Below are 72,089 nucleotides of genomic sequence, written 5' to 3' on the forward strand. Positions count from 1 at the left end.
TCCAACTCGCTCGTTTCTTCTTCTCCGGTTTTGGTTCGTTTTGCCAAGTTTCTAGGGATATATGATGTTCCCCTAATACTAACTGTCGTTTTCCACAACGGTTTAGAAAAACCTGGTGGTTTAGAGGTTCCCGGGTCATTGTTACAACTTAAGGACTTCGGGGGTTGACGATACATATAAAGTTCATCGGGGTTGGAATTAGATTTCTCTATTTTTATGCCCTTTCCCTTATTATTTTCTTTTGCCTTTTTAAATTCAGTTGGGGTAATTTCTATAACATCATCGGAATTCTCGTCGGAATCCGATTCATCGGAGAATTGGTAATCCTCCCAATATTTTGCTTCCTTGGCGGAAACACCATTGACCATAATTAACCTTGGTCGGTTGGTTGAGGATTTTCTTTTACTTAACCGTTTTATTATTTCCCCCACCGGTTCTACTTCTTCATCCGGTTCCGATTCTTCTTCCGGTTCCGATTCTTCTTCCGGTTCCGACTCTTCTTCCGGTTCCTCTTCGGGAACTTGTGAATCAGTCCACGAATCATTCCAATTTACATTTGACTCTTCATTATTATTAGGTGAGTCAATGGGACTTGTTCTAGAGGTAGACATCTATCACATAATATCAAACACGTTAAGAGATTAATATATCACATAATATTCACATGTTAAAAATATATAGTTTCCAACAAAATTTGTTAAGCAATCATTTTTCAAGTAAACACGGTCGAAGTCCAGACTCACTAATACATCCTAACAAACTCAATAAGACACACTAATGCAAAATTCTGGTTCTCTAAGACCAACGCTCGGATACCAACTGAAATGTCCCGTTCTTATTGATTAAAAACGTTCCATATTAATTGATTTCGTTGCGAGGTTTTGACCTCTATATGAGATGTTTTTCAAAGACTGCATTCATTTTAAAACAAACCATAACCTTTATTTCATCAATAAAGGTTTAAAAAGCTTTACGTAGATTATCAAATAATGATAATCTAAAATATCCTGTTTACACACGACCATTACATAATGGTTTACAATACAAATATGTTACAACAAAATAAGTTTCTTGAATGCAGTTTTTACACAATATCATACAAGCATGGACTCCAAATCTCGTCCTTATTTAAGTATGCGACAGCGGAAGCTCTTAATAATCACCTGAGAATAAACATGCTTAAAACGTCAACAAAAATGTTGGTGAGTTATAGGTTTAACCTATATATATCAAATCATAATAATAGACCACAAGATTTCATATTTCAATACACATCCCATACATAGAGATAAAAATCATTCATATGGTGAACACCTGGTAACCGACATTAACAAGATGCATATATATAAGAATATCCCCATCATTCCGGGACACCCTTCGGATATGATATAAATTTCGAAGTACTAAAGCATCCGGTACTTTGGATGAGGTTTGTTAGGCCCAATAGATCTATCTTTAGGATTCGCGTCAATTAGGGTGTCTGTTCCCTAATTCTTAGATTACCAGACTTAATAAAAAGGGGCATATTTGATTTTGATAATTCAACCATAGAATGTAGTTTCACATACTTGTGTCTATTTTGTAAATCATTTATAAAACCTGCATGTATTCTCATCCCAAAAATATTAGATTTTAAAAGTGGGACTATAACTCACTTTCACAGATTTTTACTTCGTCGGGAAGTAAGACTTGGCCACTGGTTGATTCACGAACCTATAACAATATATACATATATATCAAAGTATGTTCAAAATATATTTACAACACTTTTAATATATTTTGATGTTTTAAGTTTATTAAGTCAGCTGTCCTCGTTAGTAACCTACAACTAGTTGTCCACAGTTAGATGTACAGAAATAAATCGATAAATATTATCTTGAATCAATCCAGGACCCAGTGTATACGTATCTCAGTATTGATCACAACTCAAACTATATATATTTTGGAATCAACCTCAACCCTGTATAGCTAACTCAAACATTCACATATAGAGTGTCTATGGTTGTTCCGAAATATATATAGATGTGTCGACATGATAGGTCGAAACATTGTATACGTGTCTATGGTATCTCAAGATTACATAATATACAATACAAGTTGATTAAGTTATGGTTGTAATAGATTTGTTACCAATTTTCACGTAGCTAAAATGAGAAAAATTATCCAATCTTGTTTTACCCATAACTTCTTCATTTTAAATCCGTTTTGAGTGAATCAAATTGCTATGGTTTCATATTGAACTCTATTTTATGAATCTAAACAGAAAAGTATAGGTTTATAGTCGGAAAAATAAGTTACAAGTCGTTTTTGTAAAGGTAGTCATTTCAGTCGAAAGAACGACGTCTAGATGACCATTTTAGAAAACATACTTCCACTTTGAGTTTAATCATAATTTTTGGATATAGTTTCATGTTCATAATAAAAATCATTTTCTCACAATAACAACTTTAAAATCAAAGTTTATCATAGTTTTTAATTAACTAACCCAAAACAGCCCGCGGTGTTACTACGACGGCGTAAATCCGGTTTTACGGTGTTTTTCGTGTTTCCAGGTTTTAAATCATTAAGTTAGCATATCATATAGATATAGAACATGTGTTTATTTGATTTTAAAAGTCAAGTTAGAAGGATTAACTTTTGTTTGCGAACAAGTTTAGAATTAACTAAACTATGTTCTAGTGATTACAAGTTTAAACCTTCGAATAAGATAGCTTTATATGTATGAATCGAATGATGTTATGAACATCATTACTACCTTAAGTTCCTTGGATAAACCTACTGGAAAAGAGAAAAATGGATCTAGCTTCAATGGATCCTTGGATGGCTCGAAGTTCTTGAAGCAGAATCATGACACGAAAACAAGTTCAAGTAAGATCATCACTTGAAATAAGATTGTTATAGTTATAGAAATTGAACCAAAGTTTGAATATGATTATTACCTTGTATTAGAATGATAACCTACTGTAAGAAACAAAGATTTCTTGAGGTTGGATGATCACCTTACAAGATTGGAAGTGAGCTAGCAAACTTGAAAGTATTCTTGATTTTATGAAACTAGAACTTTTGGAATTTATGAAGAACACTTAGAACTTGAAGATAGAACTTGAGAGAGATCAATTAGATGAAGAAAATTGAAGAATGAAAGTGTTTGTAGGTGTTTTTGGTCGTTGGTGTATGGATTAGATATAAAGGATATGTAATTTTGTTTTCATGTAAATAAGTCATGAATGATTACTCATATTTTTGTAATTTTATGAGATATTTCATGCTAGTTGCCAAATGATGGTTCCCACATGTGTTAGGTGACTCACATAGGCTGCTAAGAGCTGATCATTGGAGTGTATATACCAATAGTACATACATCTAAAAGCTGTGTATTGTACGAGTACGAATACGGGTGCATACGAGTAGAATTGTTGATGAAACTGAACGAGGATGTAATTTTAAGCATTTTTGTTAAGTAGAAGTATTTTGATAAGTGTATTGAAGTCTTTCAAAAGTGTATAAATACATATTAAAACACTACATGTATATACATTTTAACTGAGTCGTTAAGTCATCGTTAGTCGTTACATGTAAGTGTTGTTTTGAAACCTTTAGGTTAACGATCTTGTTAAATGTTGTTAACCCAATGTTTATAATATCAAATGAGATTTTAAATTATTATATTATCATGATATTATCATGTATGAATATCTCTTAATATGATATATATACATTAAATGTCTTTACAACGATAATCGTTACATATATGTCTCGTTTAAAAATCATTAAGTTAGTAGTCTTGTTTTTACATATGTAGTTCATTGTTAATATACTTAATGATATGTTTACTTATCATAGTATCATGTTAACTATATATATATCCATATATATGTCATCATATAGTTTTTACAAGTTTTAACGTTCGTGAATCACTGGTCAACTTGGGTGGTCAATTGTCTATATGAAACATATTTCAATTAATCAAGTCTTAACAAGTTTGATTGCTTAACATGTTGGAAACATTTAATCATGTAAATATCAATCTCAATTAATATATATAAACATGGAAAAGTTCGGGTCACTACAGTGTTAATATCAGATTCATATCAAATCGCTTGGTTAACTTATTCGATTCGTCTAATCTTTTTATTACTTCAACTATATAATAAATAATCAAAATCAATAAGTTTAAGTTTTAATAAAATATACCCTTAACGAGAGGACGAGTAAATGGGATATCGAGTAATCGCGTGTTGGGTTTGTTAGGCAAATCTTGAATTGAAGTCCAACTTAATAAAAGAGCCCAAGTTGTCTAGTCCAAAAGAAACTCATTTGTCCCAATAGCACAATCCCATTTGCAAGTCCACCTAACTAATAAACGACCCAACATCAAGAATTAGATCACGGCCCATGTTATTGGATTCAAAGGCCCGCTAGTATACTTCGATTAAACTCACCAAATGGATTGTGGGGTTTCGGCTGGAATAAAAATAACAACACCTCATCATCATTTGATGTCATCATCATCATACGGCATCCATATCATCATCATCATACGTTCTATTAATCATCATCATCATCATGTCATCTAACATCATACCATCGTGATCATCATCTTCATCTCATATCATTATCACCACAATCTATCTTTATCATCATCCTGGTCACCGTAATCGTGACAGAATTAACAGCGAGTAGTTGCAGTATTTTTGGTGGTAGTTGGGGTGGTTTATGGTGACGGTTTTACAGCATAAAAACTGTTGTAACAGTAGCGACATAACAGAAAGCAAGGAAAAGAAAAAAAAATAGCGAGTAGGAGCAGTAGTTGTAATTTAGATATGAGTTCATGTTAATGAACAGATAATATCCAAAATCAATAACATCTTGAATTGTACCATGGTTATACGAGCTGTAACAATAAGTTTCTGCCAAGTAGTTCATCGGTTCTTTATCATCACATCATCATCATCTTAATCATAAACATGTCATTAACATCATCTAATCATCATAGCATACGGCAATCATATCATCATCAATCTCATCCTCTATATCATCATAATCATAATCATAACATAATTACAATTATAATCATAAGCATAAACATATTATCTTTATTTTCATCATCATCATCAAAACATCCATTATAAATCTCACATATTGAATTAACAAAACTAATTCCAATATCAAATCGAAACTGCTATTCAAAACTGAATCAATAATATTGAATCAGAAGTATACCTAATCAAAGTCAAACCGAATCATGACTATTCTACATCCCTTGTTCACCACAATTATAAAATCAGCAGGGTAACATCAATAACTGATTGTAAGATGTTCAGGTAGTCTCGATTATAGAATTGTATGAAGAAATTGAAGTAAAAAATTTATCACAACAACATAAATTCTTGATGAACGGTGGTAGGATTGAAACTTATGAATTTGAGAAATTGGGTTTTCGATTTAGATGTTTTTAGGGTTCGTGGTCTTCATGAAAGTTGTTAGAAAACATCTTAACAACACTTACGAACCGTTAATTGAACCTGAAACTTCATATCAAACCAGAATTGAGTCGTTGACCAAACCTGAACAAGATTTGACTTGCAGATTTCGCACTTGTAGAGAATTAATTATCATAAATTGATGCATCACAAAGCTCGCGTGAATGATCAAGAACTGTAATTTGTACTCAATTCGATCTGAGATTGAGTAGATTCATTCGAAGACCCCAACGCTATGAACGATCGGTTTTGTGTGCACACAACCCAAAGTTAATTGATTGTGAATTTGATGTTTAGAATTGAAGATCACTAGATGTTAAGCTGTGAGTGAGGATCACGATTCGGTGGGGAAGATTGGGTCGACAGAAATTCACGGGTGGGAGAAAAACAAAGGAAAGAAGAAGAAAAATGATTAAAGGTGAAAGTGATATCCACACATCACGGTTTATATCATCATTTATTTTTTTATACGGAGTAAGTAATATCAATAATTTATAAACATATATTAATATTATTAACTTATTAATAATAATAATAAAATTACTAATAATATAATAATAACAATAATAATATTAATATTAATGATAGTTATAATAAGTTGTATTATAATAATAATAATACTAATGATAACAATAGTATTAATGATAAGGATACTAATAAAAATAAATAATAATAATAATAATAATATGATAATATTAATAAGTAATAATATTAATAATAATTATATACATATAATAACTATAAAAAAAATAATTATTATAAATTTTTACATACAATATTTATAAATTACAATATACATATAATAATTATGTATATAACTTATGGTATATAATATATATCTACAATTGTTTATATGTAATTTTTTTATTTATTAATTTCGTATTTTACTTGTTTAATATCAAACGAGATGACAAACTAGTGTTAAAATTAATTAATAAGTCAATTGAATATAAGAAACAATTCAAAATTTTTGAGACTCAACCTAATCGTGTCGTATTCATATTAAGATTAAGTTTAAATTTGGTCGGAAATTTCCGGGTCGTCACAAGTCCCGTGGTTTTTACTCTCGATATTGAGAGGTTTTTCACGTAAAAAGTCTCGTGTGTATTGTGTGTGCTTATTTATTTCGTATTTGCTGATTTGGGACAAAATTGGGGCTGATTTTTGGTGATTGTGGTATACCTTATTTGTTAGTTTCCTCACGGGTTCATACGGGTCGGGAAATATTTGTCAAATGGATGTTAGTTTCCGCTTTGTAAATTGGCCATTGTGATTTTTTTACCATCACTGACCTTTATGTGTGGGTGCTTCGTTTGAGATTGAAGAGTATTCGATTCGATTGCACAAAATAGAAACAGGGAATGTTCTTATTACCATATTATCTAATAGACAAAAGTTATGAATGGTAACTATTATTTTTTTTAACTTTTAACTAAATTTCATTACACCAACAAAGCCCCCACATTTTTTTCACAAATTTAAATCGACCCCCTAAACAGGGGGTAAAGTGTCAAATAACCATTTTCATAAAAAATCTTAAATAAACTCCACCCAAATATTCAACGGGTCATATCTTCTCACTCGCAACGAGTTAAATTTTTCCGACACCATCGTTAAACTCGAAATAATTTTAGAAACATAATGTCACTAACTATACGCAAAATGGACGCTTTTTAAAAAACGCTAAATATTTGGGGTACTTTTCATACACGTTGATTTTGCGTTAAATTTTTAAAAGTCGATAACATAGCAAAACGCGGAGATGCACATATATTTTTAATTTAAAATAACATTTAAATCTTTCACGGGTTATACCTTTTAGTTCGACTCGAGTTTCGCTTCAACGACATCATCGGTAGCCACGAAATAATTTTACAAACTAAACGCTATAAAATACATTGAAAACCGAACCCCCGGCGCGAAACGAGGGTTCAAAAACTAATTTTAATCTATTGACTATGGCTGCATTTTTGTTAATTTAGCGGAATCTGTCAGAGTTGGCCCAACCCAGACTAGGAGACTGATGGTCCAAATTCCAAGGGCCTAACAAAAAGAACTGGTAAACCTGAAATCCAACACTTTTGGGTCGGGTTCGAGTCCGCGTATAAAGATGGTTTTAATTTTTTTGGGGTTCGGGTATGGGATATATCTAGATACAAACTCGTATACCCGATGCGTATACCCTTTCAATTTCATAACTATAATAAAATTTATTAAAAACTAGTAAAATGACCCGTGGAATCATGAGTTTGTTTAAACGAAACAGTTTAATAATATGTTTTATGTATTAAGTGAATGTAAATGTTAAAGTCATTTAGTTTAATGACTGTGAAACTACAGAGTCCGACTAAGAAACTCGTCAGCTGAACATTTCATCAAACACTTAAAATGCATATTAAACAATCCACATCCAATTATAGGAGATAATACTGGTTGTTATTTTATTTTAAGAGTATAAATTAAAATATAAATTTAGAATTGGTTTTCTTCTGCCTAGCTTTTATATCTCCTCGTACTCAATACAAAATAAGCAATTAAAATAATTCAAAATTATTCAATTTTAATAATTAAAATAATTATTAATAAGATTTAATAATAATAATTAATTAATAAGATTTAATTTTAATTCAAAATTATTTAGATTAATGACATCACCCACCATGCTTCGATTTTTTTCTTTTATTTTTTGATTTTTTAGCAAAAGAATTAGCCTAATAATGACATCATCATTATAGGATTTTTTTGTAGAAACTATAGATAATATAAGCTACAATGTATCATTGTACTATTGTTCTATATTTATTTAGATTTAGAACTCAATTTAATATCATTATTGAAACATAAACTCAAATAAGTGAATGATGAATGATAACAACAGGGATATTCGGGATCCTCGTTTACCCGTGGGGAAACCCAATAACTCGACGGTTAGTAACTAAATGGGGACTCGACGGGTATTGTACCGGGTTTAGGACAGGGTCTCTGATAACGCCAAAATCATACATGTTTATTATCGTTATTTCGATCCAAAGTTGTTTCCATTTGTATGTAATTGTTGTACTTGTGTATTGTAATTCATGAATATTTGTAAAAGTCCATTGTGAGTGCCTAAACCAATACCAAGGTCAAAAACGCTACCTGAAATGATGTTTGATAGCAAAAACAGCCTAGAAATACATTTTCAGACTTCAATACGGTGCATCATTAGTAGGATGCGGCGCATCTCTATGCACAATAATACCGAAAGTTTTAGATGCGGGGTTTCTGATCCATGAGGCGCATCCAAGGAGTCAGATGCGGCGCATCTATGAGGAGATGCGGTGCATCCCTTGCCTGCCGACCGTTCCTGAGTGCTAAATGAGCTGGATTACACAAACTTTAAAGGGATGCGGCGCATCCTAAGGAGATGCGGCGCATCTAGTCACTTTCTGGCCAGATTACTTCACTTTTGAGCCTATTTAAGGGAGCCATTGATTACATATTTGAGACACCTTCACTATTACATTCTCTCTCAGTTATAGTACAATTTTCAAGGCTTAAGGAAGGTTATAGGGTCAATCTCCATTCTTTCAACATCAAGATTAAGCTAGGATTATTCATCGCAATCGGTATTATCGCTTTATATCTTTTATACGTGAATTCAAATTGTATTTACTATTTCATTAGTTCTACTATGATTATATTTGGCTAAAAGCCTTGTGTGTTTACTTCAATGTAAGATTTATGGCTGGGGATTGTTCTATATTTCAATGTTATGATAGTTACATATATGTTTGATCGATTAAATTACCTAGTCCAACCAAAAGAACCATAGTTATGATTGTTAGTTTCTCACTTCAATTACGTAATGGTAAACCAATTAATGTGAGTTAACTTGGTGAACAATTTACTCTTCAATACACCTAGTAATCTAGAAGGTTAGATACATAAGCTTAAGTGATTTCGTTATGTGTTTAATCCGGAAATTGAACAAGTTTCAAAGCAACATAGTCATGAAATTACCTCAAGTGATTGATGTAGTTTAGGTCTTATGTGAGTTTAACCGGGTTGGGTCTAGTTAGTTAAATCAATCTAAATCATCATGTTTTTTCGAGAAATCCATTGTTGTAACCATCTTTATATCCTAGTTCAATTATACGAGTTGTGACTTGATTTATGTGAGTTTATCATTGGCTATAACTTGTACTTCGACACCTAGTGATCTAGCCACCTATATGTGAGTATAGGATGATAATTGAATGATATTTAGGTTTTACAATCGTGTAGTTCACTTAGAGTGATCTTAGTAAACTAGGTTTTATGTGAATTTAACCAAGAAAGAATCCTGTTGATTAACATAGTTCTTAAGTTTATAGAAATTGTGAAATTAATATAAACTCCTCTATTGTAACTATCACATAAGGGTTTTAATTATAAAAGAACAATCCTTGTCGTTTATCAAGCATATAAGTAAACACCACATTCTCATTCTTGTTATTCATTATATTTATTTACTGTTTCGTTAAACAAAAATACAACTTCAAATACAAACCCCCCTTTTAGAATAATTAATCGTGGTAAAGTCATTAAAACAAACTTCTCCCTGTGGATCGAACTGGTCAATTTACTTGCTAGTTACTACATGATCGGGTTTAGTTGCCTGTATTATGTGTTAATTATTGAGCATATTGTCTACATTTTAAAGGTTACGTCTTGATACATCAACTTTTTGGCACCGCTGCCGTGGAGCGGTTTTGTTAAAAGATTTTAATAAACATTGAATTATTCGATCCTTTTGTAGGAATTCAATTCCTAGAAAAGTTACTTTTTATTGTAAGCTTGTGTTTTTGCAATTGGTTTGTTTGTGGTGTTGTGATTGCAGAATAGGAATTGATGCATGAATCTACGTTCTTCCAACTTTGATTTAACTCCATATCCTGAACCTGAAAGAGAACTTCACGAACGTTTAAGAGCTCAAGAAGTAGAGTCTCTTGCTCAGGGTTTAGAATCACTTTCATTAGATTCTAACTCTGAACCAGTTATTCAACCAATCATAGAGCCAGTTATTAAAGAAGAGGAAGAGATGGCTGCTACAAATCAAACGATGGATGCATTAATGAAGGCAACAAGAACAGGTCAAGGCCACGCAATTATTCAACCCACGGTGACTGACGGCTTTGAAATAAAGGGTAAATTTCTCCACATCGTGACTAGTACATGCCAATTCGGTGGAGCTCCTAATGAGGATGCTAACGAGCATCTTCGTAAGTTTGTAAGCATTTGCAAGCTATTCAAGATCAAGGATGTCACCGATGATGTCGCATGTTTAAAAATATTTCCATGGTTATTAAAGGATGATGCAAGAGATTGGTTAGACTTGTTACCAGAAGGTTATATCGAAGATTGGAATGATATGATGGACAAGTTTTTGTCAGAGTTCTTCCCTGCTTCAAAAGTAGCAAAGTTACAAAGTGACATAAATCACTTTAAGCAAAATCCTAATGAGACTCTTTATGAAGCTTGGACCCGATTCAATAAAATGCTTAGAGTATGTCCTCAACACGGGTTGAATACATTCCAAAAGGTCCAAATATTCTATAAAGGAGTCAATGTGGCTACTCAAAAAGATATTGATGTTGCAGCAGGAGGTTCAATCATGAAAAAAACACCAGAAGAAGCTCACACAATCATTGCCGATATAGCAACACATTCTCATAATTGGCATCAAGAGATGGAGTTCTCTAGATCAACCACGGTTGCTAGTATTGAAAGCAACGATGAAAACGCTGCTTTAAAAGTTCAATTGGCAAATCAAGGAATGCAAATTGAGAAGATGACAAAAGAAATGCATGCTATCAAGGTAGGGTGTGAATTATGCCAAGGTCCCCATCTTACTAGAGATTGTGATCAAACAACAATGGAAGAGCAAGCAAATTTCTTAGGTTACTTGCGAAAAGGTGAAATGAATTTTGACGACTTTTCGGCGGTTGAAGAAATGAACAAGAAATATCCTCCTATCAACAGTTATCAAATAGGAGGACCTTCAGGTTCAAACAATAATAATTACCAAGGAGGAAATTCAGGTTACACAAATAACCGGAATTTCTCAAATCAAAATCAGAGAAATGCACCACCAGGTTACAATCACCTAAACAACCTTAATCAACCTCCACGAAATTACCAAAATAATTTCCAACACAATCAACCACAACCACAACCACAAGCACATGTACAACCACAACCCGAGAAGAAATCCGGTTTAGAAGATCTTTTGAGAGATTTTATGGTTAAACACGAGCAAACTGATGAAATTCAAACTCAGCAAATTCGAAATCAACAAGCTACGATTCAGAATTTAGAAAGAGATGTTGGAAGGATGTCACAGTTATTAGCAGAGAGGCCACCGGGTGCTCTCCCCTCAAATACTCAAGTGAATCCCAACAACAATCAACCAAGGAATGAGCATGTAAATGCTATAACTACTAGAAGTGGTTTAACTATTAACCCAGAGACCCGTAAGTCCCCGGAAGTTCCTTTGTCTCCTTCTGTTTTGCAGGTACCTGTTGATGTAGATGAGCATGTTGAAAAAGAACAAGAGAAAGATGATCCACCGGAGGTCATATCGAAGAAAAGTGAAGAACCACCAGTGAAGGTGTACAAGGCACCTATTCCATACCCAAAAGCATTGAAGAAAGACAGACTCGCAAGCCAATATCAGAAATTTGCGAATATGATCAAGCAAATCAGCATTAACATGCCACTCGCGGAGGTTCTTAGGGAGATGCCCCATTACGGGAAGTTTTTGAAAGATCTCATATCCTCGAAGGGTAAATACCACAAAGTTTCTGCCACATTCCTCCATGAGGAGTGTTCGGCTATCTTGAAAAAGCAAAATGTACCTCCAAAATTGGGAGACCCGGGTAGTTTTATCATACCATGTATCATGGGTGATTCGGTAGTATACGATGCACTAGCCGATCTAGGTGCAAGTGTTAACCTAATGCCTTACTCGTTATATTTAAAACTTGACTTAGGAGACTTGAAACCAACTCGGATGGGTATTCGATTAGCAAAACAATCATTTGATACTCCCATAGGTATAGCCGAGGATATTCTCGTAAAAGTTGGCTCACTTATCTTTTACGTCGATTTTATTATTTTAGAAATGCAAGAGGAGACAAAAGTTCCTATCATTTTAGGACGTCCTTTCCTCAACACCGAAGATGCTATCATTAATGTCCAAAAAGAACAATTAAGTCTTGGTATGGGAAACGATAGAGTAATTTGTCACATTGATAAAGCCATGAGACGACCCACTTCCACCGATAACTCTTGTTTTCAAATTAATGTTATAGACCTTTGTGTTGAGAATGAATTGCAGGAGCTACTTGAAATTTATACCTCGGGGTTAACCCCGTGAATACTTCAATATTGATGAAGATTTTGATGAGTTGATGAAGGTGGTCACGGATGATGAGACCATAGAAGAAGGAATTCCCAAGGAAGAGGAATCATTTTAAGATATCGGAAATAAAGATAGATTCCGTATAAAGAATTCCTTAGAAGAACCACCCGTACTAGAGTTTAAGGAGCTACCCAAACACTTGGAGTATGCTTATCTCGAAGGTACATCTCAATTACCGGTAATTATTGCTTCACATCTTTTCGGTAACGAGAAGGATAGGTTAATCTCTATTTTGAAAACCCATCAAAAGGCTATAGCCTGGAAAATGATCGACATTTTAGGAATAAACCCGTCTTACTGTACACATAAAATTCTTCTTGAGAATGACTTCAAACCAGTAGTAAAAAGACAACGTAGGCTAAATCCCAACATGAAAGAGGTTGTTAAAAAGGAGGTAGTCAAGCTTCTTGATGCCGGGTTAATCTACCTCATCTCCGATAGTCCTTGGGTTAGTCCAATACAAGTAGTACCCAAAAAGGGGGTACAACCGTTATTATAAATGAAAAGGACGAACTCGTTCCAACTAGAACGGTTACTAGCTGGAGAGTCTGTATTGATTACAGACGTCTCAATGATGCCACTAGAAAGGATCATTTCCCGTTGCCTTTTATTGATCAAATGATTGAAGGATTAGCGGGGAATAAATATTATTGCTTTTTAAATGGTTTCTCCGGTTACTTCCAAATTCCAATTGATCCCAACGACCAAGAAAAGACCACATTCACTTGTCCTTTCGGTACCTTTGCCTATCGCCACATGCCATTTGGTTTATGCAATGCACCCGGAACCTTTCAAAGGTGCATGATGGCAATCTTTGATGATATGGTAGAGGATTGTATGGAAGTCTTCATGGATGACTTTTCCGTGTTTGAAGATTCCTTTATATCATGTCTTTTTAACCTTAAACATAAGCTTATCCGATGTGAGAAAGCAAACTTGGTCCTGAATTGGGAAAAATGCCACTTCATGGTGAAGGAGGGCATTGTACTTGGCCACAAGATATCTCGTGCGGGAATAGAGGTAGATAAATCTAAAATTGAAGTTATCTCTAAGCTACCTATACCATCGAATGTCAAGGCCATTAGAAGCTTTCTTGGTCACGCGGGATTCTATAGGCGATTTATCAAAGATTTTTCTAAAATCGCACGCCCAATGACCAAGCTTCTTGAAAAGGATGCTCCATTTGACTTTGATTCTAATTGCGAGAATGCATTCTCCATTCTAAAGTCAAAACTCACACAAGCCCCCATTATCGTATCTCCGAATTGGAGTATGCCATTTGAGTTAATGTGTGACGCGAGCGACTATGCCTTAGGGGATGTCTTAGGACAACGACCCGATAATCATTTTCGTCCAATTTATTATGCGAGCAAAACTCTAACGGGTGCTCAAATTAATTATACCACCACGGAAAAGGAGCTCCTAGCAGTTGTTTATGCGTTTGATAAATTTCGGTCATATTTGGTGTTGTCCAAGACCATTGTTTACACGGACCATTAGGCCCTTAGATATCTATTCTCAAAACTAGAAGCAAAGCATCGTCTCATACGTTGGGTTCTTTTACTTCAAGAATTTGACATTGAGATACGTGATAAGAAAGGAGCCGAGAATCTAGCTGCCGACCATTTATCCCGACTTGAAAACCCCGAATTAGAAAAACTCGATAACACAGTCATCAAGGACACGTTTCCTAACTAATCTCTAATGAGGGTTGACAAGGAATCTGAAATCCCATGGTTTGCCCATTTTGCAAACTATCTTGCTTCAGGCATTCTTCAAAAAGGACTTTCTTATCAACAAAAGAAGAAATTCTTTGCGGATTTGAAATCCTATTTCTGGGAACACCCCGACCTATTTCGTGCTGGTGCGGATCAAGTGATTTGCCGTAGTGTGTACGAAAAAGAGGCTCAGCAAATTCTTGAGCAATGCCATCAAGGGCCAACCGGCGATCATTTCGGACCAAACCACACCGCAAGAAAAATCCTTGACTCAGGCTTTTATTGGCCCACGATCTTTAAAGATGCCCATAATTTCATTCGGACTTGTAATGTATGCCAACGAACGGGCAACATCACGAAAAAGGATGAGATGCCTCAAACCGGCATCCAAGTTCGTGAAATCTTTGATATTTGGGGAACCGATTTCATGAGACCATTTCTAAGTTCCCATAAGTGCAAGTACATCTTAGTAGCCGTTGACTACGTGTCCAATTGGGCTGAACCAAAAGCTTTGCCTATAAATGATGCTAGGGTGGTGGTGAACTTCATGAAAAATCTCTTCTCGCGCTTTGGAATCCCAAAGGCGCTCATATCCGATCGAGGAACACATTTTGCCAACAACCTTCTTGAAAAGGTATTGAAGAAGTATGGCATAACTCATCGTTTCTCTACTCTGTACCACCCGCAAACGAGTGGTCAAGTAGAGAACACAAATCGTGCCTTGAAACACATACTTAAGAAGACGGTTGATAACAACCCTAAGATTTGGCAACGCAAGTTAGATGATGTGTTGTGGGCTTTTCGAACTGTGTTTAAAACACATATCGGTACCACACCATTTAAACTTGTATATGGTAAAGCGTGCCATCTACCGGTTGAAGTAGAACATCGAGCATACTGAGCGTTGAAGCTTTGTAATTTGGACATGGAAAAGGCCGGAGAAAACCGATTCATGCAAATGCATGAATTGGAGGAGTTAAGGTTAGAAGCGTACGAGAATTTGAGCTCGTATAAGGAGAAAACGAAAAGGTGGCATGATGCCCGATTGAAGGAAGTGAAAGAGTTTAAAACCGGTGATAAGGTTTTGGTTTTTAACTCACGGTTTAAATTTTCTCCCAGAAAGTTGAAGTCCCGATGGACGGGACCTTATTTAGTGAAACAAGCATTCCCGTCGGGGTACGTTGAGTTGTTTGGAAACGGAAATACCTTTAAGGTGAATGGTCATCGCTTGAAACTCTATTTCGATGGAGTTGACACTACGGTTCGAGATGACACCACCCTATTCCCCAAAGCTAATTAGCTTGGGACGAAGTTGCGTGAATGACTCGTTAAACTTCACAACATGTATATAGTCCCACTCGTGTACATATTTTGATAAATTTGAGTGTTTTTGAGTGATTTCTAAGTTATTATACGAACCAAATTGACAGGAAGCCTTCCAAATTGTTTAAGACATGAAAAACATGAAAAAATGGTGTTCCAGGACTAGATGCGCCGCATCTAAACTGGGATGCGCCGCATCTAAACAGGGATGCGCCGCTTTAACAGGTTGAAAAAATCCCGAAGGTTTTGGATACGCCGCATTCAGGCAATGCGCCTCTTTAAGACAGGCAGATGCGCCGCATCGAAACCCAGATGCGCCGCATCTGGGGTGTTTTTCTCCTGGTCTGCGCGATTTTAAACCCAAATACGGATCTAATGTAACATCCCGCATTTTTCCGTTAAATTATTTTAACTCCAGTCTTTTATTTAAATAATATCCTTCGTATCTAGATTCGTACCCTCCGTTAACTAACATTATTAATATTTTTGTTATCGAATTATCACGTCTCCCGTACTCTCATGTAATTCAAAATAATTCGTTCGGTTAATTCCCGCCCCCGACTACAAACTTGAGGGACCAATGTTGCCAAATGACCAAAATCTTAACTAGGTCAAATGGTCAACATTCACCATTCACCACTCATCTCTCTCTTTCTCTCTTCCTCATACTTACACTTTCTCTCAACTTTCAAATCCTTAATTCATCATCTAAATTCGATTTTGGAGGCTAACATCAAAACAAATTACATATTTGGAATCCTCTCTTCATCCTCTACAACTTGATACCAATTTCATCTCATTTGGGCAACTTTCTAAAATCACTAGATTTTGTGTTCTTGATGTTTTTGAATTATAAAAGTGTTAATTAGTGTCTATGGCTCAAGTCTAACATGAATATATGATTTACTTGCTCGATTTGTTGTTTTGAGTAACTAGTATGAACAATTGAAATGGGTGTGCTTAATCTTTGATATTGGATGAGTTAATGTTGTTAAATTGTTAAAGTTCATGTTTTAATTGTGTTACTAGTATCACTAGCTTCAATTTGATGTGTAGGTTGCTTTAGAAAACTTCATAAACTTGATTATTGATTTAGTGAACTTTGGGTTAGGGTTTGATGAACTTGAAATGAACTTTTGATGCCTTAAATGACATGAGATGTTGTTAGTAAGTGTTTAGTTGTATTGCATGTTTAATTATCTTAGAAACGGCATATCATATGTGTAACTTAGATCACCGAAACATGAAATGAGATTTATGAACTTGAATGTGATAAATGATGAACATTAAATGCGGTTTTGGTTGTTGTAAGTGGTAGATTGATTGATGAAATATGCATAGTTATTTTTCTCGTCAAAATACCTTCCCGATGATATAAGATACATGTTTTGGTTGTTTGCGGGTCATAAATTAGGATTGTTTGAGTTTTGGTTCGTGCATTTGTTTGTTGCAGCAAAACAGGGTCTGCCTACAGATCTGGACGCCGTCCAGATTATTGGACGTCATCCAGGCCTTCAATGTTGGATGCCGTCCAGCAAATCTGGACGCCGTCCAGATGCACTGCCAGTGACTGTTTTGGTTTTCCATTTTATGAAAAATGTTCGCTATGCTATGCACCTCCGATTCACATGTAACTTGTTCTAACATGCTCATATATGATTAAAAACCTCAGAAAAATAGTTCGAGACCCGATCCGAATGTGTTGACTTTTTGGTTGACTTTGACTCGACCAAGTTTGACTTTTAGCCAAACTTAACCGAATACTTATGCAATCTTTCTAACTTGCTTCTATACTTGTATCTTGCATGAAACTTGACAATTTGATTCACATGCTACATAATCGAGTCGTAACGAGCCATAGGACTAATTGAACATCTTTGATCAACCGTAGTTACCATTATTGATACAACTTACTTGTTTAGGTCAAGACTAGCATTTGTTCTTTGCACGTTACTTGTTGAAGTATCTTTTTACTCTTGCACTCAAGGTGAGATCATAGTCCCACTTTTACTCTTTTGAACTTACATTTGGGATGAGAAAACATAAACGTTTCTTTTTACTAAGTGAACACAAGTACAGGAAAACAAACATTCTACATACGAGTTTAGAACAAAATCCTCAATTTAATTATCATTAGTTACACTTGCCGGGTGTAAGCGAGAACTTATGTTATATGGATCCATATGGGTTTGACAAACCCTCATTCAGGCAGTTCGCTACCGTCTACTAATGAAATATATTTTCAAGAAACAGTGTATGTTCTAACACTATTGTGATGGGGTTCTATGGAATGAATGTTAAGCATTGATAATTGGGTGCTCGTGAAACAAAATTTGGAATGGTTAACTATTATTTCGATGTTGCAAATCTTGTGGTTCAATTTACTTATTTACTCACTTACTTACTTAAAGCTATGATTTCACCAACATTTTCGTTGACAGATTTCTATGTTTTTCTCAGGTCTTTGAATGATATGTTATACATGCTTCCGCTCATTATTTTGATACTTGCGTTGGATGTCGAGTATATGTGCATACATAGAGCATCTTTTGACTTTATTTAAAACTGTGTCGCATAGGTTTCATTTGTACTCATAACTTTGTAACGTAACTTTTGGTTGAACAATTCTTGTAAACTTGGAAACAATCTTTACTTTTGAAATGAAGGCGACATACTTTGGTCAAACGTTATTTTGAAGACTTATGACCACGTAACAGGACCTAAGTAGTCGGCGCCGTCAATGACGATTTTGTCGGGTCGCTACATCTAAACTCCATTTTTTCATTATTTCACACACAAAACCGAACCCCATTCCATTTTTTCTCAAAACATTCATCTCTAAACACAAAATCAACCGTTTAATCCCATCTTTAAACAATAAATCCGACTATTAACATGGGAAAGGTAAGATTACACTTCATTTCTTTATGATTTTTATGTTCTTCATTCTTCAATTCGGATTTTGCTTGTTCTAAGTGTGGGGGCGTTTGAATCTTCATGTTTTGGTCATATTATGATTGTAATGTTGTTACTAATCCTTGTTCATGCTCTAATTTGATGATTACATGCTTAAATATTCAATTTGCAAATTAGGGTTCTTGATGAAATTTGGGGGTTTCGAATTTTTGACCATTACTTGTTTAAATTAAGATGTTTTGATGTTTAACTACTTGTTTACACTAACAAAATGACATGAATCCTTGCTGAATCACATAATTTTTCATAAATTAAAATCCAGGGTTCTTAATTTGGGGATTTTGACTTGTGTTGACTTGTTGTTATTCTAAGTGGAATTTTTGCAATACATTACTAATGCTAAACTCATTTATGCCTTAACTTAGTGTTTATTCGATTTGAAAGATTACATTTGAGAGTTAAAGCATTGTATGTGTTAGGCTTTTTGGTGAAATGTTGGCTTAGCTTGACTTTAATGTTTAAATGTATGAAAACCATAGATTGCATATTGTTAGACATGATTATTGGCGAATGCTTATGGTTTAATATGTTATGGCATTGAAAGTTTTGGTGAAATTAAACATGTTTTGTATGGTTATGCTTGTAAAAGTGTCTCTAATCATATGACATAATACTACATGTTTGTTGAAGATGGAATGAGTCCGTACCATGATAGGATTATGTTTGGCATGTAGTTCGAGAGATTATTAGATATGTATAATATAACATGTTTAAACTTATTCTAAATGGTTTTGTTTTATAAATTGTGGCCAATGTTTGGTTTTGGATTTCTAACGCTAATCAATTTGGTTTGTTTTGTTTGGTTTTGTTTTGTCTATTTTGATTGTTTGTAGGATAAAGGGAAGGAACAAGTTTATGGAGGTCCATCAACTAGGAAGGGAAAAGGAAAGGAACCCGCTCCACAAACTCAACAAGAAAGCGAAGAGGAGCAAGAGAGTGAAGAAGAGTTCATGGAAGCATGGCAATACATCGGTTAAGCTATGAGAATTCCTTATCAACGAACCGAAGATAAATGGATCAATGATATCTTGGAAGATCCTCATTATCGCAAGAAGGCAATGAAAGTTAAAGAAAAAGCGATCCATCCAGGGCGATATATTGATTGGTTACCACTAGAGGAGGCAAATGAATTAATGAACATTCGAGAAGTTCTTCGAATCCCATACGAAGGAAGAATTGTTAGAGCTTGGGAACAATTATTTAGTTTAAAAGAAGATGTTTATCCGTTGATCACTATTGAGTTTCTAGCCACTTTGAGGTGTTGTTTTGGTTCTCTGGGTAATAATTCTATTATGAGGTTCAGATTAGGTGGCCAAGACCGGACAATGACACTCTTACAATTTGTTCGTGCTCTTGGTATCTATGAGGGAATGCCCGTCAACATACTCTCAAATTACTTCGCCAATTGTGAATATTATGTTTCCAACTTTGACCATGCAACTACATGGAGTAACATGAGCAATGCAGCCTATAGCGCAAGCAAGAATCCATGCACCAAAATAAATGACTACAGAAAAAGGTGCATTCAAAGGTTTATCTCAAGCACCATTAATTTCAGAAAAGATATTAGCGAAAAAGTCACAAATCTGGATATTTGGTATGTGGATCGAATTTGGAACAAAGCCTATGTTCATATTCCTAGAATAATTTTTACTTTCTTGTTGGGTGAAAAAGGTGAAAAGAAGATTAGCCCAAACCGCGGGGGGCATTTTGTTACCTTAATTGCAAAATTTTACAACATTGACTTGCATGGTTTTGAGAAGAGAGCAATGGTAGCATTTGACACTCAGTTTTATACGGGGGCAAATATCTTGCAAAGGGGTTCAGATAAGTTGTTAAGAAGATATGTGGATAGACAGCCTGCTGCTCAACCGGAGGAAGGAGGTGATGTTCCTATGGAGGAACAAGTGCACCATGAAGTTAGAACAGGTGCAAGTGGTTCGGGTCCACCGGGTAACTGAGAATCATACATGAACACCCAATTTTTAGAATTACGACTTCATCAATGTAACGACCCAGATTTTTTCGTTAATATATAGAAGATTAATATTTACATAATTAATATTTCCAATATGTTAAGCAATCAAACTCATTAAGACTTGGTTATTTGAAATGAATTTTATACAAACATTTGGCCACCCCGTCTGTCTGACGATTCACGAACGTCATAATTCGTAATAATTATTTAATGATGTATATATGAATATAAATATATACTCATGATTGTTAAATGATATTTAAGTATCTCATTACATATATTAACAATTGGTTATATACATAAAATGAGATTACTAACTTAAAGACTTCAAGACTATATACATATATAACGATTAACGTTGTAATAACTTCTAAATTAAAATGTATGTATATGTATTGTATTAATATATATTAATACACTTTTGAAGGACTTAAACATATATACTAACATACTTATATCAACAAAGATAGATATACTCATAATCTCATTCAATTCCATCAAGAATTCTATTCGTATTCATTCGGTATTTACACCCGTATCATACCCAGCTTCCATACTTAAATACTATGAGTATATACCAATATGAAATACCAATTATAGCCTCCTTAGCAGCCCTATGTGAAATGTCCCATTCATATTGATTATAAACATTCCATATTAATTGATTTCGTTGCGAGGTTTTGACCTCTATATGAGACGTTTTTCAAAGACTGCATTCATTTTTAAAACAACCATAACCTTTATTTTATTAATAAAGGTTTCAAAAGTATTACGTAGATTATCAAATAATGATAATCTAATATATACTGTTTACACACGGCCATTTCATAATGGTTTACAATAGAAATATATTACATCGACATATGTTTCTTGAATGAAGTTTTTACATAATATCATACAAATATGGACTCTAAATCTTGTCCTTATTTTAGTATGCAACAGCGGAAGCTCTTAGTATTCACCTGAGAATAAACATGCTTTAAACATCAACAAAAATGTTGGTGAGTTATAGGTTTAACCTATATATATTAAATCGTAACAATAGACCACAAGATTTCATATTTCAATATACATCCCATACATAGAGATAAAAATCATTCATATGGTGAACACCTGGTAACTGACATTAACAAGACGCATATATAAGAATATCCCCATCATTCCGGGATCCTCTTTCGGACATGATATAAATTTCGAAGTACTAAAGCATCCGGTACTTTGGATGGGGTTTGTTAGGCCCAATAGATCTATCTTTAGGATTCGGGTCAATTAGGGTGTCTGTTCCCTAATTCTTAGATTACCAGACTTAATAAAAAGGGCATATTCGATTTTGATAATTCAACCATAGAATGTAGTTTCATGTACTTGTGTCTATTTCATAAAAAAATTATAAAAATTGCGCATGTATTCTCAGCCCAAAAATATAAAGGGTAAAAAGGTAAATGAAAACTCACTTTCACAGATTTTTACTTCATCGGGAAGTAAGACTTGGCCACTGGTCGATTCACGAACCTATAACAAATATGTACATATATATCAAAGTATGTTCAAAATATATTTACAACACTTTTAATACATTTTGATGTTTTAAGTTTATTAAGTCAGCTGTCCTTGTTAGTAACCTACAACTAGTTGTCCACAGTTAGATGTACAGAAATAAATCGATATATATTATCTTGAATCAATCCACGACCCAGTGTATACACGTCTCAGGCTAGATCACAACTCAAAGTATATATATATTTGGAATCAACCTCAACCCTGTATAGCTAACTCCAACATTACTGCATATAGAGTGTCTATGGTTGTTCCAAATAATATATATACATGGGTCAATATGATATGTCAAAACATTTGCATACGTGTCTATGGTATCTCAAGATTACATAATATATTAGAATACATGTATAATACAATGGAATAGTGAGATCTTCTTTAGCAAAACATTTCTTCAAATTCGAGACGTGGAAAGTGTTATGTGAAGCCGCGAGTTGTTGAGGTAACTCAAGTCGGTAAGCTACTGGTCCGACACGATCAATAATCTTGAATGGTCCAATATACCTTGGATTTAATTTCCCTCGTTAACCAAATCGAACAACGCCTTTCCAAGGTGCAACTTTAAGCATGACCATCTCTCCAATTTCAAATTCTATATCTTTTCTTTTAATGTCAGCGTAGCTCTTTTTTCGACTTTGGGCGGTTTTCAACCGTTGTTGAATTTGGATGATCTTCTCGGTAGTTTCTTGTATTATCTCCGGACCCGTAATCTGTCTATCCCCCACTTCACTCCAAAAAATCGGAGACCTGCACTTTCTACCATAAAGTGCTTTAAACGCGCCATCTCAATGCTTGAATGGTAGCTGTTGTTGTAGAAAAATTCTGCTAACGGTAGATGTCGATCCCAACTGTTTCTGAAATCAATAACACATGCTCGTAGCATGTCTTCAAGCGTTTGTATCTTCCTTTCGCTCTGCCCATCAGTTTGTGGATGATAGGCAGTACTCATGTCTAGACGAGTTCCTAATGCTTGCTGTAATGTTTGCCAGAATCTTGAAATAAATCTGCCATCCCTATCAGAGATAATAGAGATTGGTATTCCATGTCTGGAGACGTCTTCCTTCAAATACAGTCGTGCTAACTTCTCCATCTTGTCATCTTCTCTTATTGGCAGGAAGTGTGCTGATTTGGTGAGACGATCAACTATTACCCAAATAGTATTAAAACCACTTGCAGTCCTTGGCAATTTAGTGATGAAATCCATGGTAATGTTTTCCCGTTTCCATTCCGGGATTTCGGGTTGTTGAAGTAGACCCGATAGTTTCTGATGCTCAGCTTTGACCTTAGAACACGTCAAACATTCTCCTACGTATTTAGCAACATCGGCTTTCATACCCGGCCACCAAAAATGATTCTTGAGATCCTTGTACATCTTTCCCGTTCCAGGATGTATTGAGTATCTGGTTTTATGAGCTTCTCTAAGTACCATTTCTCTCATATCTCCAAATTTTGGTACCCAAATCCTTTCAGCCCTATACCGGGTTCCGTCATCCCGAATATTAAGATGATTCTCCGATCCTATGGGTATTTCATCCTTTAAATTTCCCTCTTTTAAAACTCCTTGTTGCGCCTCCTTTATTTGGGTAGTAAGGTTATTGTGAATCATTATATTCATAGATTTTACTCGAATGGGTTCTCTGTCCTTCCTGCTCAAGGCGTCGGCTACCACATTTGCCTTCCCCGGGTGGTAACGAATCTCAAAGTCGTAATCATTCAATAATTCAATCCACCTATGCTGCCTCATATTCAGTTGTTTCTGATTAAATATGTGTTGAAGACTTTTGTGGTCGGTATATTGATAATGCTAAAAACGAACATATATTTCATAGCATTATTCCCCAAGAAAGACAAGATTTTAGTTGGTATTGTTCGATTTACAAGCAATATTCGTTTAAATATTAAAAAGTGAAGACAAAAGGCAGATTCGACAAATTGAAGACAAAAAGGTCCAAAGAGCTAAAAAGTACAAGATACAACTAAAAAGGTTCAAAATATTGATGAGGAACGTCTCAAAATCACAAGAGTACAAGTTACAAGACGCAAAGTACACGATATAAAATAATACGCGAAGACGTCCGAAAATCCGGAACCGGGACCTGAGCCAAGAAGAAACGCCCGACGCAACGGACCAAAAATATCTAGTCTACTATGCACAAGAATATAATATAATATATATATAATTATATATAATTATATATTATATATATTATTATTATTATATTACGTCGGCAAGAAGAAAACAAAGCAATTTGGCTGGATCCAGGGTGGCCATGCGACTCGCATGGCCAGAAGCACAAATCCATGCGAGTCGCATGGAGTGAAATTGCTGGTCAGGTCCTATATAAAGCCAGTTTTCTGCCGAGTTTTAATCATCTTTTTTTTCTTCCTCTTCATACGTAAATATATTTATATTTATAATTTATATTTTAATTTTAATTATAATTCTAATAATAAGGGTATGTTAGCGAATGTTGTAAGGGTGTAAGTCGAAATTCTGTCCGTGTAACGCTACGCTATTTTTAATCATTGTAAGTTATGTTCAACCTTTTTATATTAATGTCTCGTAGCTAAGTTATTATTATGCTTATTTAAAACGAAGTAATCATGATGTTGGGCTAATTACTAAAATTGGGTAATTGGGCTTTGTACCATAATTGGGGTTTGGATAAAAGAACGACACTTGTGGAAATTAGACTATGGGCTATTAATGGGCTTTATATTTGTTTAACTAAATGAAAGTTTGTTAATGTTAATATAAAGATTTACAATTGGGCGTCCCTATAAATTACCATATACACTCGATCGGACACGATGGGCGGGGTATTTATATGTACGAATAATCGTTCATTTAACCGGACACGGGAATGGATTAATAGCCACTAGAATAATTAAAACAGGGGTGAAATTACATTCAAGGGTAATTGGTGTAATTGTTAACAAAGTAGTAAAACCTTGGTTTACACGCAGTCGATAACCTGGTGTATTCATTAAACAAAGTATTAAAACCTTGTTACAATTCGAATCCCCAAATTAGTTGGAATATTTATCTTCGGGTATAATAATAATTTGACAAGGACACTTGCAATTTATATTTATGACTGATGGACTGTTATGGACAAAAACCAGACGGACATATTGAATAATCCAGGACAAAGGACAATTAACCCATGGGCATAAAACTAAAATCAACACGTCAAACATCATGATTACGGAAGTTTAAATAAGCATAATTCTTTTATTTTATATTTAATTTCCTTTATTTTATATTTAATTGCACTTCTAATTATCGCACTTTTATTTATTGTTATTTTATTTTATCACATTTTTAATTATCGTACTTTTTAATTATCGCAATTTTATTTTCTCGCATTTTTATTATTCGCAATTTCATTATCGTTATTTACTTTACGCTTTAATTTAAGTTTTGTATTTATTTTATATTTTACATTAGGTTTTAACTGCGACTAAAATCTTAAAATCGACAAACCGGTCATTAAACGGTAAAAACCCCCCTTTATAACAATAATATTACTTATATATATTTTTGTATTTTTATAAAAGTAAACTAATATAGCGTTGAGCTTTGTTCAAAGATTTCCCTGTGGAACGAACCGGACTTACTAAAAACTACACTACTGTACGATTAGGTACACTGCCTATAAGTGTTGTAGCAAGGTTTAAGTATATCCATTCTATAAATAAATAAATATCTTGTGTAAAATTGTATCGTATTTAATAGTTTTTCCTAGTAAAATAATAACTATTTTATATACACCTCGCTTCACATCAAGTAATTTTTGGCGCCGCTGCCGGGGACATTCGCCGAAGCGAAACGCCATATTTTTAATTTTTAAGTTATAATTAGTTTTGGTAAAATTTATATTTTTAAAAATTAAAAAAATATATAAAAAAAAAAGAGCTTTTAAAATCGAAAAAAAAAAAGAGTATTTTAAATATATTTTTAAGTTTTTCTTTTATTTTTACAAAATTATAAAGTATTTTAAGTATATTTTTAGTTTTTAAAATTAAGTTTTATTTTAATTATATATATATTTATCTTTTAAATATAAAACAGAAAAATATAAATAAATAATAAATATTACGTGACCTGTCATTTGAACCAGTCCAATTGAACCAGTTCAGGGTATCCATGCGACTCGCATGACCCACCCTCTTAAATCATGCGACTCGCATGAGGGGTCTGACAGGGCCACATCCTAACCCTAATTCCGCATTTATTACGGTTATTATTTAATTATTATTAATTAAACCCTAGTTTGATTATTATTAATTAAGTTTTTAGTTTAATTATTTTTAACTACTTTTAATTAGTTTTATTATATTTAAAACTTAATACTTTAATATAATTAATATAAAAATAATATTTTAATAAAAATTGTATTTTTTTTTATCACTTTTTATTTCTTTTAATATTTTGTCCCTTTTTAATCGTTGTAGCGTAATATTTGTATTTTTTTAGCTCATATTTAATTTTAAACTTAGTTTTTGCTATAGTTATTTTTACTCCTAGATTTTTAGGCTTTGCCGTAGAATTCCTTAAGTGCTTTTTCTTTAGACTAAGATTTAGGTGCTTTAGAATTTTGCGACGCCTTTTTAAGTTTTAGTTTCTTTTTAAGTTATTTCCATTTGGGATTTAGTTTTCCTGTAAGCTTTAATATTTTTAGACCTTTTTACTATGTATCAATTATCATTCCAATTAGTAATTTCAATTTGCGATTATAATTTTAAGTTAGTTGTAGTAATAAGGTTAGGTTAGTAAAGTATTTTTAAGTTTTTATAAGTTTCTTTTATTTTTCCATCACCTTTTATTTTTCAACCATTTTTTCTTTTTCGACCTTTTTCGACGAACTCTTTTTCTCTCTTATTTCTCGCCATTCTAGTTTTTAGGACTTAGAATTTTTTCTACTTCTTATCTAAATTTCTTAAAATTACGAAAATATATTTTAAGTGGTTAAATTAATAGACATCAAAATTTTCTGGTTCGTAGTAATAGTTGGATTTGTACGTGGACCGGGTTATTGGAGCCAAACAGTCCTCAATTATATTGAGACCAAACGAATCCTGCCCCTCTGCTGCATCTTTTGGCTATTCGAAACGTGGGCAAAATCAGAAAAGTCTATTGATTGGATAACTTATTATAATTTTTCTTTCCTTTTAAAAACTAATAGGATATTCAGTGAATGCACCGAGCAAGACGTTCATCACCTTTTGTACGTTCACCACCTGTAACTAGATCAAGACATCGTTTAACAAATCTAACCGCCGTTGATTTTTCTTTAGAATCGTCATCTAGTCAACCAAGTACTTCAGTTCAAATTTCCGATAATCCAGTTTTTGAAACAAACCTCACAATTGAGAATCCGGAAAATATTCAGGAACGGTTCATAGATCCTGAACCACTAAACTTTCCTCTGGAACCACCAATCATTCAAACAGAGATTGTTGAAGAACGAACCATTAAATCAGAATCATCTAGTGATTCCGATTCAACAAATTCAATTATGGAGAATCTGGAACCTTTAAGTATGGAAGACCGAATGAGAGCTAAACGCACTGGCCAAGGTCACGCAATTACTCATCCAGACATTAATGCGCCAGATTATGAAATTAAAGGACAAATTCTACACATGGTGACTAATCAATGCCAATTTAGTGGTGCGCCGAAGGAAGATCCAAATGAACATCTACGTACCTTTAATAGGATCTGCACACTATTTAAAATCCGAGAAGTGGAGGATGAACAGATATATCTCATGTTATTTCCCTGGACTTTAAAGGGAGAAGCCAAAGATTGGTTGGAATCGTTACCTGAAGGGGCGATTGATACATGGGATGTTTTAATTGACAAATTTCTTAAACAATTCTTTCCTGCATCTAAAGCCGTAAGACTTCAAGCAGAAATTGTTACGTTCACACAGAAACCAAATGAAACTCTATATGAGGCTTGGACAAGATATGGAAAGTTGTTAAGAGGATGTCCGCAACATGGTTTAGACACCTGTCAAATAGTACAAATATTCTACCGAGGATGCGACATCACTACAAGAAAAGACATAGATATAGCAGCTGGTGGTTCTATTATGAAGAAAACAGAAACTGATGCTTACAAAATTATTGATAATACTGCTTCCCACTCACATGAGTGGCACCAAGAAAAAGACATCATTAGATCATCTAAAGCAGCTAGAGCCGATTCTAGCCATGACTTAGATTCCATTTCCGCAAAGATAGATGCTTTCGAGAGACGAATGGAAAAGATGACTAAAGATATTCATGCAATACGAATTAGTTGTGAGCAGTGTGGAGGACCACATTTGACAAAAGATTGTGTAACGACCCTGGTTTTTCCTACGTTATTTATTAATAATTATTATTATTAATACGCTTGATTAAACGAATGTATGTTATTACATTTACATGTTGCTTTAATTGCCCGTACTTGAACTTTAAATGCCCGAAACGTCTTTGTGACACCCGGAACTTGCACGAATAATATTTTAAGATATTATTTACATTCATGATTAATTTTATTAATCATTTTAATTAACTAAGATGGTTAGTTAATTACTTGGGCTTAAGTTGGACCTATTTGGATTATTTGCAACTTGGGCTTTAATTAGTGTAATGGACTCTTGAATAAGACTCACAAGCCCACCCTACTTCTTTTAATGGACATTAAGCCCACTCTTGCATACTTGTAAGTATCATTTAAACATAAACTAACTAGTTACTTGCTTAAAGGAATCTAGTTTGCTCATTATCCCCATGTAAACAACCCTTTTAACCAACTTTTAACCTCTTTACTTGCAAGTACCCATCAAACAAACCTCTACCCCTTTTTTTGCTGCAGAATGCCGAGTTTCTTGGCCACATTTAGTGGTGTTTTGGTTTCCATTTTTCATTCACAACTCACTTGAAGTCTTCTCTCAAAACACACACACATTACTTGCATATTCCCTCAAACTTTCTTCTCTTTTTCTCTCATACTTGTAAGTGTTTGAAACAACTTCTTTTCTTCTTTTCTTTGTTGGTAAAAACTGATTTCATGAACATAATCATCATCAATCTTTGTTGTTATTACTTGTTCTTGTTAAAGATTAATTACTTGTCTTGATTACTAGTTATTATTTACTTACTTACTTGTCTTTCTTTACCAAGTTACAAGATCAAACTTTCTAGTTTTGATTCTTCATTTATATCTTGTATTTAACAAGAACATCAAGAACATAATCTCTCTAGTTATGTTCTACATATTTTGTTTCAAAGAATTAAAGTTCATAGTTGTATAAACTCTTTACTTGTAGTTCTTGAAGTAACTTTGAAGTTACTTCACTTAAAGATCAACTTGGGTTGAATCTTTAAAAGTAAGAGCAACTATGAATCATCTTCTTGTTTAGTTAACTTTCTACTTTATTTATTTCAAAGATTTAAAGTTATAATCTTTAAAATTGTTACTTGTGTTCTTGTTTGTTGTATGTTACTAGAATACCACCTTCATGGTTGGTTTAGGCTTATCATTTCATTTTTATTTATTTCTTATTATTAGTTGCTTACTACACATTTGAACAAGGACATGAAACCAACAAGAGCTTACACTTTGGTGCAAGTATCATGGATCCAACACTTGGTTGTGATCTTTCTTAGTGTTCATGAACTTGTTCATAAACTTACATGTAACCTTGGTTCATCAAACACTTACAACACTTGCACTTGAGTTATGATGGACAAACCTTGGTCAAGATGATGTTAACACATCAACGAGTTGTACACTTGAAGCTATACGCATCAAGGATGAGAACCGTGATGAACATCAAGCACCGAGACAACCGGAACTCTCCAAAACCCACTGTTCTGTCCAAAACCTACTGACCTGATGCTTCTGGAACAGACCAGTAGACCTGGGCTGTTCTAACCTTGATTTTTAGATAGAACTTTTCGAGTAGATAACTTTTCATATAGGACTCGTCTTAATCCGAGTTACGGTTTAGGATTTATGGCCCTCCGATCGTTACCATGTCCTTTAACGTTGTGCAGAAATTTCTGACCTACTCGCACTTAGACCGTCGCCATGGTCAAACCAAGACGAGTTTGCTTCTGTAAATTTTACCACACTTAAGGGACTCATAGACGGAGCCATGACCACTGGTCTCACCTTAATTCAGTAAGGGTAGAGGCCGTGGTGACTGACCGAAGTCAGCTTTTGTTTTAAACGACTTTCATAAACGAGTCTTACTTGTTACCTTTTGTTTAATGATGATTGATGATGACCCTTATGACCTTAATTATGTACTTGTAAACCTTTTGAGACGACTTATTGACTTAGTGCTATTTGACTTAGGTTGAGGACGTTTGGACCGTTACTTGCACACCACTTTCCGACTACTACCTTACCATTACTACTAATCATTGTGAGTTATAGCATTCCCTTTTTACTTTAACTTATTTTGGGAACTGAGAATACATGCGGATTTTATGTTTTACATACTAGGCACGAGTACTTAAACTTTATATATGTGTGGGTTATATAACGGCAGAAACATTCCCTTTAGCTCGGTAACGTTTAATCATTGGTTTTTGAACCGTGAACGCGAATCTTAGATATGGATCCATAGGGTTTGACATCCCCACTCGGGCTAGTAGCGCTAGCATTTAACGAGTGTTTAATACTTCGAGGTTATACGCACTTGCCAAGTGCACTTTAAGGGGGTACATTAAACGTTAAGTTAGTTACCGGGTGCCCACGGTTAAGCATATACTTTTACATACATTTGAATCGCTCGTTGTAGCACTGAAATCTCGTGGCCTACTTACATTACTGTTATACTTAAACTATAGCTCACCAACCTTTGTGTTGACCTTTTTAAGCATGTATTTTCTCAGGTGCTTGAAGTCGCTTCCGCTATCTTACTAGTCGTGCTGTAGAACCCGCTGCCTAGAGTTGTTATCGCATGACTACTTATGTTGCATTCAAACTTTTTACTTATGAACTTATGTTATGTAACGACCATTATGGTCACGTACACTTATTTAATGCTTCTACTTAGTGAAGCATACTTTGATTTGTAAAACAATTGACGTATGTTGTGACGTCACTTTTATTAATGAATACAAACTCTGTTTTGAAAACGCATATAGTACTTAACCTTGTAATGATCCTGTTGATGATGGTCCGTACATGATGATTTAGTACGGGGCGTCACATTTGGTATCAGAGCATTGGTTGTAGGGAATTAGGATGCATTAGTGAGTCTAAGACCGACCCGAGTAGGATTCACTAATAGGATTAATCTACAACTTGTTAGTTTACTTGTTTCCGCTGAACTTACTGCATGCTGCTGCTTACTGTTACTGCTATATGCCGTATGCTACTACGTGATTTCACTACTGCATGCTATTACTTGCTTTCGATTGCATGCTAGTTTCGCACGATTACTGATATTGCCATGCTACTTATTGTTATACATGATTTAAACTGTTGGCCTATTATTTGCTTGCTTTATGACATACTGACATGGAAAATTTATTTTTCCTTGTTCAGATGTCGGACGTTCCACCTACTGACATCCCGAGCGGCTCAGGCCCCGTTGTTCCTCCCACTGCTGCACCTGTTGCTGCTGCTGCTGCTGCTGCTGACATTCCGGCCCCGACACCCACTGGCGACCCCGGCGCCTCTAGTTCTGGAGCTAGCTCTAGTGTGCCTATCCCGGCGTCTTCTTCCAGACCCCTGAGGCAACTGGCTCGCATTGGTGGCATGGAGATCCCCGCGGAGTTCGGGGAAGGACCCTTCCGTAATCACTGGCGCACACCTTGCCGACGCACTGCCGACGGCCGCTTAGCCGTGATTACGCCAGGCCGACACCGACAGATGTTGGCCGCTTTCGGATATGTTGAGCCACCCGCGCCACCACCGCATGATTCAGACGACGGTTCTTCCACCGATGCTTCTTCAGACGACACCTCATCTGACGACTCCAGTGATGAGGAGGATCCCGCTGACCGACCGATTCAGGCACCTTCTACCCCGCCGAAGAAGCGGTATCGCTTTGCTGGCATAATTCCTGGTCGTACTGTCACTGACGCTTATGGTCGGCGTCGTAGGATCACTGCTCGTAAACGGCTGGTGCCGTACCCCGCCGACCCACTGATATTACCGTCTCCACCCAGAGCCGGACCATCCACTTCAGCACCACCGGCTCCACCTGCACCGCCAGCACCACCTGCCCCACCATCTTCCTCTAATGAGGAAATGAGGCGGGAGATTGAGATTCTCCAGACTCGAGTTACTGAGCTCGAGGAGCAGTTGGCTCATGTTTTGGACATCTTGTACCCACCATCGCCGTAGGACTTTGTACTAGATTCTGTATTGTAATCTCTTTTGTAATTCCATATTTCACTTATGTAATGTACGAACTTATTGTAATGTATGAACTTATTATCATTAATGAATGGGATTTGTGTTGTTTCTTTGTGCGCAAGTGTTCTATTTACGTTATCATATCATGGTTTTGTGGTACTTATATATGCTTGCATTACTTAATCAACATGTGTTGTGCTGTTTTCATGTTGGTTGTTATATACTATATTATTATTATTTGCATAATGGATTTTGACTTGAGTCAAAATGTTTGTATAGAACATCATGGTCAACGGGAGATCTATCCCCACCGCGGCACAAATTGAGGAAACGATTAACGAGCGAGTCGCTGCTGCACTAGCTGAAAGACAACCCCAAGTTCCACCACCACCGCCTGTCAATCCACCTGTCGTTCGAGATGGGTGTACTTACAAGGAATTTCAAAACTGCAAGCCACACTACTTCAATGGCACTGAGGGACCCGTCGGTCTCACCAGATGGTTCGAAAAGTTGGAATCGGTATTCAGGGTTAGCAATTGTTCTGAGGCTAACAAAACGAAATTTGCATCTTGCACACTGTCGGATGGCGCGCTTACATGGTGGAACACCATGGCCCAAGCGAAAGGAATTGATGAGGCGTATGCTACGCCTTGGGAAGAATTTAAATGTGCTATGATCGAGGAATACTGTCCGAGAACCGAGATTCAAAAGATGGAAATCGAATTTATGCAATTGAAAACCGTAGGGAACGACCTTAACAGCTACAACCGTAGGTTTTTGGAATTGGCTCTTATGTGTCCAACCATGGTCACCCCCGAATTTAAGCGTTTGGAGAAATACTTCTCGGGACTTCCTAAGTCCATCAAGGGTAATGTTACCTCATCCAAGCCACCAAGTGTTCCCGAAGCAATGCGCATGGCGCATACTCTCTTGAATCAAATCATCCTTGACGAGCCGGAGAAGGCTAAGTTCGAAACTGTTAGTGGTGAAAAGAGGAAATGGGACAACAACCACAACAACAACAGGGGTAGGAACTATGATCAAAACCCGGCAAAACGACATGAAGGGTTCAGGCAAAACAACAACATGCACAACAACAACACCAACCCCAACAACAACAACCGCACCAATCCGAACTACAAAGGAACCTTACCACAATGCAATAGGTGCTACAAGCACCACACTGGGTATTGCAATGTTATCTGTGAGAAGTGCCAACGATCTGGACATGTTGGCAAGGATTGCAAGGTTACCACTTTGAATGTGAAGCCAAACCACAACAACAATGGGCCTAAGAAGTGTTATGAGTGTGGAAAGACGGGCCATTTCAGAAACGAGTGTCCTAACAAGCGTAAGGATGGCGGACCACCACGTGCTAGAGCCTTCAATGTTAATGCAAGGGACGCTCGCGACAACCCCGACTTGGTGACAGGTATATTCAAGATCAACAATCTTTTAGCTTCTGTCCTATTTGATACTGGTGCCGATAGGAGCTATGTGTGTAGACATTTTTGTGATAAGTTAGATTGGTCGTTAGTTCCTTTGAAGGAAAGTATGCTTGTCGAGGTCGCCAATGGAAAACTTGAAAAGGTTGACCATATTAGTCGTGGAGCTATTATCAACATAGCTGGTGCAGATTTCGAAATTGATTTGATACCTATCAAACTGGGAAGTTTTGACGTGATCGTCGGTATGGATTGGTTGAGCAAGATAAAGGCCGATGTTATCTGTGGAGATAAAGCACTTCGCATACCACAAGGAGATGGCGAACCACTGGTTATCTATGGAGAGAGATGTACCTCGAAGTTGAATCTCATTAGTTGCGTGAAAGCGCAAAAGATTATGAAGAAGGGACGCTTTGCTGTCCTAGCACATGTGAAAGCGGTAGAAACTGAGATGAAGAACGTGAACGACGTTCGAATTGTGAACGAATTTTCTGATGTCTTCCCAGAGGAATTGCCTGGATTACCGCCGCAGAGAGCAGTAGAGTTTCAGATTGACTTAGTGCCAGGAGCTGCACCTGTAGCTCACGCACCTTATAGACTCGCACCTTCCGAGATGCAAGAATTACAGAGTCAACTACAAGAGCTATTAGATCGAGGGTTTATCCAACCAAGCTTCTCACCTTGGGGCGCACCTGTGTTGTTTGTAAAGAAGAAGGATGGATCCTTCCGTATGTGTATCGACTACCGTGAACTCAACAAATTGACTATCAAGAATCGATATCCTCTTCCACGAATTGATGACCTTTTTGATCAACTACAAGGATCGAGCGTTTATTCAAAGATCGATTTGCGATCCGGATATCACCAGCTGAGGGTGAAGGAAAGTGACGTGATGAAAACTGCATTCAGGACCCGTTATGGTCATTATGAGTTCCTCGTGATGCCATTCGGTTTGACAAATGCCCCTGCCGTGTTCATGGATCTCATGAATCGTGTCTGCAAGCCTTACTTGGATAAGTTTGTTATCGTCTTCATAGATGATATCCTCATCTACTCTAAGAGCGAAGAAGAACATGAGCAACACCTTCGGCTAGTGCTTGAACTCTTAAGACAAGAGCAACTTTATGCCAAATTCTCCAAGTGCGAATTTTGGTTGAAGGAAGTACAGTTTTTGGGTCATGTTGTGAGCGACCAGGGTATCAAAGTTGATCCCGCCAAGATTGAAGCCATCAGCAAGTGGGAGACCCCCACTACTCCAACGCATATTCGCCAATTTCTAGGTCTCGCCGGTTATTATCGAAGGTTTATCGAAGGATTTTCTCTGATTGCGCGTCCTTTGACCGCACTGACTCACAAGGGCAAGAGGTTCATTTGGGAACCCACACATGAATCAGCATTCCAAATTTTGAAGAAGAAGTTAACCTCCGCACCTATCCTATCACTTCCTGAAGGCAGCGACGACTTTGTTGTTTATTGCGATGCATCGAAGAGTGGTTTTGGTTGTGTACTGATGCAACGATCAAAGGTTATTGCCTATGCCTCCCGCCAATTGAAGATTCACGAGCGGAACTACACTACACATGATCTTGAACTTGGAGCCGTTGTCTTTGCACTCAAATTGTGGAGACATTATTTGTATGGAACTAAGAGCACTATCTTCACCGATCACAAGAGTCTCCAGCACATCTTCGATCAGAAGCAATTGAATATGAGACAGCGTCGATGGATCGAGACGCTCAACGACTACGATTGTGAACTCCGTTATCACCCTGGCAAGGCCAATGTTGTAGCTGACGCTTTAAGCCGAAAGGAGAGGACGGCACCTCTCCGTGTTAGGGCTCTGAACATCACCATCCATTCGAACCTCAACAGCCAGATCAGAGTAGCCCAAGTTGAGGCTCTCAAGGAGGAGAACATATCTCACGAGCATTTGAACATACTTGTCTCTCGATTTGAGGTTAGAGAGTCTGGACTCCGATGTTATGCCGGAAGAATTTGGGTACCTTACTATGGAGATCTACGAAGCCTGATACTTGATGAAGCACACAAATCGAGATATTCGATTCACCCCGGTGCAGGTAAGATGTACCACGACCTTAAAGAACAGTATTGGTGGCCGAATCTTAAGAAGGACGTTGCGACTTATGTTGGTAAGTGTTTGACTTGCTCGAAGGTTAAAGCCGAACATCAGAGACCTTCTGGGTTACTTCAACAGCCGGAAATCCCACAATGGAAGTGGGAAAGGATCACAATGGATTTCATTACTAAGCTGCCGAAGACGGTGGGCGGATGCGATACTATTTGGGTTATTGTTGACCGCCTCACCAAATCTGCACACTTTCTAGCGATGAAGGAAACTGATACAATGGAAAGACTTGCTCAGCTGTACATCAAAGAGGTTGTATCTCGTCATGGTGTACCTTTATCAATCATCTCCGATCGCGATCCCCGTTTTGCTTCCAGATTTTGGCGTTCTTTGCAAGAAGCCATGGGAACTCGTCTTGACATGAGTACTGCTTATCATCCTCAGACTAACGAACAAAGTGAACGAACGATTCAGACCTTGGAGGACATGCTGCGTGCATGTGTCATTGATTTTGGAAAGGCCTGGGAAAGGCATTTGCCACTCGCCGAATTCTCGTACAACAACAGTTATCACTCAAGCATTAATGCTGCACCTTTTGAAGCATTGTATGGTCGTAAGTGCCGATCTCCTATTTGTTGGGCCGAAGTAGGCGAAAAGCAAATCACCGGACCCGAGGTAGTTCACGAAACCACAGAGAAGATTGCTCAGATTCAAGCTAGACTTAAGACTGCCCGTGATCGCCAAAAGAGTTATGCCGATCTTAAACGTAAGGACTTTGAATTTAATGTTGGTGATCGTGTAATGTTGAAGGTTGCACCTTGGAAAGGTGTGATCCGTTTTGGAAAACGTGGAAAGTTGAACCCACGATACATTGGTCCTTTCGAGATCTTGGAACGTGTTGGACCAGTTGCTTACCGTTTGGATCTACCAGCACAATTGAGCTCAGTTCATCCTACCTTCCATGTGTCAAACTTGAAGAAGTGTCTTGCTGCACCCGAACTCATCATACCTTTGGAAGAACTTACTATTGATGACAAACTCCACTTTGTGGAGGAACCTGTTGAGATTATGGATCGTGAGATCAAAACTTTGAAACGCAACAAGATTCCGATTGTACGAGTACGATGGAATGCCAAACGAGGACCTGAGTTTACTTGGGAGCGAGAGGATCAAATGATGCGAAAGTATCCTCACCTTTTCCCGACTCCTCCATCTACTTCAGCTTAAATTTCGGGACGAAATTTTCTTTAACAGGTGGGTAATGTAACGACCCTGGTTTTTCCTACGTTATTTATTAATAATTATTATTATTAATACGCTTGATTAAACGAATGTATGTTATTACATTTACATGTTGCTTTAATTGCCCGTACTTGAACTTTAAATGCCCGAAACGTCTTTGTGACACCCGGAACTTGCACGAATAATATTTTAAGATATTATTTACATTCATGATTAATTTTATTAATCATTTTAATTAACTAAGATGGTTAGTTAATTACTTGGGCTTAAGTTGGACCTATTTGGATTATTTGCAACTTGGGCTTTAATTAGTGTAATGGACTCTTGAATAAGACTCACAAGCCCACCCTACTTCTTTTAATGGACATTAAGCCCACTCTTGCATACTTGTAAGTATCATTTAAACATAAACTAACTAGTTACTTGCTTAAAGGAATCTAGTTTGCTCATTATCCCCATGTAAACAACCCTTTTAACCAACTTTTAACCTCTTTACTTGCAAGTACCCATCAAACAAACCTCTACCCCTTTTTTTGCTGCAGAATGCCGAGTTTCTTGGCCACATTTAGTGGTGTTTTGGTTTCCATTTTTCATTCACAACTCACTTGAAGTCTTCTCTCAAAACACACACACATTACTTGCATATTCCCTCAAACTTTCTTCTCTTTTTCTCTCATACTTGTAAGTGTTTGAAACAACTTCTTTTCTTCTTTTCTTTGTTGGTAAAAACTGATTTCATGAACATAATCATCATCAATCTTTGTTGTTATTACTTGTTCTTGTTAAAGATTAATTACTTGTCTTGATTACTAGTTATTATTTACTTACTTACTTGTCTTTCTTTACCAAGTTACAAGATCAAACTTTCTAGTTTTGATTCTTCATTTATATCTTGTATTTAACAAGAACATCAAGAACATAATCTCTCTAGTTATGTTCTACATATTTTGTTTCAAAGAATTAAAGTTCATAGTTGTATAAACTCTTTACTTGTAGTTCTTGAAGTAACTTTGAAGTTACTTCACTTAAAGATCAACTTGGGTTGAATCTTTAAAAGTAAGAGCAACTATGAATCATCTTCTTGTTTAGTTAACTTTCTACTTTATTTATTTCAAAGATTTAAAGTTATAATCTTTAAAATTGTTACTTGTGTTCTTGTTTGTTGTATGTTACTAGAATACCACCTTCATGGTTGGTTTAGGCTTATCATTTCATTTTTATTTATTTCTTATTATTAGTTGCTTACTACACATTTGAACAAGGACATGAAACCAACAAGAGCTTACACTTTGGTGCAAGTATCATGGATCCAACACTTGGTTGTGATCTTTCTTAGTGTTCATGAACTTGTTCATAAACTTACATGTAACCTTGGTTCATCAAACACTTACAACACTTGCACTTGAGTTATGATGGACAAACCTTGGTCAAGATGATGTTAACACATCAACGAGTTGTACACTTGAAGCTATACGCATCAAGGATGAGAACCGTGATGAACATCAAGCACCGAGACAACCGGAACTCTCCAAAACCCACTGTTCTGTCCAAAACCTACTGACCTGATGCTTCTGGAACAGACCAGTAGACCTGGGCTGTTCTAACCTTGATTTTTAGATAGAACTTTTCGAGTAGATAACTTTTCATATAGGACTCGTCTTAATCCGAGTTACGGTTTAGGATTTATGGCCCTCCGATCGTTACCATGTCCTTTAACGTTGTGCAGAAATTTCTGACCTACTCGCACTTAGACCGTCGCCACGGTCAAACCAAGACGAGTTTGCTTCTGTAAATTTTACCACACTTAAGGGACTCATAGACGGAGCCATGACCACTGGTCTCACCTTAATTCAGTAAGGGTAGAGGCCGTGGTGACTGACCGAAGTCAGCTTTTGTTTTAAACGACTTTCATAAACGAGTCTTACTTGTTACCTTTTGTTTAATGATGATTGATGATGACCCTTATGACCTTAATTATGTACTTGTAAACCTTTTGAGACGACTTATTGACTTAGTGCTATTTGACTTAGGTTGAGGACGTTTGGACCGTTACTTGCACACCACTTTCCGACTACTACCTTACCATTACTACTAATCATTGTGAGTTATAGCATTCCCTTTTTACTTTAACTTATTTTGGGAACTGAGAATACATGCGGATTTTATGTTTTACATACTAGGCACGAGTACTTAAACTTTATATATGTGTGGGTTATATAACGGCAGAAACATTCCCTTTAGCTCGGTAACGTTTAATCATTGGTTTTTGAACCGTGAACGCGAATCTTAGATATGGATCCATAGGGTTTGACATCCCCACTCGGGCTAGTAGCGCTAGCATTTAACGAGTGTTTAATACTTCGAGGTTATACGCACTTGCCAAGTGCACTTTAAGGGGGTACATTAAACGTTAAGTTAGTTACCGGGTGCCCACGGTTAAGCATATACTTTTACATACATTTGAATCGCTCGTTGTAGCACTGAAATCTCGTGGCCTACTTACATTACTGTTATACTTAAACTATAGCTCACCAACCTTTGTGTTGACCTTTTTAAGCATGTATTTTCTCAGGTGCTTGAAGTCGCTTCCGCTATCTTACTAGTCGTGCTGTAGAACCCGCTGCCTAGAGTTGTTATCGCATGACTACTTATGTTGCATTCAAACTTTTTACTTATGAACTTATGTTATGTAACGACCATTATGGTCACGTACACTTATTTAATGCTTCTACTTAGTGAAGCATACTTTGATTTGTAAAACAATTGACGTATGTTGTGACGTCACTTTTATTAATGAATGCAAACTCTGTTTTGAAAACGCATATAGTACTTAACCTTGTAATGATCCTGTTGATGATGGTCCGTACATGATGATTTAGTACGGGGCGTCACAGATTGTCTCAGTATTGAATTAACAATGGAACAAAGAGAGAATATTTCATACATAAACCGAAGGCCTGGAAATAATTATCAGAATAATTATCAACCGCCAAGACCGATTTACAATCAAAACCAGAATTATAACCGAAATATTCCATACAATAACCAACAAGGTCCTAGCAATCAACAAGTATCCAATAATACTTATAATCAGCAAAGACCAAATTTTCAAAACAAACCACCACAACAAACCGATGATAAAAAGCCGAATTTAGAAGATATGATGACAAAGCTAGTTGAAACTCAAACGCAGTTTTTCACATCTCAAAAACAAACAAATGAACAAAATGCTCAAGCATTTAGAAATCAACAAGCTTCTATTCAAAATCTGGAACAAGAAGTAAGTAACCTAGCAAGGTTAATAGGTGAAAGAAAACCGGGAAGTTTACCTAGTGATACAAATGCTAACCCCCGGAATGAAACAGCTAAAGCTATTACCACAAGAAGTGGTACAACACTTAAACCACCTGATATACCTGTAACTTCTGATGAAACCATTCCTACTCCACAAGAACCACAACCTGATCAAGATAAGGAAAAAGAACCGGTAGTTGAAAAGGTTAATGAAGATAACACAGTTAAGGATAAACCTTATGTTAAACCATACCAACCACCACTTCCTTATCCGAGTAAAATGAAGAAAGAAAAACTTGAAGCCGAGCAATCCAAATTCTTGGATATGTTTAAACAGATAAATGTAAATCTTCCTTTCATTGATGTGATTTCAGGAATGCCAAGGTATGCTAAATTCTTGAAAGATCTAATCACGAATAGAAAGAAAATGGAAGAACTCTCGGCTGTTACTATGAATGCTAATTGTTCAGCAGTACTGTTGAATAAGATACCAGAAAAACTATCTGATCCAGGAAGTTTCACAATTCCATGTTTTCTGGGTAGTCTTAGTTCAATAGAAGCATTGGCAGACTTAGGTGCTAGTATAAATCTAATGCCGTATTCACTATACGCTAAACTAGACCTTGGAGAATTAAAACCAACCAGAATAAGCATACAACTAGCCGATAGATCAATAAAATATCCTAGAGGGATAATGGAGAACATGCTAGTTAAAGTTGGTACTTTAGTATTTCCAGTAGATTTTGTTGTTTTGGACATGGAAGAAGATTCTCAAGTTCCTCTCATATTAGGAAGACCATTCTTAAACACGGCTAAAGCAATGATAGACGTGTTCGGTAAGAAACTGACCCTAAGTATAGAGGATGAGAGTGTTACCTTTTCAGTTGATAGAGCAATGCAACAACCACAATCTGCAGATGATACATGTTATTATATTCAAACTATAGATGCACATGCAGAATTATTAGAAGAATTTCCAGAATTACAAGGAACGGGAGAATGTTCTTTAGGAGAAGGTAATGAACCAATTAATGAAGCTGAAATGTTAGCTACACTTATAGCTAATGGATATGAACCAACAACAGAAGAAATTCAAATGCTAAAAGAAGAAGACAAATATCGATATAAATCATCGATAGAAGAACCTCCGAAATTAGAGTTAAAGCCACTTCCAAACCATTTGGAATACGCTTATTTACATGGTGAATCTGAATTACCTGTAATAATATCGTCTTCTCTTACTGAAAATGAGAAATCACAACTCATTTCTGTGTTGAAAGCTCATAAACCAGCCATTGCATGGAAGATTCATGATATTAAAGGAATAAGTCCTTCGTATTGCACACATAAAATCCTTATGGAAGAAGGTCATAAAACGTATGTGCAACGCCAACGAAGACTAAATCCTAATATGCAAGATGTAGTTAAGAAAGAGATTATTAAACTGCTAGATGCAGGTTTGATATATCCAATTTCTGATAGTCCATGGGTAAGCCCAGTTCAATGCGTGCCTAAGAAGGGTGGCATGACTGTCATTACAAATGAGAAAAATGAGCTTATTCCTACTAGGACTGTAACAGGATGGCGTGTATGTATTGATTATAGAAAATTAAATGACGCCACCAGAAAAGATCACTTTCCCTTACCTTTCATAGATCAAATGTTGGAAAGATTAGCCGGAAATAGTTACTATTGTTTTCTAGATGGATTTTCCGGATATTTTCAAATTCCAATAGCACCCGAAGATCAAGAGAAAACCACATTCACGTGCCCTTATGGTACTTTTGCTTACAAAAGAATGCCATTTGGACTTTGTAACGCCCCTGCAACCTTTCAAAGGTGTATGATGGCGATTTTTCACGACATGATAGAAGAATGCATGGAAGTATTCATGGATGACTTTTCAGTCTTCGGTGATACATTTAAATCATGTCTAGTTAATCTGGAACGAATGCTAATTAGATGCGAAAAATCAAATCTAGTACTTAATTGGGAGAAATGCCATTTCATGGTTAAAGAAGGCATCGTTCTTGGACATAAAATTTCAAAAGAAGGAATTGAAGTGGATAGAGCTAAAGTAGATGTAATTGCTAAACTTCCACATCCCACCAATGTTAGAGGAGTTAGGAGTTTTCTAGGGCATGCCGGTTTTTACCGACGTTTCATAAAAGATTTTTCTAAAATTGCCACTCCTATGAATAAACTCCTAGAAAAGGATGCGCCATTCATCTTTTCAGATGAGTGTATCAAATCTTTTAATATTCTTAAAGAAAAACTCACTAATGCACCAATCATGATAACACCAAATTGGAATCTACCATTTGAACTAATGTGCGATGCAAGTGATTTTGCAATGGGAGCCGTTTTAGGACAAAGGATTGAAAAACGATTTCAACCTATATATTATGCTAGTAAGACGTTACAAGGAGCACAAACGAACTATACAACTACTGAAAAAGAACTCCTTGCTATTGTCTTTGCTTTTGACAAATTTCGATCATATCTCGTTCTAGCAAAAACGGTGGTCTATACCGACCATTCTGCTCTTAGATACCTATTTTCAAAACAAGATGCTAAACCAAGATTAATCCGTTGGATCTTACTCTTACAAGAGTTTGATATTGAAATCCGAGATAAAAGAGGAGCAGAAAATCTCGCCGCTGATCATCTTTCTCGTCTTGAAAATCCCGAATTAGAAGTTCTGAATGAATCGGCCATACAAGACAACTTTCCTGATGAATATCTATTGAAGATAGATTATAAAGAAATCCCATGGTTTGCAGACTATGCAAACTACTTAGTTTGTGGATTCCTTGAAAAAGGATTATCATACCAAAGACGAAAGAAATTCTTCAGTGATATAAAACACTATTTCTGGGAAGATCCACATCTGTTTAAAAGTTGTCCCGATGGAATAATACGCCGATGTGTATTTGGAGATGAAGCTAGTAAAATTTTAAACCATTGTCACACAGGACCAACAGGAGGGCATTATGGGCCTCAACTAACAGCAAGAAAAGTTTATGAAGCTGGATTCTATTGGCCTACAATTTACAAAGACGCACACCTTCTTTGCAAATCCTGTGATGCATGTCAAAGGGCCGGAAAAATAAGTCAACGTGATGAAATGCCACAAAATGTCATCCAAGTATGTGAAGTATTTGACATTTGGGGTATTGACTTTATGGGTCCATTTCCAAAATCTCATAATAATCTATATATACTCGTAGCCATTGATTATGTATCTAAATGGGCGGAAGCACAAGCTCTCCCAACTAACGATGCACGAGTTGTAGTCAACTTTTTAAAACGTCTTTTTGCAAGGTTTGGAACACCGAAAGCTTTAATAAGTGATCGGGGTACTCATTTCTGTAATAATCAACTTGAGAAAGTTCTTAAAAGATATGGAGTAACTCATAAAATCTCCACCGCATATCATCCACAAACAAGTGGACAAGTTGAAAATACCAACCGAGCTTTAAAACGTATTCTAGAGAAAACCGTAGGATCAAATCCAAAGGAATGGTCCATTAAATTGGAGGATGCACTCTGGGCTTTTAGAACAGCCTACAAAACTCCAATTGGAACCACACCTTTTAGACTTGTTTATGGAAAAGCATGTCATCTTCCAGTAGAAATTGAACACAAAGCATTTTGGGCTTTGAAGACATGTAATCTTGATTTACATGAAGCCGGACGTCTACGATTAAGTCAACTAAACGAATTAGAAGAATTAAGACATGAAGCATACGAAAATTCGTTAATCTATAAAGAAAGAACGAAGAAATGGCATGATAAAAGAATCAGAAGTTCAAAAGAATTCAAAGAAGGAGACAGAGTTCTTCTTTTCAATTCACGATTCAAGCTATTTCCTGGAAAATTGAAATCAAGATGGTCTGGACCATTCATAGTCAAAAGAGTTTTCCCATACGGAACGATAGAATTGATAAATTCAAATGGGATTGAATTTAAAGTTAATGGTCATAGAGTTAAACATTACATACATGGTCCGATGGAAGTCGACAACGAAGTTAATCACAATTTCGACACCACAGCTAACTAAGTGTGGGGAGAATCAAGTCTTTAAAGGATAATATATATTTCTGTTAGAGTTAGATTGTCTGTTTTCGTGTAGTTCTCGAAAATGGAACACGTATGGTCTTTCCCTAGCAGACCCTAAAGAACTAGTCTTCTCCCCCCATTCTGAATTTTTATTTTTTTTTAGGTTTTTACAAAATGAAGACTGCCTGTGAACTAAACCATGGTCTAATGCTACACGCTTTGATCACTAAACGTAATAATGACATACTACCGAGTGAATTAGTATCAGTAATCAGAGAAAGAATGGACGGAGTTAGAAAAGGATCCAGATGCGAAGATAATAAGTTACAATTTGGTAAAGGAAAATCAAAATCCGCAGCGAAAAGAAGAGCACGACACCTAGAACGATGTCACAAATGCGGAAAATGGTCACATGGAGGTAAATGTTCAAATAATCAAACCTATTCAAATACCGAATTTGTTACTTTATGCAGAGACGGACCGTTCATATGTTTAGAAGAAAAGACAATGAATGCTCGAGGTTACGCCTATGCATCCATGGAAAACCAATTAAACCGACTATCTTATGAATATAATAGATCATATAACTAAGAAATCTATTTCACAGGTATGTCTGTACAGTTTTTATTTTTTATTTTTTTTTTAACCTTTTGATAATAAACGCTAATTTGTTCGCTAAAAAGTATTAAATTGGTATTAAATAAAATTAGGTTTGGCGACCGAAATTATTGATATCGTTCAAAAATTTATTACATCACTGCGAAATTTAACGTTTATTCTTAAGGTATAAATATCTTTAATCAATCAACCCAAAAATATTTCAAAAATTCGTCATGAGTTAAATTAGGTCTTGGAACCGAAATTACTTTACCGAAAAGAGGGGCGCATATTTTTGATAATATTTGATTGATTAAAGTGGGATAAAAATCCAAAAAGATTTTTAATTTTATTTTTACCATGTTTTTAATCTTAATATTTAAATCTTAAATTAATATTGTAAACTTTGTAAAAACAATATATTTAAATTGTAAATATTTGAAAAATTAATATAAGTTTGGTATGAATTTATGAATTTTTAATTTTTAATTTTGAATTTTATATTTAAGTTGTGTGAATTTAAAAACAAAAATTTACTTTATCTCATTAAGTTAAAAATATGATTTTTAAAATTCGTCGTAAGTTGAAGACTAGGTCTTTGAACCGAAATTGCTTTACCCGAGGGAGGGACGAGAACTTTTATTATCATTATTTTTAATCTTATTGATTTAAAGTATGCCAAAAACATTGAAAAAATCCAAAAATCTAAGCTTTTAAAACAATCGCTTGAAAATGACAAAATTTTAAAATTTTGTCGAGGGACGGACTAGGGCATCGTCCCGAAACGACCTCGTCCTAAAAAGAAACAAAATTTTTAAAATTTTATTTAATTCTATGTTTTAAAAGTATAAGGTTTTATTAAAAAAAAAAAAAAAAAAAAAAAAAAAAAAAAAAAAAAACAAACAAAACCTGGAATTTACCCCCATGCGACTCGCATGGGGGAAAGGCATAATCCATGCGAGTCGCATGGATACAAAAAACTGGACAGGATCAATTTATTCAGTCGCTGCTTCTGTCTTTCACAAACACACATACACAAACACGAAAACTCTCCCAAATCCTCTCAATTTTTCACCAATTTTCACCAAATTTCTTGCAAAAATTTCACAATAATCATGCCTAGATTCAGTAGTCTCAACCCCTTCAGGAGAAAGGTAAAGATTTCACCCCTAATCTCTTTAAATTCGAATTTTTGTGTTCTTGAGCTAGAAATTTTATATTTTGATTTTGTTAATTTTAGGTGTAATTAGAGCTAAATTGTTGTTATATTATGCATGTATATCCTAGATAGAAGCTATTTAGCATGAATTGAAGCTAAAAACTTCAAATTTTTAAGAATCTAGGGTTTGTGTTCTTGAGCAATTTGGGGCTTTTTGATATAAACAGGTTATGGCCGATTTTTGTCATGAATTGTTGCTAAATTGAGTAGTGTAACATGTCTAGGTAGTTAAATGATCCAAACTTTGAGCCTAAACATGTTTTTGAGAATTAAAGTGGACTTTTTAAGTCCAAAAATTCATGAACTTGGATAAATTGATATAAAGGCCATTTGAAACTTGTTTCATTGCTAGTAGTGATTATTTTGGCATGTTATTTAAGATAAATGCTTATGAACTTGATGTACATTTTTCGTATATGCTTATTTGACAAAGTGTAGACTTGACAAAAATATGAAAATGAGCACTAGTTTGATTTGAATGCCATGTAACAAGTGTTTAATTGCCATAATGATTATTGTTGACATGTTTAAGAGTTTAAATGTGATAAAACATTGTACACATTTTCGTATGTAAAAGTGTAGAATTGTTATTGTTAAGAAAATGTGTATAAAATGTGTTATGAATTGAACATGTCATCATAATTGTTTCAAGTTATTATTTTGCTAACACTAATGCATATTTGGATGCACAATTTTTGTGTTTAATGTGTTTTACAGAGAGCCGATACTGGAGGTTCAGGAGCATCATCGTCCAGGCAACCAGAGCCCGAACCGGAAATGTTTCATGAACAAGAACAACATATGCAACAAGAAGAAGAAGAACAGGAGGAGCAACATATTCCATATCACGATCAAGATCAATTATTCATGAATCAGTTTCGTCAATTCGCTCCACATCAAAGGATTCTGAGCTTAGACATTAATGAAGATCAGTTACACCCAAATCTGAGATTTGATCGATGTTGGATAGAGTATCCAGATTATCAAAAGAACATGCACATTCTCTACTTTAAGGTTGTTGAAATGCCAAGGGCAATTGACTGGGTACCTTTGGAAACAGTTAACCTTGCCGAACCGATTCGGGAATTATTGGTGCAAAGGTATGGTAATTCTCAGTTTAACGATTGGATGCGCCTATTTTCCATTCGTAGAACCATATATAGGGAATGGTGTATAGAATTACTTAGTACTATTAAGTTAAACAGTGATGTTAGGAGGATAGATGATAGAAGCTTTATTAGATTTCTGTTAGGTGGACGAATGTACAGAATGTCCATGATAGATTTAGCTAGGGCCTTACAGATTTACACCCCTGCTGAACTTTTGAGCCCCGACTGTAATAGCCTGATTGCCCAAGGAGAAAGGGTAGATAGGGAATTTGATATTAACGCCATCTGGAGGCGTATGTCCCACTTTAATGAATTTCACGCCAGTGGAAATCATACATACTTAGATATAGACAGAGCTGAACTCCGGGTGATTCATAGATTCTTAGCAAACACAATTACACAAAGGGGAAGAAATAAGGAGAAATTGACCGTAAACGATTTATTCTACCTCAAGTGTATTAGAGACCCGAGGAGTTTCGTTAACATTCCCTATTGTGTTGGTTATTATCTCGCTAATGTAGTTTCGGGGATGAAATCGGGGAGTATTATAGGTGGTGGTATTTTCATTACTCTCATTGGAGAGTATTTAGGTGTAGATAAGCACCAAGGGGGTCCAATGAACGAAATAGAGGACGGAGGTGAAACTATAAGTTCAAACCTTTATCACGGTGCAAGGGTATTATTGATGAGACGTGGTCGGGTATATCGATACGAGGGACCTCAGCGACAGGTAGAAAGAGGTTCGGATGACGAGATGGAGGAGGCGAACAACATTATAGGAGTTGTTCGGGAGACTGCTCTTGATTTAGGCGTTCGTATGGAGGATGAATACATGACGAACTATGATAGGCATATGCAGTACGAGGCATGGCAACGTCGGAATGACTACGAGCATTCCCGGCAACGAGAGCATGGCCGATGGGATTATCATCAGCGCCAAATTATAAGTCAGTTGCAGCCTGGCGAGATGTATTATCCGACCCGACCCGCATACTATCCCGCACATCAGCCAGAAATGAGACCACCCTATGATTCATATGATTATGACGCAGCATACCAGTTCACCTATAATCAGCCATGGAACCCGGACGCGAACATGAATTGGGATCCATATCCTAATTTTCCTCCTAACCCACCTCCTGATCAGTAGAGATAAGTTGGTAATTTTTATTTTTATTTTAAACACTTAACATTTTTATTACGTTTATGTAATGTTTGATATTCTTATTATTATTGTGTACTAATATTTTTCTTTTAGTTTGAAAATGGGATGCCAAAGTTCCATTTCAAATTGCATGTATGATTATATTTGTATTGTATGTATTCTCTTTTATGCACAAAACAGGGTAAAACAACGCGTTTTGAAAGACTGGCATTAAGTTCAGCAAAAGCAAGTAATTTTGACGACAATGATGCAAAATATATGTGAAATAACAACAAGACGGAATGAACAAATGACGTGCACCATTTATCATTCAGCAAACAAACGCCAATATATTTGGAAACTTTGGTAAAAATTTAATCATTTTCACACAAATCACCCTCAATAATTTAAATTGTTACTGATTTCTTGCAAATGAGGGCATTGCAAGATCTTAAGTGTGGGAAGGGGTTAAATTCTTTCGGATTTTAAAATTTTTTTAAACACTTGGTTACCATTAAAAATACTAGTAAAGTAGTAGTTGTATTAGAATCTAGTGCTCTCTGATAAAAAAGAACAGCCCTAGTCTTATATACTGACTACCCAATTCTAGTAAAATTTTTTAATTAAATGAATTCAAATCATGTTTATACATATTTATGAACGATAAAACTAGGTTTTAACACCGAAATTATTGTTACCTCGGAAAGGACATAAATTGAGAAACAAACTAAAATGTTAAAATTCATTTAAAATGGAATAGAGAACGATAAAAAGGAAAATAAAAGCCAAGTGTGGGAAAATTTACCAAGTTATTTTAAACATATGCCACATATATCTGTAACAAATAACTGAAAATACTTTTGCTTTGAACTAAACTAAACTGTTTTACCCGATGAAAGAAAAGAAGAGATGGATCTACACGATGAATCAATTCCATCATTAAAAGGAAGTAAAGTCTTCCGAAAAAGACACGCGCTTCTTGATTTAGGTCATGAAGTTGTCGTCCAGACCAGCTGTAGGTTGACGAAAAATCTAGAAAAGTCATCACTAAAATCAGCTGGAAATCCACGGACCTCAGCATTTAACAGGGTCACCAAGTGGTCAGATTTATCCTAACCATGAGAAGGATTTATCTCGTACAATGGGGAGGCACCATGCAAATTAGCTGGATAAGACTAATGAATCAGATTCCCAGAAAGGATAATCTCCTTAAAGATTAAAAATCAGCTTTTAAGACTGATATTACTCAATCCTAGAGATTGACCTTAAAGATTGAGAATTACAAACTCATGGAATTCAATGATATCTAAACTCGAGCTTGAACGAGAAAATATTTTGATCAAAAATACAAACCGATTTGTTTTCTGAAAACCCATTTTCAATACGTTCATTACCATTGAACGTAAAATCCTAGGAATTCACCTGGAATTCATTAGGTCACCTGAACTAAATCGGGTGTCAACCGTAAGAACGGTGGTTGCATAGTGGTCAAAGACAGGACCTTGTGCCAGACCGAAAAATTATAAGGGTGAGCTTTACTATTGCTCCTACCAAGGATAGTAATTGCGTCCGACACGTTATAGACCATAATCAAAAGCATGTCACGGGACATTGCCTTAACAGTTGCTTGTTCAACGCTTTCCTTTACAACCGGACGGTAGTTTACCGAAAGGTAATATACGGAATAAGTAAACTGGACGTGTTGCTTTCCTAATATAAGGTTAGCAAGTGGGTGACACAAAACCGCAAGTTTTGAGCTAAAATTTTCAAATCTGAAACCCACAAAACCCACAAAAAAATTTTTTGCAAACACCGGTAAAGGGTTATCCCGGAAAACTAATCTAGGGTAAAAACTAGATTTCAAAAGATCAAATGTTTTCATAAAGATCCAATTTCCTTAATGGATCTAAATTTTTATAGTCATGTGGGACTGTAAACCATATCGTTACTACCATTGTTTATACCGCCGTATAGAAATCACTGATGTACAAAGTGTGAAGAATAAAGAAGTGATTCTAGTATTTCAAGACAATATTGTTTGAGGACAAGCAAACGCTCAAGTGTGGGAATATTTGATAATGCTAAAAACGAACATATATTTCATAGCATTATTCCCCAAGAAAGACAAGATTTTAGTTGGTATTGTTCGATTTACAAGCAATATTCGTTTAAATATTAAAAAGTGAAGACAAAAGGCAGATTCGACAAATTGAAGACAAAAAGGTCCAAAGAGCTAAAAAGTACAAGATACAACTAAAAAGGTTCAAAATATTGATGAGGAACGTCTCAAAATGACAAGAGTACAAGTTACAAGACGCAAAGTACACGATATAAAATAATACGCGAAGACGTCCGAAAATCCGGAACCGGGACCTGAGCCAAGAAGAAACGCCCGACGCAACGGACCAAAAATATCTAGTCTACTATGCACAAGAATATAATATAATATATATATAATTATATATAATTATATATTATATATATTATTATTATTATATTACGTCGGCAAGAAGAAAACAAAGCAATTTGGCTGGATCCAGGGTGGCCATGCGACTCGCATGGCCAGAAGCACAAATCCATGCGAGTCGCATGGAGTGAAATTGCTGGTCAGGTCCTATATAAAGCCAGTTTTCTGCCGAGTTTTAATCATCTTTTTTTTCTTCCTCTTCATACGTAAATATATTTATATTTATAATTTATATTTTAATTTTAATTATAATTCTAATAATAAGGGTATGTTAGCAAATGTTGTAAGGGTGTAAGTCGAAATTCTGTCCGTGTAACGCTATGCTATTTTTAATCATTGTAAGTTATGTTCAACCTTTTTATATTAATGTCTCGTAGCTAAGTTATTATTATGCTTATTTAAAACGAAGTAATCATGATGTTGGGCTAATTACTAAAATTGGGTAATTGGGCTTTGTACCATAATTGGGGTTTGGATAAAAGAACGACACTTGTGGAAATTAGACTATGGGCTATTAATGGGCTTTATATTTGTTTAACTAAATGAAAGTTTGTTAATGTTAATATAAAGATTTACAATTGGGCGTCCCTATAAATTACCATATACACTCGATCGGACACGATGGGCGGGGTATTTATATGTACGAATAATCGTTCATTTAACCGGACACGGGAATGGATTAATAGCTACTAGAATAATTAAAACAGGGGTGAAATTACATTCAAGGGTAATTGGTGTAATTGTTAACAAAGTAGTAAAACCTTGGTTTACACGCAGTCGATAACCTGGTGTATTCATTAAACAAAGTATTAAAACCTTGTTACAATTCGAATCCCCAAATTAGTTGGAATATTTATCTTCGGGTATAATAATAATTTGACAAGGACACTTGCAATTTATATTTATGACTGATGGACTGTTATGGACAAAAACCAGACGGACATATTGAATAATCCAGGACAAAGGACAATTAACCCATGGGCATAAAACTAAAATCAACACGTCAAACATCATGATTACGGAAGTTTAAATAAGCATAATTCTTTTATTTCATATTTAATTTCCTTTATTTTATATTTAATTGCACTTCTAATTATCGCACTTTTATTTATTGTTATTTTATTTTATCGCATTTTTAATTATCGTACTTTTTAATTATCGCAATTTTATTTTCTCGCATTTTTATTATTCGCAATTTCATTATCGTTATTTACTTTACGCTTTAATTTAAGTTTTGTATTTATTTTATATTTTACATTAGGTTTTAACTGCGACTAAAATCTTAAAATCGACAAACCGGTCATTAAACGGTAAAAACCCCCCTTTATAACAATAATATTACTTATATATATTTTTGTATTTTTATAAAAGTAAACTAATATAGCGTTGAGCTTTGTTCAAAGATTTCCCTGTGGAACGAACCGGACTTACTAAAAACTACACTACTGTACGATTAGGTACACTGCCTATAAGTGTTGTAGCAAGGTTTAAGTATATCCATTCTATAAATAAATAAATATCTTGTGTAAAATTGTATCGTATTTAATAGTTTTTCCTAGTAAAATAATAACTATTTTATATACACCTCGCTTCACATCATATATATAATACTTTTGACCCCATATAAGTAGTGCCTCCAAGTCTTTAATGCAAAAACAACCGCGCCTAATTCCAAATCATGCGTCGTATAATTTTGTTCGTGAATCTTCAATTGTCTAGACGCATAAGCAATTACTTTCGTTCGTTGCATTAATACACAACCGAGACCTTGCTTTGAGGCGTCACAATATATCACAAAATCATCATTCCCTTCAGGTAATAACAATATAGGTGTCGTAGTTAACTTTTTCTTCAATAACTGAAATGCTTTCTCTTGTTCATCCTTCCATTCAAATTTCTTCCCTTTATGCGTTAATGCAGTCAAGGGTTTTGCTATTCTGGAAAAGTCTTGGATGAACCTTCTGTAGTAACCAGCTAGTCCTAAAAACTGGCGTATGTGTTTCGGAGTTTTCGGGGTTTCCCACTTTTCAACAGTTTCTATCTTTGACAGATCCACCTTAATACCTTCTTTGTTCACTATGTGACCGAGGAATTGAACTTCTTCCAACCAAAATGCACACTTTGAAAACTTAGCGTACAATTCTTCCTTCCTCAATACTTCTAACACCTTTCTCAAATGTTCACCGTGTTCTTGGTCATTCTTTGAGTAAATAAGTATGTCATCAATGAAAACAATGACAAACTTGTCAAGGTATGGTCCACACACTCGGTTTATAAGGTCCATGAACACAGCTGGTGCATTAGTTAAACCAAACAGCATGACCATAAACTCGTAATGACCGTAACGTGTTCTGAAAGCAGTCTTTGGAATATCATCTTCTTTCACCCGCATTTGATGATATCCAGAACGTAAATCGATTTTTGAATAAACCGACGAGCCTTGTAGTTGATCAAATAAGTCGTCAATTCTCGGCAGTGGATAACGGTTTTTGATGGTAAGTTTATTCAACTCTCTGTAGTCAATACACAACCTAAATGTACCATCCTTCTTCTTGACAAACAAAATAGGAGCTCCCCACGGTGATGTGTTTGGTCGAATGAAACCACGTTCTAATAGTTCTTGCAGTTGGCTTTGTAGTTCTTTCATCTCGCTGGGTGCCAGTCTGTAAGGAGCACGAGCTATTGGTGCAGCTCCTGGTACAAGATCTATTTGGAATTCAACAGATCGATGTGGAGGTAGTCCCGGTAATTCTTTCGGAAATACATCGGGAAATTCTTTTGCGACGGGAACATCATTGATGCTCTTTTCTTCAGTTTGTACTTTCTCGACGTGTGCTAGAACAGCATAGCAACCTTTTCTTATTAGTTTTTGTGCCTTCAAATTACTAATAAGATGTAGCTTCGTGTTGCCCTTTTCTCTGTACACCATTAAGGGTTTTCCTTTTTCTCGTATAATGCGAATTGCATTTTTGAAACAAACGATCTCTGCTTTCACTTCTTTCAACCAGTCCATACCGATTATCACATCAAAACTCCCTAACTCTACTGGTATCAAGTCAATCTTAAATGTTTCGCTATCCAGTTTAATTTCTCAATTCCGACATATATTATCTGCTGAAATTAATTTACCATTTGCTAATTCGAGTAAAAATTAACTATCCAAAGGCGTCAATGGACAACTTAATTTAGCACAAAAATCTCTACTCATATAGCTTCTATCCCCACCCGAATCAAATAAAACGTAAGCAGATTTATTGTCAATAAGAAACGTACCCGTAATAAGCTCCTGGTCTTCCTGTGCCTCTGCCGCATTAATATTGAAAACTCTTCCGCGGCCTTGTCCATTCGTGTTCTCCTGGTTCGGGAAATTTCTAATAATGTGGCCCGGTTTTCCACATTTATAACAAACTACATTGGCATAACTTGCTCCGACACTACTTGCTCCACCATTACTCGTTTCGACACCATTTGTTCCTTTTGTTCTGTTAACCCCTGGTCCGTAGACCTCACACTTCGCCGCATTATGACCATTTCTTTTACACTTGTTGCAAAATTTGGTGCAGAACCCCGAGTGATACTTTTCACACCTTTGGCATAGCTACTTCTGATTGTTGTTGTTGTTGCGGTTGTTATTGTTGTTGGGATGATTGTTGTAGTTGCTGTTGTTGTTGTTATTGTTGTTGTTGTTGTTGTTGTTGTTGTTGTTGTTGTTGTTGTTGTTATTGTTGTTGTTGTTGTTGTTGTTGTTGTTGTTGTTGTTGGGCTGTTTGTTGTAGTTGAGATTGATGTTGCGATTGTTGGGATAGTTGTTGCGATTATTGTTGTAATTGCTGTTGTTGTTGTATTGGTGCTTCTTATCACCGTTTTCCTCCCACTTTCTTTTGACTTGCTTCACATTGGCCTCTTCAGCCGCCTGTTCTTTAATTCTTTCCTCAATCTGGTTCACTAGTTTGTAAGACATTCTACATGCCTGTTGTATGGAGGCGGGCTCGTGTGAACTTATATCTTCTTGGATTCTTTCCGGTAATCCTTTCACAAACGCGTCGATCTTCTCTTCCTCATCTTCGAACGCTCTCGGACACAATAGGCACAATTCTGTGAATCTTCTTTCGTACGTGGTAATATCAAATCCTTGGGTTCGTAACCCTCTAAGTTCTGTCTTGAGCTTATTGACCTCGGTTCTGGGACGGTACTTCTCGTTCATCAAGTGCTTGAATGCTGACCACGGTAGTGCGTAAGCATCATCTTGTCCCACTTGCTCTACATAGGTATTCCACCATATTAACGCAGTACCTATGAAGGTATGCGTAGCGTACTTCACTTTGTCCTCTTCAGTACACTTACTTATGGCAAACACCGATTCGACCTTCTCGGTCCACCGTTTCAATCCGATCGGTCCTTCGGTTCCATCAAATTCCAAAGGTTTGTAGGCAGTGAATTCTTTGTAGGTGCATCCTACACGATTTCTTGCGCCGTTAGCTGCATTGCTAGATTGGGAGTTATTGTTGGTATGTAGCGCAGCCTGTACTGCGGCTATGTTTGAAGCAAGAAAGGCACGAAATTCCTCTTCGCTCATATTCAAGGTGTGTCGAGTAGTCGGTGCCATTTCCTTCAAAATAGTCAAATGAAATGAGTTAATCATATAGAATATCAAGAGTAGTCAATAGTATTTTGTAGCGTAATATGAACTTATTTATAAAAGCTCTTTCTTCATATTAGCGTTTTATACTCTTTAATTCGGGTAGTACCTACCCGTTAAGTTCATACTTAGTAGCTAACATACCATTTCAACTACTACAATTCTATATGAAAAACTAATCACAAAAAAAAAAAAAAAAATCATATTCAAACCTTTATACAATAACTTGCAAACTTACAATACCGCTTTTTTTTTTTACATATAGCATGAAATATAGCACATAAAACGTTGATACAAAGTAGCTGCGAAGATAATTCTAGTTAATAAATAAGGCGTTCAGCAAAGGCAATAAAGACACGTAATTCATACGTCCAGAAACAAGTCATGCATTCTGGTTTTACTAATACCACTTCCCATCCTTGGTTTTGTGGAACATAACCGTTGTGACCGATAGTAAGACAATGTGTTGTAACATCGTCAAAAGGATGAAGGTTACGTAATGACCAACAGTCTCGTAATAACCTAAAAACCTCATTTCTTACCCCAATTACCGACTCCGTCACTTGTGGGAACGTTTTGTTTAATAGTTGTAGCCCGATGTTCTTGTTCTCACTTTGGTGAGAAGCGAACATTACTAACCCGTAAGCATAACATGCTTCTTTATGTTGCATGTTAGCCGCTTTTTCTAAATCACGAAGTCCTATATTCGGATATATTGAGTCAAAATAATTTCTTAACCCGTTGCGTAAAATAGCATTTGGGTTCCCCGCAATATATGCGTCAAAGTAAACACATCGTAACTTATGGATTTCCCAATGTGATATCCCCCATCTTTCGAACGAAAGCCTTTTATAAATCAAGGCATTCTTAGAACGTTCTTCGAATGTCTTACAAACTGATCTCGCCTTAAATAGTTGTGCCGAGGAATTCTGACCGACTCTAGACAAGATTTCATCAATCATGTCTCCGGGTAGGTCTCTTAAAATATTGGGTTGTCTATCCATTTTGTGTTTTTATACTGTAAAATAGAAAAGAGTTAGATTCATAAAAAAAATACTTATTAATATAAGCAATTTTTACATATATCATAAAGCATAAGCACACTATATTACATATATTACACCACACGAATACAACTATCTTATTCCGACTCGCTCGTTTCTTCTTCTTCGGTTTTGGTTCGTTTTGTCAAGTTTCTAGGGATATATGATGTTCCCCTAATACGAGCTGTCGTTTTCCACATTGGTTTAGAAAAACCTGGTGGTTTAGAGGTTCCCGGGTTATTGTCACAACTTAAGAAATACGGGTGTTGACGATACATATAAAGTTCATCGGGTTTGGAATCAAATTTCTCTATTTTTATGCCCTTTCCCTTATTGTTCTCTTTTGCCTTATTAATTTGTGTTGGGGTAATTTCTATAACATCATCGGAATCCTTGTCGGGATTCGATTCATCGGAGAATTGGTAATCCTCCCAATACTTTGCTTCCTTGGCGGAAACACCATTGACCATAATTAACTTTGGTCGGTTGGTTGAGGATTTTCTTCTACTTAATCGTTTTATTATTTTCCCCACTGGTTCTATTTCTTCTTCCGGTTCCGATTCTTCTTCCGGTTCCGACTCTTCTTCCGGTTCCTCTTCGGGAACTTGTGAATCAGTCCACGAATCATTCCAATTTACATTTGACTCTTCATTATTATTAGGTGAGTCAATGGGACTTATTCTAGAGGTAGACATCTATCACATAATATCAAACACATTAAGAGACTAATATATCACATAATATTCACATGTTAAAAATATATAGCTTCCAACAAAATTTGTTAAGCAATCATTTTTCAAGTAAACACGGTCGAAGTCCAAACTCACTAATGCATCCTAACAAACTCGATAAGAGACACTAATGCAAAATTCTGGTTCTCTAAGACCAATGCTCGAATACCAACTGAAATGTCCCGTTCATATTGATTATAAACGTTCCATATTAATTGATTTCGTTGCGAGGTTTTGACCTCTATATGAGACGTTTTTCAAATACTGCATTCATTTTTAAAACAACCATAACCTTTATTTTATCAATAAAGGTTTCAAAAACATTACGTAGATTATCAAATAATGATAATCTAAAATATACTGTTTACACACGACCATTTCATAATGGTTTACAATAGAAATATATTACATCGACATATGTTTCTTGAATGTTTACATAATATCATACAAATATGGACTCCAAATCTTGTCCTTATTTTAGTATGCAATAGCGGAAGCTCTTAGTATTCACCTGAGAATAAACATGCTTTAAACATTAACAAAAATGTTGGTGAGTTATAGGTTTAACCTATATATATATCAAATTGTAACAATAGACCACAAGATTTCATATTTCAATATACATCCCATACATAGAGATAAAAATCATTCATATGGTGAACACCTGGTAACCGACATTAACAAGATGCATATATAAGAATATCCCCATCATTCCGGGATCCTCCTTCGGACATGATATAAATTTCGAAGTACTAAAGCATCCGGTACTTTGGATGGGGTTTGTTAGGCCCAATAGATCTATCTTTAGGATTCGCGTCAATTAGGGTGTCTGTTCCCTAATTCTTAGATTACCAGACTTAATAAAAAGGGCATATTCGATTTCGATAATTCAACCATAGAATGTAGTTTCACGTACTTGTGTCTATTTCGTAAAACAATTATAAAAATTGCGCATGTATTCTCAGCCCAAAAATATAAAGGGTAAAAAGGTAAATGAAAACTCACTTTCACAGATTTTTACTTCGTCGGAAAGTAAGACTTGGCCACTGGTCGATTCACGAACCTATAACAAATATGTACATATATATCAAAGTATGTTCAAAATATATTTACAATACTTTTAATACATTTTGATGTTTTAAGTTTATTAAGTCAGCTGTCCTCGTTAGTAACCTACAACTAGTTGCCCACAGTTAGATGTACAGAAATAAATCGATATATATTATCTTGAATCAATCCACGACCCAGTGTATACACGTCTCAGGCTAGATCACAACTCAAAGTATATATATTTTTGGAATCAACCTCAACCATGTATAGCTAACTCCAACATTACTGCATATAGAGTGTCTATGGTTGTTCCAAATAATATATATACATGGGTCGATATGATATGTCAAAACATTTGCATACATGTCTATGGTATCCCAAGATTACATAATATATTAGAATACATGTATAATACAATATAAGTTAGCTAGGATATGAATTGTATAGAATTGTTAATATTTCTCGTAGCTACACAAATAAAAAATATCCAATCTTGTTTTACCCTTAACTTCTTCATTTTAAATCCGTTTTGAGTGAATAAAATTGCTATGGTTTCATATTGAACTCTATTTTATGAATCTAAATAGAAAAAGTATAGGTTTATAGTCAGAATTATAAGTTACAAGTCATTTTTGTAAGAGGTAGTCATTTCAGTCGAAAGAACGACGTCTTGATGACCATTTTGAAAAACATACTTTCACTTTGAGTTTAACCATGATTTTTGGATATAGTTTCATGTTCATAAGAAAAATTATTTTCCCAGAAGAACAACTTTTAAATCAAAGTTTATCATAGTTTTTAATTATCAAACCCAAAACAGCCCGCGGTGTTACTACGACGGCGTATGTCCAGTTTTATGGTGTTTTTCGTGTTTCCAGGTTTTAAATCATTAAGTTAGCATATCACATAGATATAGAACATGTTTTTAGTTGATTTTAAAAGTCAAGTTAGAAGGATTAACTTTTGTTTGCGAACAAGTTTAGAATTAACTAAACTATGTAATAGTGATTTCAAGTTTAAACCTTCGAATAAGATAGCTTTATATGTATGAATCGAATGATGTTATGAACATCATTACTATCTCAAGTTTTGTGGATAAACCTACTAAAAAAAAGACAAATGGATCTAGCTTCAAAGGATCTTGGATGGCTTGAAAGTTCTTGAAGTAGAATCATGACACGAAAACAAGTTCAAGTAAGATTTCCACTCGAAATAAGATTGTTATAGTTATAGAAATTGAATCAAAGTTTAAATATGAGTATTACCTTATATTAGAAAGATATCTTACTGTAAATAAGAAAGATTTCTTGAGGTTGGATGATCACTCTACAAGATTGGAAGTAAGCTAGCAAACTTGGAAGTATTCTTGATTTTATGAAACTAGAACTTGTAGAATTTATGAAGAACACTTAGAAATTGAAGATAGAACTTGAGAGAGATCAATTAGATGAATAAAATTGAAGAATGAAAGTGTTTGTAGGTGTTTTTGGTCGTTGGTGTATGGATTAGATATAAAGGATATGTAATTTTGTTTTCATGTAAATAAGTCATGAATGATTACTCATATTTTTGTAATTTTATGAGATATTTCATGCTAGTTGCCAAATGATGGTTCCCACATGTGTTAGGTGACTCACATGGGCTGCTAAGAGCTGATCATTGGAGTGTATATACCAATAGTACATACATCTAAAAGCTGTGTATTGTACGAGTACGAATACGGGTGCATACGAGTAGAATTGTTGATGAAACTGAACGAGGATGTAATTGTAAGTATTTTTGTTAAGTAAAAGTATTTTGATAAGTGTCTTGAAGTCTTTCAAAAGTGTATGAATACATATTAAAACACTACATGTATATACATTTTAACTGAGTCGTTAAGTCATCGTTAGTCGTTACATGTAAGTGTTGTTTTGAAACCTTTAGGTTAACGATCTTGTTAAATGTTGTTAACCCAATATTTATAATATCAAATTAGATTTTAAATTATTATATTATCATGATATTATGATGTACGAATATCTCTTAATATGATATATATATATACATTAAATGTCGTTACAACGATAATCGTTACATATATGTCTCGTTTCAAAATCATTAAGTTAGTAGTCTTGTTTTTACATATGTAGTTCATTGTTAATATGCTTAATGATATGTTTAATTATCATAATATCATGTTAAATATATATATAACCATATATATGTCATCATATAGTTTTTACAAGTTTTAACGTTCGTGAATCACCGGTCAACTTGGGTGGTCAATTGTCTATATGAAACCTATTTCAATTAATCAAGTCTTAACAAGTTTGATTGCTTAACATGTTGGAAACACTTAATCATGTAAATAAAAATTTCATTTATTATATATATAAATATGGAAAAGTTCGGGTCACTACACTATGAGTCACAAGATAAGGATAAACATGATGGAGACTTGTGGAAACCAACATTTAACTTCTAGTTTGCATTATTATGCTATATTCCAAATTTTGATAAAGTCTCTTAACCATATACATGAACCATAACTTTTAACACTCTTTTTACTCATTCATATCAGCTATTTAACTTACCTCCACTCTCATAATACTCACATACAAGAACTCCAAGTATTCTCTCCATTTCTTACTCTTTAAATACTCTTTAAACACACATACTTCAAGTACTAGAAAATCTTCATTCACTTTGATCATAAACTAGCTTCAAGAACACTTTGTTAACTCATCTACTCCTCTTTATCAAGGTAAGAATCATATATAAGCTTTGGTTCAATTCATATACTTATAACTATCTTAATTCAAGATAGAAATCTTATTCGAACTTTTGTTCATTCTATGATTCTACTCCAAGGATTACAAGCCATCAAGGATATCTTTGATCACAAGATTATCATCTTATTTTATCAGCAACTTTGTTCATTTAATTTGAGGTAGTCACCTTATTCATAATCTTTTTCGATTCATATCCATATAGCTATCTTATTATGAGTTTATAACTTACAACAACAAGAACATAGTTTAGATTAATTCTAAACTTGTTCACAAATAAACTTAATCCTTCTAACTTGACTTTTAAAATACTTCAACACATGTATTATGATAGTATGTCAAGCTAACATAAGGATATAAAACTTGTAAACACGAAGAACACCTTAAAACTGAACATACGCCGTCATAGATCATCGGGGGCTGTTTTGGGTTTGATTTTAAAAACCTATCTTAAACTTTGAATTAAAAGATTTCCTTTGGTGAAAAATCTTATTTTATATAGATATGAAATATATCCAAAATCCATGGTTAAAATCTAATTGAAAGTATGTTTTTCAAAAGAGTCATCAAGATGTCGTTCTTACGACGGATATGACTATCTTCTTGTATTTGACACCTAAGCTGTATTTTTGACTATAAACATATACTTTTTCTGTTTAGATTAATAAATAACGGTTCGATACAAAACCATGGCAAGTCGAATCACTCAAAACGGATTTGTAACGAAGAAATTATGGGTAAAATAAAATTGGATATTTTTGTTTGTTTTTAGCTACGGTTTTGATTAATAAAAATGGATGCTAACCTTATCCTAGCTAACTTACCTTGTATCCTACATGTATTTATGCATGTCTTGTTCTCGAACTTATGGAAATACAATTTATAATAGTCGTGATTAAGTTCTACGACAATATATTATAGTCTTAATAAAGATCGTAAGGCACCATATATATATGACTTGATCACCGTGGATTCGTATACAAAGTTTTGACATATCATTTTGACTTCTTCTATATATATTATTGGAACGAACTATAAGACACCATTGGCAGTAATCTCAAGTTAGCTGTGGGTCGAAGTGGATTCCAACATAATATATATACTTTGAGTTGTGATCGAGCCTGAGACATGTATACAATGGGTCGCGGATTGCTTCAGACAATATACATATTATGTGTCTTATTATATTAAGACAATATATTATAGTGTTAGTAAATTCTAACACAATATACGCATTTATATATATATATATATATATATATATATATATATATATATATATATATATACTGTTGGACTATCGGACTATTGGACTACGAACATTGGACTACTAACAATGGACAATTAAAAGTATCATAAGTATGGAATATTAATTATATATATATATATATATATATATATATATATATATATATATATATATATATATATATATATATATATATATATATATATATCTTGACACAAGAATATTATTATTAGGTTCGTGAATTTGTCAAAGGCCAAGTCTTATTACCATCTATTCGAAAATCATCACAAGTGAGTTATAGTCCCATTTTTACTATCTAAATTATTTTGGGATGAGAATACATGCAAATAAACACAAGAATATTATTATAAATGTTTTACAAAATAAGCACAAGTTCACGAAACTACATTCTACGATTGTTTTGTTATACCGGATATCTGTACTTATTATTATTATTATGCTTGGTAACCTAAGAATTAGTGAAAAACACTAATTAACGCGAATCCTAAAGGTAGATCTACGGGCACCAACCACCCCCATTTTCAAATAGTGGAAATACTTTAGTACTTCGAAGGGTTCTTGTCATACATTTGAATAGTGGAATGTATGATGCCAGATATCTTAAGCGCTCTATGTTAAGGTCGGTTACCAGGGGACTCATCGTATGAATGATTTTTGCAGTTGTAATGATCCTGCGCATTTAATTAAATGAAATCTTGTGGCTTATTAAATGTTATGATTATTATATAGAAACTAAACCTATGACTCACCAACAATTTTGTTGACTTTTTAAGCTTGTTTATTCTCAGGTGATTATTAGAAAGCTTCCGCTGTTGCATGTTTACTCAACGTCAAGATTTGGAGTCATCATGCTTTTCTAAATAAATAAACTTGCATTCGGGAATTGTATTTGTAATATATTGTTGGCAAGTATGTAATAGTGTGTGTAAAATACATGTATTTTAAGAAGATTGTCTTTGATCGACAATCAAAACTTATGCTTTTAAACCTTTATTCAATAATAAAGGTTATGGTTATTTTAAAATGAATGCAAGCTTTGAAAACGTCTCATATAGAGGTCAAAACCTCGCAAAGAAATCAATTAATATGAAACGTTTATAATTAATATGAACGGGGTATTTCAATCAAACTCGGGAAACTCAGAGAGCAATCGACCATTATGATACAGTTAATCGAGATTTAAGGGAGCACATTGATGAGGGGAATGATAAGACTTGGTACACTCAAGCCGGGCAGCAAGCTCAGCTTAACTGGATACATGAACAGACCATGTCATACGCTGCAGATCCCGCTCATTACTGCCCCTCTCCTTGGCCTGCATACGACCCATGGGTTCGAATGGGTGATCTATATCCTCCTCCTTATCCTCCTGCATACCCCCTAACCCTCCTAATGAAGAAACTCCTATCATCCTGGCTCAAGCGACCTATCAAGGGTACAACCCTTCAGTATTTCAGGACGACGACTCAGTAAACCAAAACGAAGGTGGAGCTGAACCAAGCAGCTCATTTTGGGGATTTTTCTAACCCTTGATTTGTGTTCGCAGGTTTATATTGATGACTTCCGTGAATGATGGTTTGCTTCTTTGATGATTTGAACAATGTTGGTTATGTTTGAAAACAATTTATTTCATTTGGTTTGTTTAGGATTATGGTAATTTGAATTGTGATGTAATTTGCTTAATTTGACTTCCTTAGTTTTTTAAGTGGGGTATTTTCGGTACACGGAGTACAACCCCATTGTTTTTATGAAATGTTTGCTTGGTTTGGATTGATACAGGTGAGCATTGTGCTATATGCTGCATTTTTACAAAGACTGGTTGATTTGTGGTTGAAAGAAGTGGATGATGTTCTTATGCTGGCATTCAGTTCAGCGCCATCATCCCGTGCACATCAGTTTTTGGCCTTGAAATTAATAACTCTCATATACACTCTTTAACCCTCTCGAATTTAATTTTTTCAGATTTCATGTAACGAGGGCGATACATGAAATCAAGTGTGGGGAGGAAGTTATAAATTCTTTCGGGTTTGGATTTTGGTTAAAAAGACTTAAAATGGTGAAAATTTTTGAACTTTTATCTTCATAAATTCAAATTTTGTTTAAAATTTGTAGATTTTAAAACTAGGTGTATACACCGAAATTATTATCACAAAACAAATTAAGAAACAACCAAATGATTGAATTTATTTTGTTAAAAATCATAAACTAGTAGTCATATAAAAGAGATAATCATCATGCTATACCACATTCTTAATGAAAAGAATCATCAAGTACTTTGATGTTCTAACAATCTAATCCAATGCTCATCTATGTAATGATTGTGAAGGAAGTCAAGTCTTCCAAAATGACACACTTGCTAACTTATGTTAGAAGATGTAGTCCAGAACAGCTGTAGGTTGATGAAAAATCTTGAAAAGTCATCCCTATAATCGGCTGAAAATCCACCTCACCTCAGCATCAAACAGGGTTTTTGCTGGTCAGACTAATCCTAACCATGAGATGGGTATGTCTCGTACAATGGGGGGGCACAATGCAAATTAGTTTTTAAGACTAATGAATCTAATCCCCAGATGGATGATCTCCGTAAAGATCAACCGCATCTATGTTTGACCGCGGTCAACATACATATGCCATAACAAATTGAGGTGTGCAAACTCATGGTTCACCGATGATATTTGGACATGATATAGTTTCTTCTAAAACTTATGCTATTTTATGAACTATATTGTGCAAAACCATTTTTAGGACATCCGGTTACAAGTTCCATGATACTACAATCATGGGGGCGAGTAGCTTGCTAAGCGCCGACTGAGGCTTCGGTTTTCAGTTACTCTTAACCGGACTTTGAGGTTAAAACCGGAAAACTTGATTAGTGTAAAAACTAACATGTCTATTTTTCAAAATATCAAAGGTTTTTTCGCAAAGGTCCTAATTTCCCTAAGGATCCAAATTTTCAAGAAATGTGGACTTTAAAACCCACCTTTCGACTTAGGTGTGATTTCAATTCGCGTGAGTACTAAAAAGGTGTGTGTATACTCAAAAAGTGTGCGTGTGTTACATTGTGAAATAAATAAAAAAATGTGAGTGTGATCCGAGTGTGTGTTCCATATAGTGTGAGTTCTTGTGTGTCTTGTGTACTATATAGTGTGAGTGTGATTCCCTTTTTTGTGTTCTCAATTAAATGCGTGTGTTCACTATAGTAAATTTCAATTTCTTGTAAGTCTTGCTTGAGGACAAGCAAGGTTTAAGTGTGGGGATTTTAATAACGCCAAAATCATACATGTTTATTGAAATGTACCGTTCTTATTGATTAAAAACGTTCCATATTAATTGATTTCGTTGCGAGGTTTTGACCTCTATATGAGACATTTTTCAAAGACTGCATTCATTTTTAAAACAAACCATAACCTTTATTTCATCAATAAAGGTTTAAAAAGCTTTACGTAGATTATCAAATAATGATAATCTAAAATATCCTGTTTACACACGACCATTACATAATGGTTTACAATACAGATATGTTACAACAAAATAAGTTTCTTGAATGCATTTTTTACACAATATCATACAAGCATGGACTCCAAATCTCGTCCTTATTTAAGTATGCGACAGCGGAAGCTCTTAATAATCACCTGAGAATAAACATGCTTAAAACGTCAACAAAAATGTTGGTGAGTTATAGGTTTAACCTATATATATCAAATCATAATAATAGACCACAAGATTTCATATTTCAATACACATCCCATACATAGAGATAAAAATCATTCATATGGTGAACACCTGGTAACCGACATTAACAAGATGCATATATAAGAATATCCCCATCATTCCGGGACACCCTTCGGATATGATATAAATTTCGAAGTACTAAAGCATCCGGTACTTTGGATGGGGTTTGTTAGGCCCAATAGATCTATCTTTAGGATTCGCGTCAATTAGGGTGTCTGTTCCCTAATTCTTAGATTACCAGACTTAATAAAAAGGGGCATATTCGATTTCGATAATTCAACCATAGAATGTAGTTTCACGTACTTGTGTCTATTTTGTAAATCATTTATAAAACCTGCATGTATTCTCATCCCAAAAATATTAGATTTTAAAAGTGGGACTATAACTCACTTTCACAGATTTTTACTTCTTCGGGAAGTAAGACTTGGCCACTGGTTGATTCACGAACCTATAACAATATATACATATATATCAAAGTATGTTCAAAATATATTTATAACACTTTTAATATATTTTGATGTTTTAAGTTTATTAAGTCAGCTGTCCTCGTTAGTAACCTACAACTAGTTGTCCACAGTTAGATGTAAAGAAATAAATCGATAAATATTATCTTGAATCAATCCACGACCCAGTGTATACGTATCTCAGTATTGATCACAACTCAAACTATATATATTTTGGAATCAACCTCAACCCTGTATAGCTAACTCCAACATTCACATATAGAGTGTCTATGGTTGTTCCGAAATATATATAGATGTGTCGACTTGATAGGTTGAAACATTGTATACGTGTCTATGGTATCTCAAGATTACATAATATACAATACAAGTTGATTAAGTTATGGTTGGAATAGATTTGTTACCAATTTTCACGTAGCTAAAATGAGAAAAATTATCCAATCTTGTTTTACCCATAACTTCTTCATTTTAAATCCGTTTTGAGTGAATCAAATTGCTATGGTTTCATATTGAACTATATTTTATGAATCTAAACAGAAAAAGTATAGGTTTATAGTCGGAAAAATAAGTTACAAGTCGTTTTTGTAAAGGTAGTCATTTCAGTCGAAAGAACGACGTCTAGATGACCATTTTAGAAAACATACTTCCACTTTGAGTTTAACCATAATTTTTGGATATAGTTTCATGTTCATAATAAAAATCATTTTCTCAGAATAAAAACTTTTAAATCAAAGTTTATCATAGTTTTTAATTAACTAACCCAAAACAGCCCGCGGTGTTACTACGACGGCGTAAATCCGGTTTTACGGTGTTTTTCGTGTTTCCAGGTTTTAAATCATTAAGTTAGCATATCATATAGATATAGAACATGTGTTTAGTTGATTTTAAAAGTCAAGTTAGAAGGATTAACTTTTGTTTGCGAACAAGTTTAGAATTAACTAAACTATGTTCTAGTGATTACAAGTTTAAACCTTCGAATAAGATAGCTTTATATGTATGAATCGAATGATGTTATGAACATCATTACTACCTTAAGTTACTTGGATAAACCTACTAGAAAAGAGAAAAATGGATCTAGCTTCAACGGATCCTTGGATGGCTCAAAGTTCTTGAAGCAGAATCATGACACGAAAACAAGTTCAAGTAAGATCATCACTTGAAATAAGATTGTTATAGTTATAGAAATTGAACCAAAGTTTGAATATGATTATTACCTTGTATTAGAATGATAACCTACTGTAAAAAACAAAGATTTCTTGAGATTGGATGATCACCTTACAAGATTGGAAGTGAGCTAGCAAAACTTGAAAGTATTCTTGATTTTATGTAACTAGAACTTGTAGAATATATGAAGAACACTTAGAACTTGAAGATAGAACTTGAGAGAGATCAATTAGATGAAGAAAATTGAAGAATGAAAGTGTTTGTAGGTGTTTTTGGTCGTTGGTGTATGGATTAGATATAAAGGATATGTAATTTTGTTTTCATGTAGATAAGTCATGAATGATTACTCATATTTTTTTAATTTTATGAGATATTTCATGCTAGTTGCCAAATAATGATTCCCACATGTGTTAGGTGACTCACATGGGCTGCTAAGAGCTGATCATTGGAGTGTATATACCAATAGTACATACATCTAAAAGCTGTGTATTGTACGAGTACGAATACGGGTGCATACGAGTAGAATTGTTGATGAAACTGAACGAGGATGTAATTGTAAGCATTTTTGTTAAGTAGAAGTATTTTGATAAGTGTATTGAAGTCTTTCAAAAGTGTATAAATACATATTAAAATACTACATGTATATACATTTTAACTGAGTCGTTAAGTCATCGTTAGTCGTTACATGTAAGTGTTGTTTTGAAACCTTTAGGTTAACGATCTTGTTAAATGTTGTTAACCCAATGTTTATAATATCAAATGAGATTTTAAATTATTATATTATCATGATATTATCATGTATGAATATCTCTTAATATGATATATATACATTAAATGTCTTTACAACGATAATCGTTACATATATGTCTCGTTTAAAAATCATTAAGTTAGTAGTCTTGTTTTTACATATGTAGTTCATTGTTAATATACTTAATGATATGTTTACTTATCATAGTATCATGTTAACTATATATATATATCCATATATATGTCATCATATAGTTTTTACAAGTTTTAACGTTCGTGAATCACCGGTCAACTTGGGTGGTCAATTGTCTTTATGAAACATATTTCAATTAATTAAGTCTTAACAAGTTTGATTGCTTAACATGTTGGAAACATTTAATCATGTAAATATCAATCTCAATTAATATATATAAACATGGAAAAGTTCGGGTCACTACAGTACCTACCCGTTAAATAAATTTCGTCCCGAAATTTTAAGCTGTTGAAGGTGTTGATGAATCTTCTGGAAATAGATGTGGGTATTTCTTCTTCATCTGATCTTCACACTCCCAGGTGAACTTGGGTCCTCTACGAGCATTCCATCGAACCTTAACAATTGGTATCTTGTTTTGCTTAAGTCTTTTAACCTCACGATCCATTATTTCAACGGGTTCTTCGATGAATTGAAGTTTTTCGTTGATTTGGATTTCATCTAACGGAATAGTGAGATCTTCTTTAGCAAAACATTTCTTCAAATTCGAGATGTGGAAAGTGTTATGTACAGCCGCGAGTTGTTGAGGTAACTCAAGTCGGTAAGCTACTGGTCCGACACGATCAATAATCTTGAATGGTCCAATATACCTTGGATTTAATTTCCCTCGTTTACCAAATCGAACAACGCCTTTCCAAGGTGCAACTTTAAGCATGACCATCTCTCCAATTTCAAATTCTATATCTTTTCTTTTAATGTCAGTGTAGCTCTTTTGTCGACTTTGGGCGGTTTTCAACCGTTGTTGAATTTGGATGATCTTCTCGGTAGTTTCTTGTATAATCTCTGGACCCGTAATCTGTCTATCCCCCACTTCACTCCAACAAATCGGAGACCTGCACTTTCTACCATAAAGTGCTTCAAACGGCGCCATCTCAATGCTTGAATGGTAGCTGTTGTTGTAGGAAAATTCTGCTAATGGTAGATGTCGATCCCAACTGTTTCCGAAATCAATAACACATGCTTGTAGCATGTCTTCAAGCGTTTGTATCGTCCTTTCGCTCTGCCCATTAGTTTGTGGATGATAGGCAGTACTCATGTCTAGACGAGTTCCTAATGCTAGCTGTAATGTCTGCCAGAATCTTGAAATAAATCTGTCATCCCAATCAGAGATAATAGAGATTGGTATTCCATGTCTGGAGACGACTTCCTTCAAATACAGTCGTGCTAACTTCTTCATCTTATCATCTTCTCTTATTGGCAGGAGGTGTGCTGATTTGGTGAGACGATCAACTATTACCCAAATAGTATCAAAATCACTTGCAGTCCTTGGCAATTTAATGATGAAATCCATGGTAATGTTTTCCCATTTCCATTCCGGGATTTCGGGTTGTTGAAGTAGACCTGATGGTTTCTGATGCTCAGCTTTGACCTTAGAACACGTCAAACATTCTCCTACGTATTTAGCAACATCGGCTTTCATACCCGGCCACCAAAAATGTTTCTTGAGATCCTTGTACATCTTCCCCATTCCAGGATGTATTGAGTATCTGGTTTTATGAGCTTCTCTAAGTACCATTTCTCTCATATCTCCAAATTTTGGTACCCAAATCCTTTCAGCCCTATACCGAGTTCCGTCTTCTCGAATATTAAGATGCTTCTCCGATCCTTTGGGTATTTCATCCTTTAAATTTCTCTCTTTTAAAACTCCTTGTTGCGCCTCCTTTATTTGAGTAGTAAGGTTATTATGAATCATTATATTCATAGATTTTACTCAAATGGGTTCTCTGTCCTTCCTGCTCAAGGCATCGGCTACCACATTTGCCTTCCCCGGGTGGTAACGAATCTCAAAGTCATAATCATTCGAAAATTCAATCCACCTACGCTACCTCATATTCAGTTGTTTCTGATTAAATATGTGTTGAAGACTTTTGTGGTCGGTATATATAATACTTTTGACCCCATATATGTGACGACCCGGAAATTTTCGACCCAATTCAAACTTCAATCTTTATATGTTTCCGACACGATAAGCAAAGTCTGTAATGTTGAGTCTCGAAAACTTTGAAATTTATATTCAGTTACCCTTTGACTATTACCGACGATTCACGAACAACTATTTGTAATAGATACATGTATATTTAAATCTATGAAAATATAATAGTAATTGGAAATATAAATTGAAATATTATATATTATTGTTAATAAAATTATTTAGGTAAAATAAAATAAATATAAGATATTATAATAATAATTATTTAAAACATATATATATATATATATATATATATATATATATATATATATATATATATATATATATATATATATATATATATAATAAGTATATTAAATATATATTTTGTAATTTCGAATCTATTTAGTAAATGTCAGAAACACTCAAATGTCATTCGATGGATATTAAACAAGTTAAATACGAACTTAAGTGATTTTAAAATAAACGGTGATACGAAAAGAAGTTATATAAGTTATAGACTTATTAAAAGTATATTTAGGATCTAATTATATAATTTTAACACTTTTTATATTTCACCCATAAATGGGAGGGACAGTTGATGTAATTTTTATTTAATAAATTAATGATCGAATTTTATACCATAATGATTGAAATAAATAAAGGAATTTAAATTAAAAATATGGGATTTTTCTGAAAGACTTTTATCCGCCACTAATTATCAACGGGATACAAAATAGTAGCCCGTGAAAACTGTCGGTAGAAAGAAAACAAGAAATCAGGCTGCTAAACTATTTCAT

This window comes from Rutidosis leptorrhynchoides, chromosome 3, assembly GCF_046630445.1.
Source record: "Rutidosis leptorrhynchoides isolate AG116_Rl617_1_P2 chromosome 3, CSIRO_AGI_Rlap_v1, whole genome shotgun sequence".
Taxonomy (NCBI): Eukaryota; Viridiplantae; Streptophyta; class Magnoliopsida; order Asterales; family Asteraceae; genus Rutidosis; species Rutidosis leptorrhynchoides.